Source organism: Sceloporus occidentalis, unplaced genomic scaffold (genome assembly GCF_023333645.1).
Source record: "Sceloporus occidentalis isolate IW3139 unplaced genomic scaffold, rSceOcc1.0.p SCAF_63, whole genome shotgun sequence".
Classification (NCBI taxonomy): Eukaryota; Metazoa; Chordata; class Lepidosauria; order Squamata; family Phrynosomatidae; genus Sceloporus; species Sceloporus occidentalis.
Genome location: NW_028317043.1, coordinates 1,478,784 through 1,550,872, shown reverse-complemented (window position 1 = coordinate 1,550,872; position 72,089 = coordinate 1,478,784). Strand labels below are relative to the sequence as shown.

The window sequence follows — 72,089 nt, the reverse complement described above, 5'->3', positions numbered from 1 at the left end:
AATAACCGACATAATTCCTCTTTCCTTTCAGACTGTTCTAGTTAAATGTTTGTTAGATGTCTGATCTCGGTGTATGCCCTAGCTTGCTCCATGCCTTCAACGGAGGAAACCTTCCCACATACTCATAAAGCCCTCTCACACCCATAAGGCCTTTCATGCCATCGCTTCCCAGTTCTCTGACATAGTGGCGTGTGCATCATCCACACGCTACAGTATCCAGCGGGTCGGATTTGTATTTTTGATGATTTGTTTGTGTTAAGAAAACTGGATATAGTTGGTTTAGCCCAAGAGAAAATGTCTTTAGTCAAACGTTATACCATTTATTGAGCAAAAATAGAAAGAAAATGTTAAGTTATATAAGGTTTCGAGACTTCAGAGGTCTCATCTGAAGAAGAATCCATCTGGAGAAGAGACTTCTGAGGTCCTAAAAGCTTTTTTATTTGCCCAATAAAACGTATCGCCTTTAAATAAAGACCTTTTCTCTTGGGCTTATACAGCTATATCTGTTTTTCTTATTAAGACTTTGGATAGTGAAACTATGACACATAATTTCCAGCGTTATTTAAAGAAGTTACTTAAATAGGATGCATAAATAATGTATTAACTTTCACCGGAGTATTTAATCCTCCACTTCGTCCACTTTTAAAGGTGCCGTTCTACCTACTCACTAAAGGTAGCATAAGAGACATTCCTGATACTTGAACGCTGAACCCTTCCTGTAAAAGCTGTCAAAAAAATTCCTCCATTACAATTTTTGCTGGGTAGACAGAAGTGTCACATGACACAAGGACACGCACCCATTGAAACGGTTTTATTTGCTGAATCTAGCGGAGAGAGCAATTAATATCCTGCCTATGTGGGACAGCAGCTTTAATAAACACATATGTCTGAGTCTAGTTGCTCTTCTGGCTCGAGGATGGACGCTGCCAAAACATTCAGGAAAACAAGCAGAAACCAAAACCGGCACAAAGTCCTCCACTGAGCTCAAAACTCAAAGCTCCACTCAAAACTCAAACAACTCTTATGGCTGATCCTATACTATACTATAAGGAAATCCCGCGGGCCAGTGACAGCTCGGAGGGTTCTCTGCCACGTGCCGGCAATATATATATATATATCAGTAACATTTATTTCTGAGCATCCTCTATAATGCAAACATAAAACATTAATAATAATAATAATAAAACACAAAATAATAAAACACACAGCTATGTGGACTGCATACAGCGGAGGCTAAACTGCGATTTTGGTGCAAAGAGGTAAACCTACTGCCCTGTGTGATATAAAAGCGCTATATAAACCCATAGATAATAATAATGATAAAAGTATTGCAAACACCATAACAACCAGTGCAATATTCCAACGGATTATTTGCTATTTATCACTTTGAGCCAGAATTGCCTTTCCTACATTATTTATAAGTCATCAAAAGTGACTTTATTGCTAGAGGGTCAATATGTCTAAGAGCTTCATACCATATATTATACATAAATATGATCTATAGTAAAAAAAAATATCAGGTTGTTTAATAAATGGTTTCTAATCCAAAAACACAGATACATTTAGTGGACATATATGAGTTGGAGCTTTGATAAACATGGTATTTTTTTCACTAATTTTTGTACCAGGAACCCTCTCATGGGATTTTCACATAACACAACCAGAACTTCCCAGTAACACTTAAAAGCAATAGCAACAATTTCCTTAAAATTTTTGGATTTAGAATGATAGGACGGATCTTGTAAACTTTAATTGCACCCATTTTACCCATCATATAAAAGGGAATGAACGTGTGCATCCCGGGCAGGACATTATATATATAAATATATATATATATATGTGTGTGTATATCTGTGTATATATATATGTGTGTACCGTATGTAGCGTATGTATATATATATGTGTGTACCGTATGTAGCGTATGTATATATATATGTGTGTACCGTATGTATATATATGTGTGTGTACCGTATGTAGCGTATGTATATATATATGTGTGTACCGTATGTAGCGTATGTATGTATATGTGTGTACCGTATGTATATATGTGTGTGTACCGTATGTATGTATATATATAAATGTATGTATATATGGGTTTGTTTTTCATATTTCCAGCTGGAGCTTGGTAATGATCCAAGTGCTTTCTTGCTGGCCGCTCGGCGTTCTGCTCACCGCAGCAGTATAATTATAGGGCGCCAGAAGGTTGAAATAATATTGAGCAATCACAATGCAATCAGATCTTCAAACTGTGTTTCATAAAATGACTTATGCAAATAGCTGGACACTAGGACTTTGTCTTCTTTTATGCAAATACCTATTTTGATCACAGATACACTGCTCAATATTTCTAAATTTCTCACGTCTGTTGTTAAAAATAAGAAGATCATAAAAACAAAGTGAAGAACACAACAGACAGCACACATTTCTGCTTTAGTGTTTTACTCATTCATTTACTTTTTCACAATGCAGCCGTTATACTGTATGGCCATATAATGCGATGGAATCGAAAATATAGGAGTCGCCAAACTTGGGGTACTTTGATGTAGTGACGGGCGAAGCAATATATGGATATACTGCGTGGCGGAATCCGCAATATTCATGCCTTAGATGGGTGTTTTTAGAATGATATTCACTGTGCATGCGCTGAAATATTGCTCTGTTTTGCGATATTTAAAGGGACATTCCAGTGTCACTTAAAAATACATATTAACTACATATTAAGAATGCGTTTACTTAGCTAACTAAATAAGTATATCATGTAACTTCAGGAGAAGCTGCAGTTCTAAAGCTGCAGTGCATCGCCTCCTCTGTGATTCATTCTTGAAAGTCAATGGAAGCACTTTCTGCGCATGCACATCGAGGGTCTCATAAGACCCATCCCGGGGATGCTCATTAAGCCAGCGATGTAGCTGAGTGGTGGTAAGTCTATCACACTTCAAACATTTCAAACAAAGTGACCCCTCAGCTATCACATACATTAATGGGCAATGATTTCCGGAGGCTCTATTTTAAGCAAAATATAAGTAGCAAGGTCTCACATTAACCCCTTAAGGACAATGGGCGGTCCCTAAACCCATTGAAAACAATGCATTTTGAGCCCGTACATGCACGGGCTTTGTCATTAAGGGGTTAAGGAAAAGAAAGGTGCAGCTGCCCGAGACGCCAAGCAGCTCCGGTACGTCAGTGGGCATTCCCGCCAACATCACGGGAAACCCTACCGTTTAAAGGGAAATTGGCCGGGGGTGGGGCGTGTCAGGACCCCCGCTCCCGCGACCCGGAGGATTCAGGTGTTGACCCGGAGAACTCCAGCAGAGTTATTCTTTGTAGCCGTTTGGGCTGCTGGAAGCCTTAGTTAGTCATTTTAGTTAAACTGGAAGAGTGGGGCAGCCTTTGTTGTAAAGGATGCTTTAAGCGTTGGGTTATCCCGTCGGATCAGCTGTCTCATAACACGCATCGGGGATATTGCATGTTCTTCGATGTTCCTGTTAACTTGAGCTTGTTCGTAGCGGCAGCTGCAGCAGAGAGTGGTAAATAAAGAGGACATTGCTAAAGCGTAACAAAGAGCGCAGACATATTAAATGTCACCCACCCTGAAATGAAATCAACTCCAAATACATTTTGTGTCCAACATTTTATTGTTTTCCAAAATTATACAGCATAGTGAAATAAAGGGGGGGGGGCGTACAGGATACAGATCTGGAGAAGCCGAGGGACCCAGGTGGTCTCGGAATAATGCGATGTTGCAAACATTACTTACATGTGTATACAATCTAAGTTTACTAATATAGATTGTAAGCTCTTTTGAGCAGGGCCCTCCATACCCCATGTTGCATCGTGTGGTTACATGATACAAAAGGACAAAAAAATACCCATTAAGAAAAAATAATGAAATAGATTTGATTTTTTTGTAAATACTGTAGTGTTTATACCTGCGTTATTAAATGATTAACATAAATAAACCCATAAATACGGATCTGCCTCTCTAAATACAGGATTATTTTGTACTCATTTTCAAATTTTTGGTCATCTGCACATTATTTTTATTATTGTTTTATTGAATAGACAGCCGTGATATTTTGGGTGATTTTCCCTATTGACTCTTTATGGCAATCCAAATGAAGTCCATTCCTTCATAGACTTGTCCAGCTGGGTGATTAAGACTGAGCCATTTTACTGTCTACCACTAGTAGATCGATCTAAAGTAATAGAGCTAGAAAACAAATGGCTAATATGGAGCTGCCAGAAAACATTATATTCTGCAGAAACTCATCTCATTTATAACTAGCAGCACAGGTGTAATGCAGGTCATTATATTTCACCGCTAAGGGAAAAATACTAAGATATTATAATAAAATAGCAAAGGTCAGATACTACAGTAGTTAAAGTGTGAGTGAATGAAGTGAATGAAGACAGTTGGAAAAGCCAAAAATTTTATTTACTCATGAGTCTGGGGTATATTGAACTTGATAAATGAGATTAGAATAGATTAGGAACATGAATACGTCCAGGACTGTAGTGGGTCGACTACATGTAGTCAAGAAAGTGAAATATAAATGTTGTCATTCCAATGTTCCAATCCCATTGTACAGCGCTACGGAATTTAATAGTGCTATATAAAACAATAAATAATAATAATAATAATAATGTTGGTAAATTAAGGGCATTAAGAGTGATATGCTGGTGGCACATACAGCCTCTCATCCAAGTGCTGACTCCACACATTCAGCTGTTCCAGAGATTCAAAGCATTTGGCATCACATCTGTTGCCTGTAATCCTGTCTGCATGCTGCCGACCTCCGCCATGCAGTGGGTGCAGATCAGATTTGCTCTTTACGTGCCTAGCTTTATGAAGAGAACATTGAAGAGATTCTCATTCATATTTTCATCCTAAACTGGCAAGACAGGTTTCAGTGGCATTAGCATAATCACATTCCTGGCAGTGGCTTGTAGAAAAAACCATACATAAAGGGGAGCGCACAACGTAAAAATCATCATAATAATAATAATATGGGATTCCATTCCACTTTATGGCCATATATCGCCTAGCCCACCACTACGTCAAAGTACCCAAAGTTTGGCGAGTCCTATCTAATTTTTCATGGCTATATTGCTTACCAAGGAGCTGAATTAGTGGGACTGCATTTTAATCTACTGAGACCTTTATTCAATTTAAAGCCTTCTCTGGACACCATTAATGAGGCTCCTGAGTGGCAGGAGGGGCTGCTCAACCCTAAGGTTGGGACAGAACCTGCAAATATGCACAAAAATATACACAAATCTATCTATAAATATTCATATATCAAAGTCCTATGCGAAGACACATTAAAGCGCTTGGGGCAGTTGCTCCAGGTGCCCCTTGGTTAATCCAGTCCTGGTCCTATGCCAACCATCATTTAAAAGGCCGAGCCCTATACTGTCCAATATGGTGTATGGTGGTCCCTTTACTGTACTGTACATACGTATAAAAATACACTATTTACCCAACACAATAAAATCTGTTAAATCAAATATACTCGCAGGATCCTCCACCTTTTTTTTCCCATGAAAATGTTCCATTCCGTGGGCCAGCTGGCGTGCCTTCCAGACCTTGTTGGGTATTGTATATCAGTGGCTTGGTAATTATATGTTGGTAAAGTAATGTCGGAAAGCACTGGTAAGCGATTTAGTGAAGGTTGGGATCTGTAGCTGTTTTCACAATACAATTAAAAGTTATGCTTAAGCAAAATGTACATATTATGTCTTGGAGGCATAGCACAGACAGGGCACATGGCATGCAATCAGCTTCTTTCGTGGCACAACAACGAGGAGTATTGGGGTCACAGACTAGGAACTACAATCTGATCAGACCCTCATCTTCCTAAAATTTTAATAAAGAAACACAGAATTTGCTGGCAGATAGGAGCTGTTCAGCCCATCTATTCTGCTTGATTTTTCTGCTGTAGAAAAAAGAAAGACCCTTTTTAATGTTCCTTCCTTTACGAAGACAGTTAAAATGTTACTCATTGTACTCATACAGTACCTTCCGAGGCCCTTTTATTATTGTTTGTATGGTTTTTCCATAGCTGCGTCCTACAATGCACAGTAACTACTCCAGCTATTTATTGGGTGAACCAAACTTTGAATAATTTATGTCAATTTTCTGCAACCTTAATTAATAATACAATTCCAGGATTCCCTTTTCTTCTGATCCAGAAATAGGTGAACCGTAAAGCTAATGCAGACAACGACTCGAAATCAGACACATCGCCACCGTGTTAATACCCAATTCCCAGAGTCCCAGGATAGGTTTTCTAGTCCCTGGGGGTCCGATCTGAGGGTCACACAACTTCTATAGCAAAATGATAACTTTCATGTTGAAGTTATTGTATTATGTTTAAAAATCCCTGCTTGAATACAGGTCACTTAATAATATATCGTATGTAAGCCATAAAAAATAAGGCTTTCCATGAAGGAGTTTTAGCTTCGCTTGTTTGGGGAATCTCTATAATAAATGTTTTTGGCAGTCGGCTTTAGGTTTGATAGCTTGAAGAACTTCAGTCACCGCACTGAAAAAGTCCCACGTACGTCTGTTTTTTTGACTACTTTTGGTCCCCTGACCCGCAGCCTCATATCAATAATTAAAAGTAAGGGTTTTTACACTCGCACGGTTTTCAGACACCCTCGCGTTGGCGTTATTGCACCAGCACAAGGTATAGAGTCTTCTTCTCCCCTGCATCTGCTGTTGAATCCCACCGGACCTTTCGGTGTTAGAACAGAGATATCCCGGGAAGGGAGTCGCGAAGATATTGCGGCGCTCAGATTTTCTCAGTTTATAAATGTGAACAAATGAATTTAACAGAAGGGGATAGAAGGTCGCCCTGGAGCGAGGTATTCTGTTCAGCTTCAGCGTTGTCTGTTAGCGACGATCAGAGGGAACAGGAGAAGATTACACCCGTCACACGATTCTTGCAGAACCCAAATTACATTTTCGTGGTGTCAAGCGTGCGGACCCCTGAGCATAAAAACCGAAGAGAAAGAACGTTTTCCATTTTGAGCTGAAATAGCAATTTCATAACGTGAAAATTGCTTGAAGACTAACAGTCACCTTTCCAGCCCCAGAGGACCGACTGATGTAATTAAGGAGCGCGAGGCGCGTTTATTAGTAAATATGGTAAAAAGTTAGTGTGGAAATTGACTGCTTTGGAAGGTAGTCAGTGATCAGAACATATTGAGGTCGATTCGCTAAAGGGAGAGCTGTGTTTCGGCTCCTTGACTTCATTACACATTATTAAGGTCCATGCCCAGCGAGCTTCTGCTGCAGGAAGCACTTGGCTGGCCCTGTATAATGTATAGTTAAATCAGTGATTAGTTACAGGGCCAGCTCAGCTCTTCTTGCTGGAGAAACTTCTCGATGTTGGCCGTTACTGATGAGTAGCGATGCAGGGATGATTCCCAACTGCACCCGCTCTTCCCGCAGATTATAAACTCAATTAAAGTCATTTCTGTGAAACAATCAGTAGGAACATTCCGTTGGTTGCTATGGTGATTGCACAAGTTTTGACTTTAGATCAGTCCTGTAGGTCTCCATATTGAAATGTCCCCAAGCAAACACTTCATAATATAACAGATGACCCGTGGCTTTCTATGCATGATGGGATGCAGCAGTACCTGGCTGGCATAATGGGAGTTAAAGGGCATGAAGTCTGATTGTGGTGATGGGAGTTGTGCCCTTACCTCAGCATTATGAGAAGTGCAGCCCGTGGCAGCTGTGAAACACCATCGCTAAACAACGACCTCTTGTCCCAAAACAACAACACATTTCATCATCCCCGCTATTCAGCTTTACAGCATGTAGCTAAATATGACGGCTAAAAATCAAGTCAAACACTTTTTGGGGTAATTTTCATTGTGGAAATATACATTAAAAAGCAGGCTTTATCGGAAAAGACTCATCGTTGGTGTAGTTAAGACGGCTATCATAATATAAAGGTAGAGTCCGTTAGCAGCCTAAGAGCAACGAAACCTCGGCTTATTCCATTCTTGCTAACATAATAGGTACGGGTTACAGAGGAAATAAACCAATATTTTCAAAATCTGCTCCTAGAAATTAAGCCGGTTTTAATAAATATAAAAAAAAATGGCCTAAGTACTAAACAAAAGATCACGTACCTTTTTGTTTCTGTTAGTTCTAATTATTACACGCTACTCGTTATGTCTTGTCCAGAACAGTATGGCAAGAAAGTATTTCAATTGAAATCAATGCATGTGTCTTTTTGGGCCACCTAGAGATCTCGCCCTGGCAGTATCAGCGCATGCGCGTTGCATAGAAGGCCGGGTATACTTACTGGCGCACCAGTGGCAGATCGGGTTCAGCAGCGCGCGCACACGCTGCGAGTGAAACGCACATCCAGCTGGCGGCCGCACTTACATCATTTGCCAGCCGTTGGCCTTAAAGTGCCAGGGACTCTCAGCCATCCCCAGCCAGACCCTGTTGCTGAACAGTTGATGCGATCGGCCGACCACATTTCCTGAACGGCTGGGGGCAGGTAATAAAAATTCTATGCATTTGGTTACAGAGATCCCGTTAAGCAGAAGGTAATCCATCGCATGCATTAAAGCGCACGAGGGCCGAGTGTCCCTTTAAAGGTATTGTGTTGATGGGAAGCTCACCGACCTGCGAGGTCACTTATTATTTGGGAGCCGGGTTAGTTTGCCAGCAATGACATCAGGGTTTAAAACCCACAAGGCCGCGACTCCATTCTCCCGAGGGAAGGGCGTACGCTCGGATTTCCATGAAAGAGGCCTCAGATGCTGCTTAACTAAACACGGGCTGCTGCAGCTCGGGCACGTTCGGGGAAATCAATCATTTATTTTTGCATGCAAGGTGGTGATAAACATTCAGTTGACGCTTAACCCTTTTTTTGTATGAAGGGCCTTTGCAAACAATGGTGATCGGTTCTGCCACGACCAAAACACCTGGAATATCCGCCGCTAAAAGCCTGATGATCGCTGGCGATCTCATTGTATCTTTTGCTCTTGGAGACGAATGTTCAATTGAAATACCTGCAGAAAGTTCAACCACAACTCTCCAGGTTAACTATTTCTTCAAAATAGAAGTAAAACGCTAAAAAACATTGTCTGTTATTTCTCAGCAAGTTATACAAACACAAATCTTCACATAATGGGGAATGAACCCCCTTACAACATTAAAGGGACGCCCCAGCCATGACATATACTTTAATGCATATGATAGAGGAGAGGGACCTTTAAATTTCAGTGACGTCCCCCCTGGAAATGTATGAAGGGATTCCGCAGGATACCTCCATGAGCGTTTACACCCTTCTTCTGTCCCCACCTATTTTCCGTGCTAGAGATGTCTTTGGCTGAACAACATCTCCTTCCACGTGGTATACCCGGGAACTTATTTATTTTTTGAATGAATACATATTAATGTATTTTAACGCTTAAATACTGAGGCTGCCGGATACATTAAGTCGCCCGAAGAAAGTCCCTCTGCACCACACGTTTCTTCTGCCTTTATACTTCTTCTGTATCAAGGATCAACAACATGGATGTGCAGGTGAATCGAGCCTAAAGTTACCCGACCTATCGGGTATTAAACTCTCCTCCGGCTAATGCCTTGTAGCCACAGCGTAATAATAATCCTTCTAATATGTCTAATAATGTGATATTGCCACAGAGGTTATCATAGTCCAGCAAATTCATAATATTATAATGTTATAATGTATCCGTGACAAACGAAGCTGGCCTCCGGCAGCAGATCTCTACATACCGAGGAACATCTATGATCCTCAACTAACAAAGAGTTCAACAGCAGCTTGAGATGTGATATTTCCCACCCCAGACACGGCGAACATGCTCTTTCACATACAGTATTTGTGCTCAGGCAACGATATCCTTATACTTTGTAATAAAGAAATACCATAGGACATCAAGACCAAATAAATGCATTTGTATAAAATGTAATTATTTTAACACATAAGCCTTAAAACCAGTGAATATACCCAAATCACATCATACAGGGATGTGATACAGTATATAGTTACCTGACCAGCGTGCGTCTTTCAAATGGTTTGCTTTTTATAAAACACAAACCGCTACATAACGATGGCGCTCGCCAGAATCCCCCCCATTCCCTTTACTGTAACACAAGATTCCAATAAAGCTCTAATATCTACAAATATAAGAGACTTGTGACAAGCGAAAGGGCCCGTAGTTATAAAGGGTAATTCTGGGGCAAAGTTTGCAACGTGGGGCAATCACCATAGGAACTAATAGACAAAGCCAGATTAAATAGTCACCGAGCCCCAGACCACATAGCAAATGACACTCCCCATGCTTGCAATATTCACTATACAGGGGGTCCAAAGACCATGTCAGGCCCACTACACACCTGTGTGCTGCTCGCTCCTTGCATCGGTTACACAACATGTTACAATGACAGACTTATCATAATTTGGAGACCTGGTGGATGATGGGGGGGGGGTTAACGCGCTCTACACACAAGAGACAAGTTATGAAACAAATTTATTACACGAAAACAATCGCCCCCACTGAGAACATTTTGTTTTTTGTGTCCCGCACCGATATCACCTGGAATAGAAAGAATTGTAGAGATTTCCAAAGCAATAAAAATGTCTTTTTAACGCGTTGTCTTTTTAAATGAATTGCTTTTTGAGCTATGTGAAGGAAGATGCCAAGACCCTGAAAGTTTCTTAAACATGATAGTGGGGTGTATATCGCCACCAATTACAACAACCCCACCATCTGCATGATGGAATATTTACATTTTCCAACCCAGTCCCTCTACAGATAATTATTTCCAGGAAAACCCATTGCTGAGCTGAATGCTATTTCTGATGCAGCATCTATGCTTTTAAGAACAAAAACAAAGGGGGGGGGAGCATGTTGGAGTCCATTGTCATGTAGGCACAGGAAGTGTATGTACGAATGCTTCCTGTTTTAGGTAGAAGCAGACAGGGGAGGAGTTAAACGAGACAGAAGTCTCATTTTCTAACACCAATAACTTATGAATGCCTCCACCGATTTGCTTGCAGTAAAGTGCATTGTAGTCCATGCAAAATAGGTTCAAATTTGCATTTAACATGAAAACAGAGACAACTATATCTATTATGCAGAACCAACTCAGCGCCTCTTGCAGGAGAAGCTCAATAGAGCGGGGCCTTAACAATGCAGGGAAGCTGACATTTTCGACTCTCCGGCAAACTCCCAGTTTAGTGAATAGACCACAGATAGTTTTGATTTGTAAACCTGACCGGTACGCACTGCTGTGAATGCTAACATCAGGTACAATCACCAACAGTGAAATTAAGCTTATCCATAAGCCCAGACTTTTTTGTTTAAATCAGGTCTCCTGCATGAAATTCCCACACACATGCCCTTAAAAGAGTCATGTCAGTACACATTACATGTCTTTATTTTTTTTAATTCGACAAGCAGCAATATCATGATTGCCCTTTTTTTGTACATTTTAAAGTAGATACAGTTATTAGGTTATCTGTAATATTACAATATTTAGTTCTTACTTTAGGTCCTTTAAGATACATAAAAAAAAAACACATCAACTGCAAACGTGATGAGGGAAAGGGGAGGGGGGGAGCGAAAATGTTACCCAACCAAAAATTTGCACATTCCAGAAATACTTCACTCTTCCTTTTTAGTAGAATTGTAAGAAACGTCAGAATGGCATGGGCCTGAAATATTTATAGGCATTTTCACTGACGTTCATGACGTGGCACTGGTGATGTTGTAAACAGCAGAACAACAACAGCTGCTAGGTGAGTGAATATGGAGGCGAACGCCTGCGGCTCCTGGCGGTAACGCACCCAACTGTCACGGTGGCGACTTCCTCTTCTCCGCGCCGATGTGTAGCATCATGCTACATAACTGTATTCATCTGCAGAGGCTTGGCTTCTCTCAATGTACTGTTTGTCTATAAGGACTTCGATGCACTTCTTAATCATGCTGATACTGGGGTTAAATCTGGCTCTGGACTGGCTAATGACCTACAAGGGGGGACAAAAAAGGTATCATTGTAATTAAGTTGTATACAGCAAGCTATGAAGCGAATTCAAAGTCTACGGAACCCAAGCTGGCATCCAAGACCTCTCGCTATTCGACGTCAAATGCAATTGAAGCTGCCTCAAGCAAATTAACCCTACGATTCTGTTGTGGCAAGATTCCCGGTGTTTCATCATCAAGGCCCCAATGGAATGAGCGAGAACTTCTATCTACAGTTTAGTAACTAGAGAAATTGTAGCGTGCTCAATTTATGATTTAGAAATACTTATATTTTGAATCTGAATCCACATGAGTAAATAACTCTTATGGAAGAATTACAATGGGCTGCAAGGCTTGTGCTGTGGTCATACCTGTCCATTCAGGTGTACGCCATGCAATGAATGAAATATTAGAAGGAGCTCTTCTACACGGTTGTCCAGAACATAATCTACCGGCGTATTTACAATGACCAGACACACAGTAGGAAAGACAGACACTATTTATCACAACGCCACCTGGTTCTATTGTATTTAGATCAAATTTCAGTGGTTTCAATTAATCACACACATGCAATAGAACTGCAGTTTCATGGTTGGTGGTACAGAACTCACGTAATTAGCCTTCAGTGCAATGAAGCATGCTACTAGAACTAAAGGGAACAAGAAAACCTCTCGTTTACTTTTACAAAAACTACAGCCATCATAAAGCTGTAGAGGACGAGTGGCCCAGAGTAAGGCCGGCAGAGCTGTATCACATTACAAGATTACAGCCGGCCAAAAGCAAACCATACGTGGGATGAGACCTGGTCAGAATCAAACACATGGAGCAACAGAGGAAGGAAGGCCCTGATCTACTAAATCTTTCAACCAGCTCGTGGCTGATAGTAGCCTCTCTTTTAGCATCTGCACCGTGGGTTAAATACATTGCTCACCTGCTGTAAAAAAAAAAAAAAAAAAATTACACACAACCTTAGTAGCAGAAAATACTGTAATTTGCTTATTTTTTGCTGCCCTTTTGTATATTTGTCTTTACAGACTCAATAAAAAAGTCACATTGACTTGTTGAGAAAAGAACTTGGCCCTAGGGTCACTAGCATGACTCCCCTGTCATTGGCCTCCCCTATCATGATTACTGACCCATTGTTTGCTTTGGTTAATGGTTGCCAGTTTTACAAAGTATCACAAGAGCCACAGAAAGCTTTCCAGGCAATATAACTGATTTACACGGATCATCTGTATTTAACTCGGCCATTACACGCTGACCACGTCTCCAAACCAATAATCCGTCTGTCGGCTCAAAGCAGGAGCAGGGAGAGGGCCACCCGCCTGTTACAAGCCAAGGATTTGTCACCTCGTTTAGCACCAATTACAGTGAAACTAGACTCCCTTTTGTGTTACATTAATTGTAGTTCCTGGGCTTGTAGAATTATTCAGAATATACTGTGTGCAGCTCGAGGTTTCGTATAGAGGCAAGAGGGTTATATACATATATATATATATAAATAAAAAATGTATATGTATAATGTTATATATTTTAAAACTTTAATCTTTATAGTAAAGAATCCCACATGTCGAATTACCTAGCTGCGATATATAAAGCAGACATGGCCAAGTAGCTTAGGTGTACTTTGAGGAAACATTACAAATAGGAAGATCAATGAACTAATTTACTGTAACCGTGGTATGACTGACAGTCTGGTGGATGTGAAAGAACATCCATCTAGAGATGAAAACACCCCGTCAGCGAAGGAGCTCAGCAGAGAAAAACTATTTATCCCGGTTTCTTGGTACGGAGCATGTCGGGTTCCGGTCCAGACTAATGGAGCCGCTAGTTGAAGATGGTGAGTCTCAATAAATGAAGACCTTTTGGAGGTCACTGAGACAAAGAACAGCCACAGCAAAAAGAAAACACGCTTTATTAGCCACAATGTAAGCGAGGAAGCTGCTCTTGGTTTAACTTATATTATAAATGCTTGATTTTCTGTTAGAGTATGGGGGGGGGGGGGCATGGATAAAGTGGCTGCTTGAAAACATAATACGACAAACAGCTCTTCCCTGGAACCCCCAACGGCCGACTGCTGGCTGATCCTGGTACAGAAGCCCTTAATGAGACGCCTGTTCTAATTAACGGGAAGCTAATGTTTAGACCACTGCTGAAAGATACAGTACATGCTTTCTTCATGTACCATGTGTATGTATATGTACTATGTATATGTATGTACTATGTGTATGTATTAGAGGCTTGGCTGCTGCTGGGGCTCTTAGATTTTGGCCACCAACTGCTCTTTTCATTGTAAAACATACACATTTAAAGTATTTAAGTGAAGTCATGACACTCTCTCTCCTCTTCCTCCTCCTCCCTAACCATGGCTGTCTGAGCAGTCAACAGCCAGTATAGGGGAAAATACTTAATGGGGAGGAATAATCATGCAGAGACAGTACCACTGTGAGATTTCAGTTAATCCCTAGTAATCCTTTAAAAGTTACCATACCTTAAATTCGAGAAAAAGTAATAGAATGTATTGATCAAACCTATACCAGCCATTCACCCATCTGCTGTAGTTGAACTAAGCAGAAGAAAGTCGCCAGCATTATCCCTTAACAAACAGTGAATATGTCTTCCTTGCTCAATCGCCATGAAGTCCCTTACCTCCTGTATCAGGGCGTTATGTCGCAATACTTTGCGGGCTTTCATGATGCGCACGATTGCAGCTTGTAGGTACATTTTGCGGTCTTCATCTACAGCACTCCTGGTCTGTTCCACCTCCTACAGAATAGAAAGCACACGTCATATACTTCAAAGGGCCGTATGGCAGAGACCCGGAAGCACATACCCCCACGGTTTGGGAAACTACTGAACGCGAGGCTTCCGAAACCCATAATAAACTCTGCAGAAACCGAACTAATGACCCAAAACGCAAATCCCCTGACCTGTGAAAGGTGGACACCAGTCATCTCCCAGCAATTATTTCATTGGCTTTTTATCTAAACTGAGAAACCCAATATTTGTTACTCATGTTTATGACGGAGCATATTGGTAGTTTTGGTGGATACAGCCAGCTCCTGTATGGCTAGAGACTGGGTTCTGCAGCGAAGACCAAGCGGAAGTCAACATGGAAGGGCAAGTAAACCGGCTTTTATCTTTAAACATTTAGAGAAACATTCTAAAAACATTATTTAATATATAACTAATAGCTCGCTTAACTGCTTTCTTAACAGAAAAATAAATAGCGCTCCAAAATCACCTATAAAACTTTCGAAACCCTTTATATTTTTTCAATACAAAGGATACGCAGTTACCTACCAGGGAGAAACGTCTATCTGCTCTCCAATGCATAGATTCGCCGGCACATGTGGGTTGTGAACCCTTGATGAGATGAAAAAAAATTGAAATGAACTCTGACCCAGAAACTAACCAAACCTGGCAAGTTAGGTCATGCCCGGAGCCGACTCAATACACCAATATCTATTACCCGCTGGGTGATGCCACCCGACGCAGAAATTGGCAGTAAACGCACACGCTAACTAGTTTATCTAGTCTCTTCCATTCCTTACAATCGTTACGGCTTCTAAATGCTCCGGAAACGTGGCCACATTGTTAAGGGAAACCTACAGGTGTATCAAGAGAAAGTTCTGCTCTCTCAAAGTTATTCAAGGAGCCTTTTATTGGTACCAAAAGAAAAAGGGGTTCTTCACACAGAACTGTTCAGAACTCGTCTCGGAGATGGTTTACAGAATAAGGATGGCAAAAACCTATAGCCCGTGATACGTGTTCACCTTCCAGTACCCGTCATGGTCTTTTAACATGCAAAAGGGCTGTTAGCAAACAGCTTGGCCGTGTTAATTGGTACAAACGCTCGTCCAAGCAGTTATCTCGCATTCGTCTTCTAAGGGCTTTCAGTCGGATGAAACGGTGTTAGCGTCTGCCAAACATGTGATGGCATCTCTTTAATCCAAACACTGAATCACAAGCTCCTTTGGAAGAGGTTCCTTGTGGTAATTAAAGCCGGAGGGCACTAGCCGCACTTCGTTACAGCGCTGGCCGCTGGGCAGTGACTGAGCCGGCCTGAAATGATCCGATTGCCAGGGGTCATGGGTCAGAGACTTCAAAGAGTTCATTTGTTCTGCACCTCGAACACAATAACACCCATGTGTGCACTGGCCCGCTTTTGGAGAGGAGAAAGACATTATGCCTTTACTTTTATTGCCCAGAAGTCGTGTCTAACTCGGCACGTTGTCCTGAAGAGCTTGCGCTTTTGGTTGTTAACGTCTGTTAGTTATGCTAGATAAGCAGTTTTATTAAGCTTTATATCAGTCGAGCTCAAAACGTGCTGCATCCCGCATCGTCTTTAATAAGACAAAGGCTGAAGCTGTACACCATGGCCAGGCAAGCAAGAGACTCCAACAACCCTCAGCCGTCGTGCCATGGCTACTCACTGGCGCTCGGCACAGTAGATAATATAATAATGCACGCCGCAGTAAACATCTTGGATTGTTTGCGCATGCACCCGCTAACGGCTTTCTTTAACCCCCAGCGTCAAATGACAATTTAATCCAAACAGTGAAGAAGAAAAAAAAGTTTAGAAATCAATGGCGTTAAAAGTGAAAAATGAGTTCCACTAAAAAGTCATATTCTTACCTGTCAGAGTGACAAATGTCTAGCATTTAGTAAATATTTACGGTTATATGGGAAATGAACGTGTTCTTAATAAATAACCATGATTTTCCGCGATGGAAACACACCCAAAAGAACACAGATATCCGGATGGTTCCAAGCTGTGAGGGCTTAATCCTGTTTTTGCAGTAGTTGTGATGTTGTTTTAAATCAGCTGTTAATCAGTTAAATCACTTAACAGACCCGCTTTACACGCATCTCCAAACCATAAGACTTTATAGATCTCTGGATAGAGTTCATGGGATAAGAACGATCAGGAAAGACTAAGATCTCAATACGTAAAGCTGAGGGAAGCGAATGGACAGGGGGGGTGTAATGGAAATAATAAAGTATGTAAAGGGATTTAAACCACGGGAGGGAAGTACGGTATATGTCAAAGCAGGAGAAATGCGACGACTAGAGGGCATCGTCTATTACTAGATACTAGCATCATAGATGTGGTGTAAGAAAGCTGAACTTCCATGGAAGGGTGGTAAATAAGCGGCCTCCAAGCAGATATGGCAGAGGTTAATATAGTAAGGGGTTGCCAACATAACATGGGATAGGCATAAAGCTATCCTGAATATTAGACACGATCACAGACCAATTAGTAAGGTCTTTACTGTTGGAAAAACAAGCAAACTAGATTGTTCTTCCCAGCAGTAAAATCGTGTTTCTAAATATCTTATAAAGCGTTGAGGATACTTCATTTACTGAACTTTTGGGCTTAACAGAGACAGAGATATATTCTATATATATGTATTTCCATAGGAGAAATGAGAGCAGCATCTACATACCGATTTCCACATCATAAAGATTAATAGAACATTTAAACAATGTGACAATAGGGCTTTGTAGTAGATTACAAGACACACAATGTATATGTAAACCTATGGAAAGTCCCTGCTGTATACATTATGTCATGACAGATTCATCTTACAGGGCACCTTGACCATTTTTAGTATACCTAAATCCATTCGCCTAACTACCCATAATTTAGATTTTGTTTATTCACTTAATTTATTCCAATCCAAATGAACGACAATATGAATAATCATGCAGGTCCGGGGAAAGGATTGGGTTCTAAACTATAAACATATACTGGCATATCGTCTGCCATTAAACGACGAGCCTAAAATTCCCGTTGGCATCATACCCACAGCGTTTTACTCCTCCATGCAAGCGCCAAACCCCCTATCACCTTCGCTATAAGCTCTGTCCAGAATGACTGTCAACTCCCGCTGCGACATGCCTTTTATATGTAGATACTACCTTTCATCCGTAAAAAAAATCCATGAGATTGTAATATGTGTCTTATTCAAGATGAACCCTTACCTGCGGCGTCTCCTTCTGCATAGGTGTAGTGATCTTAAATTTCGTTCTTTTACTGCTGAAAGTCATATTTAACGAAAAGGTGGATTCTCCGTCTACATCTTCCTGCGTTGAAAATAAAAGATTTAATCATTAAATGAATGCTGGAAATAAATGTCATTTTATGTAAAATGAAAAAGTTGCATTTAAAAAAAAATAACAGTAGTTCTCTGACAGCACCTCATAAGAGCTCCACATCTGCCTCCCTCTCCCTCGCAAAACACTGGACTGCGCAACAATTATGTTCTAGAAATCATTTAAGTTGGCCATCCCATCTAAGACATAACGATGACATTCTCATTGGATCAGATCTTTAAAAAGCGACTGGAGAGACTTTGAACCCTGAAGCTCACGAGACTATGTGATGGACACATTAAATGGGGAAAGACAAAGGGGGTATAAGAGACAGGAGACCTAAGAAAAGATAAATTAATGTTTTCCAAGAGATGTCTGCATTGTTAGGCGCGATACAGAACTAAAATGGCAAGTAGCCAACAGAAACGAAAAATTAGACATCCTCACTAGTCAACCAATGGCTCCAAGAACACTATAAAGCTACCATACAAGCGTATTTCACATCAATGGCTACACGACAATCAAGAATACGTCAGAATGTCAAAGCGTTTAAATGGATTAAAATGCGGGTTTGTTTTTACAAGAACTATAGTCAATCATGTTGCTGCTACACGGGCCAGTAAAGGTAGGAACGGGTGCAGAAGAAATCAACGCAATTGATCAAAAAGAGGTTCTTAAGCCACCTCAACGATGCAATCAATGCCGCTTTGATGTAGTGACGCTGCGGCCCCCTTTGCTTTGGAGATGCTGAGGGCCGCAGGTGTCATATACCCCCCACCCCGCACCTTGTCGGAATCGTGGTTGATCATCTTGACGTCGAGTAGAGACTTGATGGTTTTGGTGAGCTCTTTCTCGTTCATTTGCGTGCTGTCTTGAAGCTCTCTGTAGGTGACGCTCTCGCTGTTATTGAAGGCAAGCAGGACAGCCATTTGATACGTGGTGACCATGGCTACATACGGTTTGCAAAGGTAGTTCATTTTCACCTCACCTGTTTGCCGGAGAAAAGTATATATTTTTTATGATAACAAACAGTGTGAAACCGCACAAAAAAAAAACAAAAAAAACCACCACATCAAGCCATTAAAATTTAAAAATGCTTTTCTAAAAGGAGCAACGCAGAAAGTTTAAGGGGAATTTAAAGTTTCTATGGCTACAACCGAGTGCCTATTTTAGAATCACAGCCATAAGAGGCTGCCAGCAAATGTCTGAATGAAGCAAAATTTTACTTGATTAAATATTTAAATATTTTTTTTCTTCAAAATTCAGCAGAGTAGATGGAATAAAACCTTTAACTATCAACCATGCGTTCAGAGTTCACTTGACACAAAGGTTGTAGCAGCAACGAGTAGAACAAACGCTTGCGGCCTATAATGAAGTCAACGACCGATGCTGCTCTGTATTCACTAATATTTAAAAAATATTTTTACATTGAGTCCTTTCATTACCTGTACAAAGATAGTGCAGCCACGTCAGCTTTCTGCCACTGAAATGCTGGTTGTAAAATAATTCAAACTGAAAAACAAAAAAAAAAAAATAGAAAAATTCAACACAAACATAAAACAGAAAAAAGTCAGATGACAGCCCAAAAAACAAAAAGCGAAATTATTCACTGATAAAGCCACAGTCCCCAGAAACTCAACGCACCCCGGCCAGTGCTTTTACATTAAACATGGCTGGCCACAAGGAAGAGCATCGAACGGAGTCACACAAACTCCTATTGAACACCCTGTCAACCTTCACCCGGCAAAAATAATTCTTTCCTGGGAATCCCTCGTCCACACCCCGGTGGCACAGCGGCAGCAAGAAAAGTCCCATTACATGACCCTCACGAAGTATTTGTTTATACAAATGTTCTACGTGCAAACCAAAGCGCGGACTTGCGGGTAAATAAAGAGCGCAGGGTTTGGTTCTCCGTCATGGAAACAGGATACGTAGCAATGTCACAAAAACTTATGTCAAGGAAGAGTCCATGGCTTTACACTTTTAAGTTGAATGTATATACATATACAGAAACATTATATATATATAATATATATATATATATAATATATATATAATATAATATATATATATATATATATATATATATATATATATATATATATATGAGAACGGTCATACAGGCTTAACCCTGCTATCACCAGTTTAGCGGTGACTGCATCCCAGCTCCCATAGGCAGCTTCAGGGACAAAGCCTTAAGTTTCTTCTGTCCCCACACAAGTAGCAGCACTGACCTGGATGACCATTGCACTGACCAAACACACACACAAATTCTGAGTAAAAAAACAAACATTTTTTACTAGAAAAATTAATTAATAACTGATCGGTGACACTTTAGTTATCCTTATCAGATGACTTGTAAGTGACAGTTTTCTTTTGATTATTTTATAATTATTTTTTAACAATGTATTAACCTAATAAATTGCCATGTTATCACTCCTCAATTACATGACCTTTACTGATCATTCACGAGTCTCAACTGATGTACAGCCAGTGACCTAATATGATCATCATCCCTATCGCTAACACTATAGCTACCTGTAACCTAACCATAACCTCTAACTGTACCTAACGCTTCCACCGTCCAGTAACAGGACACTGACACTACCCTCTAAAATAACCAATAAATAAATAATGTTGCTAAGTAGAAATCATAAGTCGTTTATATACTTGAATGTACCCTGGGAAAGAAAACCTCTGAAATACTGTAATGTGTTAAAAATGGGGGGAAAAAAGCCTTAAATGTTACTGCAATCATTGCCACGGATTAGCATTAGAATTGTAATTAGAATAAAAAAAAGTGTTAAATTGCCCCTAGTAAAATGCTTTGGGGTGCCAACTTTAAAAACATATTTACTTAAGTTCAGTTTTGATTTTTCGGTTCACATTAGGGCACTCTCAAGGCATATGACTTCTTTTTTTAAAGAAAAAATGAGTTGGCCCTTAAGGGGTTAAAAGACATGCTGAGAGATATTTCTACTGGAGATATTTTTTATTTATGCATCAAAATTAAGTTGCTAATGGATGTTCTTGGGTGTTTCTAGAATGCATCGTCCCGTGGCACAGAGTATCGTACAGACATGTTATGAAGTGCTCGCGATGCCACTAACCATTTGTACGCTCTTTTCCAGTTCCTGGGGGATTGCAAACGTAGAGGACGGTGCTTGAGTTAGGGGCCACGCACCCGCCTGAAAGGCAAACAAAACAATTGCTGTGAAAATAAAGCATCGGTTTCTTTTATACTCCAGCTGTGCTTGAGAGCCGCGTCGAAACAAGAACGGACTTTTTCCGGGATGCGTGTGTAAAGTGGATCGCAGCATGGACGACATGCAATCAGTGCTCCCATGCGGTTTACTACCCATAATCCCTGGCAACCTTCTGGACCAGGGCATTGAATTTACAACACTCTTCTTTTCCTTAATCCCCATTACCAATCTACTAGTATTCTGCAATGGAGCTGGAATGGGCCAACACATTGCATGTGATAGAGATGCCGCAAAGTGCCAGAGTAATGTCACTTTTGGGACTGCAGAAGAGTTACCCTCTCTGTTCCAGAGCCCCAAAAGTGATACATATCAAACAAATACAACACATAAAAACACACAATATAAATTGCCTCCAATGAGGATAAAGTGTTGTCTTTTTTAAAAAATATATTTTATTGTTATGGTTTTTAATCACAACCTAGCTCAATGGGTGCCAGAAGAGTAAGCACAAAGCATGTTTTTTTTTTTTGCGTCTCTGTTATGCTACATGTTAAACTACCATGTTTAAGGGTAAACAATGAACAGATCATAAACCACTTGTGCTCATTCTGTGCCGGAGCCAACAATATATCTCATTGGGCAAATTTAATGCAATCCACAAACATTTCTCGCACTGTTATTTCGCTGTTATATGTGTTATTTCACTCTTTAATGTGTTATATCACTGTTATATCAGCCATGCTGCATCACATACACCGCAGGAAACAGTATATACAACAAGGGCCTGTATGTGTCTGAAGGCTGCATTTACTGAAGCCAAGGAGCTGAATCCCACCTGTAATACATATATCTGAAAGCTGATACCCAAGTCGATCACCGTGTCCTGGTTTTTTATGAAGTTGTTGAACTTGTTGTTGAGATCTGCGCTGACGCTCATGTCGGTATACATTCGATGCAGCTTGCTGGTGAACTCGTACCCGCACGCTTGCTGTGAAGAGCGGAAAATCACAGTGTTTTAAAATGCACACCGAAAATAAATTGAACTCAAATCATTTCCCAAGGACGGAGGGGCAACTATTATATGGCATGGCAGGCAAGGGACAAACTCTACCAACTACCCCAATATGCATGTCAAGTGTGCTAAATAAATCTTTACATGTCCAATCATTTAACCTGTTACATTGGCAAAAAAGAAATAACACATTATTAAAGTTTTATAACTGATGGAAGAGTCTCAATACTGGGTAATCAACCAATGAACTATTTAATTAGGTGAACAAGGTAAGAAAAATCATCTAAAATGTTTTTTTTCCCCCATAAAATACGTATCTGGGATAAATAGATGTGTATAATAATCATTTAAAAAGTAAAAGGCTTGGTAATTATCATTTAGTTACTCACACACTGCATAGAGGATATTCCAGGCAGTGCTCTATGAACTAGGAATAACCAGGTTGAGGATAATTTTATGGTAAATCAAGCTTGACAATAGTATGGCTAAGAGGTCGTCATGCATTAACAGCATAATATAATGTGTCGGCCATTCATGACGCAGCACTACGCTATGAAACTGGAGGATTTTACAAAAGGAAAAGAAAAAACATACTTTATCTGAAGTATTCTATCACATACCTTTAGTTTGTTGATCATGGTTTCCTCAGAGTCCATAGACATGGATAAACCATGAATTAATCGTTTTGCCAGCATTCTAGCGTAGAACTGCATACACAAAGAAAAAAAGGTTAGTCCGGACAAGTAAACAAGTAGGCATAAGATCAACGACAGCTTCTTGCTGAACGCTAAACATTATTTTGGGATAGAATGAAACCCAGACAGTGCGGAGTCCGTGAGGCGGCACTGAACTTTTTTCTTGACCCATAAAGTGATTAAGCAAACCTCACTTAAAGTAAAAGTAAGCTTTGTAGAATAAAAGCTCCTGTGGCTTACCCGCAAATGCTCACCACCACCTTCCACATTATCAGTTCCTCACTGCTAAGTGAGGATCTGACCGGCTTCTGAAGGGTTAACCAGGGATAAGGCGGCAGATGGATGTGAGAAGCAGCAGGTAAAGTTTCTTTCTACCAAACCCTTAAAAGACTGACTCTGCAAACGTTCGCTAAATAATTTTCTTAAGCCGCAAAAAACAACGTTTAGCGACAAATTAAGATAAAAGCTCTGCTGTTACGGTAAAAAACAGCTCTCTGTCTATTAAAGAGTGTAGAAATAGATATCACGGAGAAATGAAGATGGGGCAGAACTTAATAGGGAAAGAATGATGCTAATAATAGCGACCATAGCAGTGACTTAGGGAGTCATAACACACCTTTACGATGGCTCTATGATAATTACCGCTTACAACCTGCACTAGACATAACATGGGCATGGTTGCCAACTTCCAGAAAAAAAAAAGTATATGGATAATACTAGGGCTGAAACAACGAATCGATAAAATCGATAATAATCGATAACGGAAATCGTTGTCGACGATTTCCGTTATCGATTAATCGAGTGATCGATTCGTTGTTGGCTCCTTTTACTTACCTCCGCGAGCGTTCCCTGCTTCCGCTACACGCTCTGCACTGCGTGACGGATGTGACGCGTTCCGGAGGTAAGTATTCTTCATGTCTGTGCGAATCGCTCTGTGCGAGTGGCTCCGTTCGCACAGAGCGATTCGCGGGGGTGGGGGGGCAGGCCAGGGTAGGAGACTGAGTGCAGGGCAGAGTGGGGGTGGGGGTGCAGGGCAGGGTGGGTGCAGGGCAGAGTGGGGGTGTGGATGCAGGGCAGAGTGGGTGCAGGGTGTGAGTGTGGGTGCAGGGTGTGAGTGTGGGGGCAGGGTGTGAGTGTGGGGGCAGGGTGTGAGTGTGGGTGCAGGGCAGAGTGGGTGCAGGGTGTGAGTGTGGGGGCAGGGTGTGAGTGTGGGGGCAGGGCAGAGTTGGAGACTGGGTGCAGGGGCACAGTGCAAAGTGCTGGGTGCAAAGTGCCAGGGCTGGGTGCAAAGTGCCAGGGCTGGGTGCAAAGTTCTGGGTGCAAAGTGCCAGGGCTGGGTGCAAAGTGCTGGGTGCAAAGTGCTGGGTGCAAAGTGCTGGGTGCAAAGTGCCAGGGCTGGGGCAAAGTGCTGAGTGCTGGGTGCAAAGTGCCAGGGCTGGGTGCAAAGTGCCGGGTGCAAAGTGCTGGGTGCAAAGTGCCAGGGGTGGGGCAAAGTGCTGAGTGCTGGGTGCAAAGTGCCAGGGCTGGGTGCAAAGTGCCGGGTGCAAAGTGCCAGGGGTGGGGCAAAGTGCTGGGTGCAAAGTGCCAGGGCTGGGTGCAAAGTGCTGGGTGCAAAGTGCTGGGTGCAAAGTGCCAGGGCTGGGGCAAAGTGCTGAGTGCTGGGTGCAAAGTGCCAGGGCTGGGTGCAAAGTGCCGGGTGCAAAGTGCTGGGTGCAAAGTGCCAGGGGTGGGGCAAAGTGCTGAGTGCTGGGTGCCAAGTGCCAGGGCTGGGTGCAAAGTGCCGGGTGCAAAGTGCCAGGGGTGGGGCAAAGTGCTGGGTGCAAAGTGCCAGGGCTGGGTGCAAAGTGCTGGGTGCAAAGTGCAAAGTGCTGGGTGCAAAGTACCAGGGCTGGGGCAAAGTTTCTTGAACAGTAATAGTCCACCTCTTTTCAGAATGTTTGGGGTTATTTTGTTTCATAAATATTGTGTTTGGGTTTTTGTACTTTGAAAATATTGTTTTTTTATTACATCATAACAAAATAAGAATGTTAATGTAAATTTTAAGTTGTTTTTTAACATCCAGTTCATTAAATTATTTTAAATAAACAAAAAATTTGCATATTGTTTTTTTTATCCGATTAATCGATTAATCGAAAAAATAATCGGCCAACTAATCGATTATTAAAATAATCGTTAGTTGCAGCCCTAGATAATACACAGAAAGAAATAACATCGTCCCTTCGTGAACTACAAATTCTAATGACTAACCATTTCTACTTCCTCTATAAATCCATACCTTGTCGGCAGCTTTGTCACAGTGTAGCCGATGAAATAATACACTATTACTCAATCCCATAGTAAGCTGGGACCATGCATCCCTCCAAGGTGTTAAACTCAGAATCACATGCAGTGAAGTAATTAAACATGGATTACGGATTGTGTTTATTTGGCAAAACCGGAGTATTAAACAAGATGAAGTTTATACTCGTAATTTAAAACATACCTTCTGGAAAACATCTTTGTCATCTATGTACTTGAAAACAGTGATAAAACTCGTAAGCTTGTCTTCCACTTCACTCTCAGTCATTCCCTTGGCTGATTTTTTCAGCATGTTGTCACAGTATTTGGCCAGCTGCAAGGAATATTAAAAGTACATATGAATTATTTTATATATATATTATATATATATATATATTATATATATTATATATATATATATATATATAAAAACAAGCCATGTCTCTGCTTTATGTAAGTTTAAACATGTTCTTGGGGAAGACAGCATAGTAACATTATATCTGTGAAATGTAGAGGTTTAGCGCAAGAAGACAAAAACTGAATACTTTACCCCGGAAAAGGTTTAACTCTTAAGTTAAAATGGTAATTTTCATATGTTCACACTTAAATACTGCAACTCATTAACCTAATACATGCATGTTTTTTTTTTAATCAAGACTTTCTCATATATATAATGGAAAATGGAATTCAATGAGATTAGTGCTATAGATGGGCGACCTTGATGTCCAATTACAACTTTTTACTTCTACCGTATAAGAAAACTAGAGGTGATATTAACCAGTTAAGTCATAATTTATTATAAAACCATAGGGACACTTCTACTAGATCCTGTAAAATCCATGGGGATGAGAATGCAGGTGTTAAATGAAAAGTTCTGATTCTGACCGTTGTGTAATGCTCTCACCACTAAAACCAAAGCAGGGAGCGCAGCCAGGAATTCTCGGTAATGAATTAATAAGAGCAGACAAACGACCAGAAGTAAGACAGTAACAGCTGTTGGAATACAGACTACTCACCAGTTCTGGTGCTTTGCAGACAGATTTCGGCTCTCTGTAATTGACGACACACGTAAGGGCCTGTAAACGCAAACCAAGAGGCAAAGCATTCGTTTATGGACTCCTGGCAATGTCACGTAGCGATTTACTGATCAGTAATATGAACAGTCAAAGTGAGAATTATATTTAATCTTAGAGATGGAATGCTTAGGCTGTTAACATAGAACGGCTGTTAATTTACTGCACAATTTATAATAAAAAAATAAAAAGCAGTGGTTTAGTAGATGAGCAAACTAGTAATCCCTTGTCAAAACCAAAGGGAGGCTTTTTTTTTTTTTTTATAAGAAGGAATACATTGCTGTTTAAATGTTCCCTCTTAGGAACTGTGTTTCTCTACACATCAACTTATAGATTCTAAAACATCCTAATTTGCTTTGTGATAAAGGTGAATTGCTGATTCTTCTGTTTTTTCTACACAAATAGTTTGTTATCTGGTATAACAATGAACATGTTCTGATACTAGAGCGCCACCTCGTGGTGAATCCCTGCCACTGCACCATAACGATGGAAAAAAAGTTAAAAATATTCAGGGTTATAGAAATATGTTTTTTCAACAAATGTTGTTAATTCTATTTTGTACATAACATTTTATATACCTAATGTAATGTTTTTAGGCAGCAGCATATTGGTCTAATGAATTAATAATGTATATATCAGCCTCCATGTCTACAGACAAAGGAAGGTTATTGGAGCAAATTGTCAATCCCGACCTACATTCCTGTACTAAATGCCCCATAGGACTTCTTGTCTAATCGGAGGTTCTATTCATCTCATTTTTCATTGCGTTGCCAATGTGATTGAAGCTTCCTATTCATTTGCAAATAAGCTAAGCCAGCCTGGAATGCGAGTTTCGGTGTCATTTGTAAGATTCACTTTCTATACCTTGTCTAGCGCACTCATAAAATGTTGATCTCCGTTCAAAACGGTATTGACGAGCTGAACAAATTTACTATGAACTTCCAAGACAGACTCCACAAACTGAGTTGGCATCTGAAATGAGAAAGGCAAGTTAGAAAATGGAATAATAAAATTTATCGCTATCCAATTTACCGAGTGCAGTAGATATATGAAACAGCCTCCTATCAGAGGTGGTAGAGGCTAATACCGTGAGGGGATTTAGACATGCATGGGATCAGCATATAGCCTCCAAGTCTAAAACAAGAGCAAGTACTGATTAAGATCAAGTTTTATGTTTGCATTTAATCAAGCTCAAAAATTACTTTTTTCATTTAAATAAAAAAAAAAAAAAAGTTTAAAAAAAGCTTGGAAAGTTGAGCTCTTTGAGATTAAAGGTCTCATTTTTCCTGTTTAGGAACACCTGGCAGAAAGGTAATATGTTAAAGCAAAATGGGGGTACTTACATTTTCCTGAGAAAGATTACTAATAGCTCTAAGACCTTCGTCGTTGATGTGATTTTGGAGTTCCTGAATCATGTGAGGTAATCCGTTGGATACGGCACGAAGAAGGGTGTACATATTGGCCATATCTGAAATCACAAGACACGCTGTACCGCTGTCTACATCACACAAGACAATTTCTCAGTTGCATGGCCCGGCAGCTATGGCGGGGGTTTGGTCGACGCATTTTGCTTACCGTTTCTCCTTTCTTGCCGGATGATATTGTGACATTCTGCGTGAAGAAACTGCAAGTGGTCGGCCACCATACGCTGTTGGCATTCGTGAATCACTTTACTATACGAGCTGGGGTGCAAATACTTCCGACATCGAATCTCTTCGTCTTTTAATCTACCTAAAATCTACGCAAATATTTCAAAGGCATTAGCTTGGCAGGTAACTTATTCGCATAGTTTTTGGGTGCATTACAGCCGAGAAAAAACGGTGGAAAAATCTTAGATAAAAATAAACGGTAACTGTTAACGAGTCCTGAAATTAATTGCAATGTGTGCTTATCCACAAACTGGAACGTCTGGAAAGAAGCCCCAAAACTGCCCCCCCCCCCAATGATGACCTTGTAGATGATCACACTGTGCAATCAGGACATTATCAGATCAAGATAATAATTAACAAAAATAAATAAATTTTTAAAGCAGTTTTCGGAATCATTCACCAATCATTGCTACCATTACTTATATGTAGATTTGCAAACCCCTTGAAAAATGTGAATTTACTTAGAATGTCTGGGCCACTTTATCAAAGCCATGATACTTCAATCTAGATTTAGCAGCTAGAAGTAAACTTGCAAGATATTACAAAAGCTGAATCAGCAATAGATAAAGTAAAACCCCAGAGCTCTTCGCCTACCTTTTCCATGTACTGCGAGCAGTTTGACTCTTGTAATAAATTTGAAGCTTCTTGCTTGTAATACTCCCCCGTTTCAGCCAGAAAAGGCCATTCAAAAATGTCTTGATAAAACTGAATTATAAGAAACATTGAATTAAAAATACGCAGACAGTGTGCGTTACGAAGAGAGAAGCCACGACCTGCGTGCCTGCACAAGCGTACACAGAATAAAAAGCCAGCAATCGCATACCTTTAAGGGAAATTTTTTCTTATACTGTTCAACATGAACAAAGGAGTTAATAACCCCGTGGATTACTTTTTGATTTGGGTCTTCCCCACAGCGATCACTGAAAGACAAAGCGATCGGGGAGAAAGCGTTAAGGTCATATATATATATATATATCATCGGCCTAAACCATGAGGTAGATAAGAGGAGAGTATGAATTCCACCCAAGTATTCATTTTAGATTAATCTCTCAAAGCAGAGAGCCTAAATTAAAACCTCAGACTATTGCTGAACTACAACTCCCACCATCCTCAACCAGCGTTAGACTGAGCAGAGAAGGGCTGACAATAATGGCAGTTAATAGTTCAATGACAGATCCCTCTTAGCCAGCGCTGACCATTCTAAAATGAAATTTGGTTCCAGAATAGCAGAGAGAGAATTTAGAATCCTGGAGTAGGGTGTTCAAGGAACAAGGTCTATGGCATTGGATGTTTTATACTGTAAATTGGGACATGTACTGAGAAAACCCATAAGAAAAGGAATAATAAAAGATATGTTTAAAAGTCCTTACTATAGGAGGCTATTTTACTTATTTACCACACTCTTATTAACATTAAACTTCTTTACATTACATCTAATAACCATACCAAAGATCTGACAAATATTATGTACATATAGTACCACCCAGCATAAACACACACATACACACATTATATATATATATATATATATATATATATATATATATATATATATATATATATATAAAAAAAACTCACCTTTTAATTTCTCTGAGAAGCATTCTAAGGAGGGTCTCTTGAAGAGGTTCAATCATTAATTTCCTCCACATATCTAGTGCTAACTGCAATGAAGAAACGACAGTACATCCAGTATAAGGCCGACGCTCTTAATATAATCAAGTATTAATATTACCAAACCTCGGTACTCTTACTCAACGACCCCAGCCGTAACAATAAGCCAAATTACATTAGATATTGTTAGTATGTTACATTGAGGTTCAAAATCATTTATTAATACTATCTTAGGACCAGGTAAGTAATGATTTTGGCATTGAGTATTCTGACCCAATTGCAAAATAACAGAAGAAAATGTACCAGCCAATCAATAAAAAGGAGTCAGGTAAATTCTGGATACACCTTAAAAGCTGCAGAACTATTAAAACCAATTTAATATTATATGCTGGGCTACGTTAGCCCTCCTTGCATGTGGAGCAGGATGGGGCTGTCCACTGAACAACAACAACAATATATATAATAACCATTATCTGGAACACAAGAAAACATCAAGAACATTTAATGGCGGACTGGGACGGAGTTACTCACTTCTCCTATCTCCATAAGGGGTTCGTTCATATCCACTCCGCCGTAGCCATACTGCAGGTCAGCCTCGGTCAGCTTGTTCTTTTTAATAAACTGTGTGTTCAGATACCTGATAAGAGCAATAAGAAGTAGAGGTCTCATTAATCCACAGACACCACGTTCTAATCCAGGGCCTTCTACCAAACCACCTTTCACTGGATTTTTTTAAGCAGAAACAGACCTATGATGCTCATTTTTAAATGGTGTGTTTGGGCTCAGTGCTCAATAAAAGAGACAGTTCAGGGTCCCTGACACCCCTACTACAGAATGACACATATCAATATACTCTGATTAACCATGACCCTTTGTGAATGATTTAATACGCAGAAAGAAAAAAAAAAACACTTCCCGGACACAGAAGTTATTTATATCCATGCTGCAAAATCTTGATTGTTTCTCCATGACCTGCAATTTCTTGCCACTTATTGGCTGCTTAAGCTGTCAATCAGTGGCAGGAAAGTACTTCCCATGCGATCAATGGGAGTATGTACTGTCACTGATTGACAACTTAAGTATTTCTCATTGAAATCAATGGGAAATGAGCACAGGGGTCTGAACAAACCTCTCCATGGAGTGTTCAGCAGAACCAGTACTGCGTATGACTGGGGGTAAGTATACGGAGATGTATTCAGCCAAACGCACTTCCGGCAGGGCATTTAGCTGGGGAAGCTGGTGAAAGGGGCAAATACATTTGGGGGGGGATTCTGCACTCCCCCATGCATTTGCAAAATGGACCAGACAAAAGTTAAGTGACCACGCAGCCATTATATCCATTAAAGTGCATGTAATGGCTGGAGTGTCCCTTTAAACATTGTTGGCTTTGTATAGAACGTTACACCATAGGGACACCCTATTGATCAAATTCATTTCCGAAACAGCGTTTTGCAGCAAAATACACAGCGCACTAAAATAAACCATTACGGAACAGATTAAACATTTAAAATGTCTTTTCACACAAAATGAGATTTAGCGTGGAGGACGTTGCCAATACCTGTATAAGCAGTCCATATAATCGGCTCCTCTGCTGTACTCCTCCCAGTATCTGTGGTACATGACCAAAACCTGCTCTGCCGACTCAAAGACTTTCTAAGGAAGAACAAAAAACAACATAGCATACATCACATACATATACCCCGATAACTTTACACCACGGTTACAAATTCCAGTCTCAAACGCTACTGATCTACTAGAAAGGTGCTCTGCAAAAAAAAAGAGAACTCCCAACAAACGGTGATATATTATTACAGTAAATATTATCAGATTAAAAACAATTAAAAAAATAAATAAATTAATGTTTTCTAGATTTTGCAAAATATCAAGTTTTCAGGCAACTCCATGGCAGCCATGTGTATGTGTTCTATCTGTTTTCTTGAGCACGAATGTCATCCAAAATAGCACATGACTGACAATGACATCCTCCAGGTCTGCAGATAAAGGGAGTTTATTTAAGCAAAATGAGATAAAACTAGGATTTCGGCAATGCTGCCCTATATAACTGTATACAGAGCTGGGGGTTACATTACTGTATACAGAGCTGTGGGTTATGTACAAAGAGGAAAATATCCAACTTAAACAATGAAAGTGTTTGGAAAATGTCCCACCGCGGCCCTGGCCCATCAGGAACTCTTTTGCTGGTTTCTCCATATAACGGCCGATGCAGCACTTAGAGGACATGGGCTCTTACCTTGTGTAATTGTTGCACATGGTTTTCTAGGAAGATTTTTGTCTCTGTGTAGAGTCTTTCTCCAAGAGGCTCTGGATAGGCAACACAAAGCGCGTAAATATCTCTGAGCAGCTATTAAGGATTTTACGATGAAGCATATTTGTGTGCTACTCTGGTATATTCTGGGCTAGATCTGCGGGTCTGAGGGAGGGGGCAGAAGCCACAAAAACCGCCCCAATCGGTGTCTGACATTACTTAAAGGGACGATTTTCCAACTGCCCCAGTCATACACATGCGGTAATCAGCCCACCCATACCCCTGCTCTCACCAGTAATGATGGTGGGTCAAGACAAGAACAGGGCCCAAGGTAAATACAAGAGTGAACATATAGATGCGTAGATTGAAATATATGAATATTACCTCTGAATAGAGGTAAAAGGAAACCCCTCTAACACCCATAAACAGCAATCCAGACACTCCACGATATCCAGATCTTAATATCCTAAATGTCATAGGATATTAACGGATGATGACATGTGGGTAGATGTGATGTTTGCTACGTTGTTCTCCCAGAAACATTTACATCTCCATCACTCTTATATTACAGGTAATTACACCAACATTTCCACTGTCTCATCATATTTCTTCATTATCTTGAACAACGAGGCTTTTCTCTCCTTGCAGCTTCGCGTTTACACGAATGATAAAGCTCTATTTCCATTCAAAGTACGGGAATAAGGAGGTTTTCTTCGCTGTAGCTGCCGCTGAAATCATTATCCCTAAATGATGCAGTTAAAGCAGTTTGCGGCACCGATACACAGAGGGGAAAATCATCAATGTCCGTAAAATACGCAATCACATAAAATCTAGATTAAATTAATATTCTAGTAAAATATATTATGTGTCGCATAAAACGTCTAAATTCATTGACTTTTAAAATCAAGATTAAAGGGACGGCTGTGCCGGCTGCACAGACTGCCAAATCCAGCTGCAAGGGGGAAGCACAAGGTGAGCGCACAGATAATCAGGACGCAGGCACCAGGCGGGTAACCGAGCTGCATGTCTGCTTCAAAATAGGAAAAGTAAGGGGCTACAGCTGCCCCTTTAAATCTACGAAATATTGAATATTACGCATTCTCTGTAGATCACCAATGCCTTGGAAAGGATACGAGAATCGGTCATTCCAGGTCGCTCTTTCAACGTAATCCAACATGACAACAGCTCTGATTGTCGTTAAAAGTTTGTTCCATGTTTCATCAAAATCCACTACTCGTGGCTTCAATGACATGGTGGGGGTTCAATATTAAAACCTGCAAAAAAGTGAATATATTAACGATCACAAAACAACATCTGGTGTATCCCAGAAGCGTTATCAGACAAAACGTAATCTGAACCCTTTAAAAGTCTGTATATTATATCGTTTTACACTCAGTCATCTTGACAGCGTCTCAACCGTTTTGTGTATTGAATTCCCTCTAGCCGTCTATGGACTACAATCCCCAACTCCTATAATGCTCAGCCAACCACTTAGCTGTGAGGGTTTTAACGTACTCACAGTCAAACTGCATTTTGTGGCCACTGTCTAACAGATCTTCCGGTGCTAATTAATGACCTTTTGTGGAATATGCTAAAAAAACTTTACTTTTGTGGATCTGAGATTGGGACCTTTGATGCAGGAAACATCTCTGATGACAAGTTCAGAGGTGTTCACTAAACCACAGGATTCTGGCTCATATCCGGACTATGTTGAGCTGCAAACAAAGAGTTTGTCTTCTTGGAGAAATGCTTTTGGTATATATATATATATATATATACATACACACACACATACATACATACACACATATAACTTCATCTTTCACTACATCTCTAAATCACCAAGCTGCAGCTTCGGCTCCCTGGCATCACTCTGCATTACGAAGGGAGGCCCCCCGATAAGTTTAGACTTCAAGAAGAGTCTTGTTGACCTGGCGCAACGTATAGTTCAATCCATCTTTTTTCTTGATTTTTGCCTCGATTACCGAGTAATATATAATATAGGAGAAGGTCACAGGGATGACGACGTTCCTTCCTATCATTATACAGATGTTGGCTAATATGCCAACTCTCTTGTAAGCTTAGGTCTTAGCGAGGAATCTCAGTCAAATTCTAAGTATCTCTAGGTTGGCTCGCTACATTTTCTTTGCATCCAAGTACAAAATGTGATACGATGGCCACTTTGAATCATCCCCGTACACCAACGAGACAACTCCTTCAGCTGCTTAACAATGTAACATCTATGGTGCACAGAAACCCAACTAATTTCACGTTTGTTCCTAGAACCCAAATATCGGGGAAGAAAAATACCACTTGTTTGCTGCCGTCGACGTGCCAAGCCAATACTAGACGGCTCGTTTACTAGATCATTACCTATACGCAGTATTTTATAGCAATATAAAGAAAGGTTTAGAACTCCCAGAACTTCATTGAAAATTGTGAGTGGCAGAGGGGTTCATGCGTGGAAACGCTTACATCCACACATCTCTATTCTATATCTTAACACATATATATATATATATATATATATGTATATAGATAATATAGAGTCACGGTGTTGTGACAACACGTCAGTATTTACCACGGTAACATCAACATGCTATTCCGGTAAATGAATACGTCTGAAGTGTGTAATATTAAAACACAATATGTCTACAATCTGCTTTGCTTAATTATACTCATCAGTACTACGAGTCACGCTTACCCACGCGTGCCTTCTATAGAGGAGGTGAAACTCCCTTAAAAATACTCCTCTCTCTGGCCGTTACGTAGGTTATTTTGGGACTATATCGGCACAAACTGGTCAAAAACACAGACTAATGTGTTAGACGAGATAACAGGTTCATATGCCTTAAAACAGCCCGCGTAGAATGATATTTGGACTTTCCTGGAAGGTTCTGCAAAAACCGATCTGCTGTTAAACTTACTATAAGCGACCAATCAAGGAGAGGAGGGCAGGTGCATGCTGGGAAAATTGCCATCCAGAACGAATCCAATCTTTTGAAGAGTACAGCAGAGACCTCGCACTGCTCGGCATCGTCCGACACGCGTCAGCAGGTGCGGAGAGGGTAAATATAGGATATTTGGGGAGTAGTATTAGTCACGCGCAGACGGCACGATGTTACTTTAACAATAACAATGCAATAGTACTAGCCTAGTTATTTGTAAGCTAGCCCTAGTATGCCATGCAGTATATTTGGCACCCTGGTAAATAAAAGGTTAATATTTGGAATAGAATGAGATACTGACAGTCCCTACTAGTTTTCAGCTGACCCCAGGTGACCCGTGTATTCTATACCTTATAGTTTCTGGACTCCTACATGCTAGTCTGGACTGTGTTTGTTGTAGTAACACCGGGGAAAAATATTGTGATTAAAAAATGAACCTTGTATCTGGCAGCTGTTTGCCAAACGGGCTCAGACATAAAAACACAGAATAAAGCGGCAAACCGGTTTATCCAACGCTGGGTTCTCAGCTCAAACCGCCATGAAGAACATTTACTTACATTTTTTTTATTTTTTTTTTACATATTTAACCAATGTGTTCCCTTTAAAATAAAGTGGCAAAGGTCAAACAATAAAAAAACAGGCCCTCCTTACCGTTGTTTCTGTAAGTCAAATTGTTATGTTTCATATTACTTGTCATGTCCTGTTTACACATTGTACAGCGCTACAGACTATGATGGCGCTATATAAAACCCATATACAATGATAATAATGTTCCCCAAACTGTGGCTTAATGTTAGGATGGAACGCCGGTGGGTCTCCCCCTCCTTAACAATACACAACAGTGAACATGTACAAAGTATAATCTGATTATGTAGCTGTGTTTCTACAATAAAATGCCCCTCGATGTAAAGTTCAATGATCATTTAGTTTTGCTTTTTCTCAAAGTCACAACAGGGGTTATACAAAATTGTTTTGTTATCACATACTTAAGACAGGTTCTGCTATATGGTCTGTGTTACTCATAGCAGTCCCTTCTTTCGACATTATAGAGCCTAAAGACATCCCCAATCTATTCACTAAAGCTTTATTAATACTTGATTAAGAGAATTAATAGGCTCTCTTATGCACATCAGTTTCATTGTTTACTTGGAAGTTTATTCACTAAACAGCGAGTTGCGGCTGGGCAGAGATGGATCATCTCGCTTTGTTAATTATGCATCACTAAGGGCCAACCCCAGAAGCTGTACATAAACCATTATGAGGGGGCAATCTATCTCAACGAGCGCTCCTTCATTAGCCACTGTAGTTTAAAAGCTTGCCATTGCCGCTTTCTTCTCAGTGGATATATGGTATTCTTTCCTTCATTGTCCGTGCCGCCCCGCTTTCCAAACAGCTGTCTTTTGGCAGCTTTAGTCACCTGTTCACCCCTCTCCCCCAATCAATCAGATTGAGCCTGAATTGTAAGCTCTTTTACACAGCAATACCATTTGTTTCTGCGAGTCACTAATTGTTGTGTCCTGTTTACCCGTTGTACAGCTCTGTGGAATATGATAGCGCTATATAAATCAATACACTTAGGTGCGCTATTGTATGAAACAAGCTGGGCTGCCAGCCACAGGATAAGCACTTAGAACCCAAGCATATCACTTCTCATGCCATAACAATGCTTTTGGCTTTAATCTAGTGACCCCGCCACATATTTTATGCAGATTCTCCCATTCCTACAATTCTGGGTAACGCAATCCCTTAGTGAATATGCATAGCGCCATGTTTATTCCACACCGGTCAATGAATACACAGACAGCTAATGCGCCCCTCTAATAGTTTCTTCTCGAGGGTCAAGAGGTCATAAAATGAATGTCACCAGCTTACGCATAAATGCCCCGAATGGCTAATTCAGAAGAGGACATCAACATTTAAGTGGGCAGATTTTATGGCGATCATATAATGACAAACGCTGACTGCATCCAGCTGCAGGAATGCGATAGGATTTCCTTATATAACGCTCCACGGTATATGGAGGGATTATTACTCCATGCATTCGGATGGAGTCAGACACACAATGGATCAATACTACGGGCCAAGCACATATTCAGCCCATGCGTGACCATGAGGGTCCCTGTTTTTTGCCGTCCAGCTGAGTGTGTGGCTGAAAACCTCTTTAACTGATCATTTACTTGTAAAGCACCAGCAGATCACTCAGCTTCTGTCTGAACGAAGCTAACGCCATGACAGTACTATGTGGAAGACGTCCTTCGCTGTCCAGTGGCAGCTTTCTGGGGTTCAGGACGACGAGGTTGATTCTGGCAGGAGATTTATGGTTTCCACTCTTTGAATACACCGTGCATTATAAAGCACTAGCTATCTCCCTGCAAGAAGGGCTATGCAGGCCCCGCATAATGTATAATTCAATGATGTGACTTTGAAGAACTCGCTGATTGAAATATGCTTTATTACAAGGCCATCCAAGTTATCCTTGGAGCAGAATCTCACTTGGGTTGCTCATCCGTAAGTGAAGTCAGTGAGATGGACACGCAGACTACAACTCCCATTCAGCCGCCACAGCAAGTTATCTATTAGATGAATCCAAAATAATTACGGTGATTGGAAAACAAACCGCACAATCAATAGGAGGTCTTAATCAATTTAGATTTGTTTTAACCAAACTCTACCCGCATGGTACCAAATAATTACTCTGCATAGTCAAGCGTCAGTTACCTATAGAACTGTGCCCAAAAGTCCCATTCCAACAAACATCTCATCAGCTTAGTCTATAGAGTCTATAGGTCCTACAATAATCATTTACCTCTATGTAAAAAAGGAGAATTTAACAAACACGGTACGGGCAGCACATATTCAAATGAATGAAACGAGAATAAAAAAAAAAAAAAAAAGTGATATTTTTCCAAAACGGCGTTACTTTTTTTGCCCACAGATGTGGGATGCACAAATAACACTTATTTCTCCCAAGACGAGCTCTATCTACGAAGTGGGACAGTCGGGAGAAGATTCACAGAAAAACGAAAGTAAAACGGATTTCTTTTACCTGGTAACAAAAAAAAAAAGTAACTATTCAATGACTAATTAAAAGGTTTTATCGGCTACAAAGAAAAAGCATTGAGGCCATTTTAGGGCAATATTTCAAGAGTTTTATCCACATATCGTTTTACAGTTTTTTACATTGTGAATACATATACACCACGCATGGCCTGCAGACTCCTCTATAGTTACTGGTAATATATATACTTATTTTGACAGAAATAACGTTACGGCAGATGGCAGTACCCCAATTCCTCCCACTGAGCTTACTGGTCACACTGGTCCTGAGGCACTGAAATGCTGCGAATGAATTAGCTAGCAGGTAAGCAAATCAGGACTGGCTTCCTGGATACCTGAATGAGCAACCTTGCGGTCCTCAACTCCGTGACACTCACGTCTACTACAAATCAATGCAAATAAACACAGGTGACATGTTTTGTTATCGGGTTATACCTCCCAGGATGATGCCCATTCTGTGTGTTTAACATGCATTACAGAGCGGCGGAACGCGTTGTGCAATACATCGGGGAACGCTGCGTACAAACGATTGCCGTTCGAGGGGCTTGTTCTTTAAGTCAGCTCCTGCTTTTTGGGGGAGGGTGGTGAGGCTAATTGTTATTGGCACATTATAAGCTTGTGAGCAAGGCCCCCGCCTGATGTGTTGTTTTTTCAGGGGTTATTCATTAAATATGGGATAGGCAATAGAGCGGCAGCATATTCATTAAGGTGTGGTTTTAACCCTCTCGCTTCAATACTGCCAAAACTAGAAGAAGCCGGCTGGGGGGGTCAGCCCTTCATAACGTTTAGTGAAGTGAAGGAGCTGAACACTCCCTTTAGTGAATAAACCCCACTAAGTTTACATTATGAAAGGCTTGCTCCAGCATGCTTCTGTACTAAGAAGCGATTGGATTGCCCTGTTTAAAGAATATTTGAAGGGACACTACAGCCACCTTTACATATGATAATTTGTTATGGTGTTGGTTTTGCAAAGGAACGGGGAGGATTCTGCAGAGTCCTTCCATATACATTTGGAGATGCGTTTGGCTAAACGCATGTCCCTGTACACAATATACGGCAAACGCTGCGGCCAGGGGTCTTTTCAGACCCCAGTGTGCACGTGTGGCAAGCACCCCCAATGATTTCAATCAGATCGCTGAGGAAGAGGGCAGCTGTAGAAACAGGGTTGCAAGTTCTAGGAATATTTTGAAGACTGTATATTAAAGACTACTTTAAAATGTATTCTTCTTTAATTGTGTCAGTGGCATAAAAATGTCCTTTTAACTCAACACCATTTTTTTTTATTTTTTTTTTTTAAACAGTCACCTTGCACTTTTAACTATGCATGACACAGGGCCAGTCTCAGGCAGAGATATTTGTTAGAGTAGCAAAGGATATTCCAAATAAGGGGGGGCATTCGGACAGACGCCTACGAAATACAAAAGAAGCTACACCGCCTTACACACCTAAAAACTTAAGTTTAGCCCTAGTTTCTATGGCAACAAGGGAATAGTGTCTGCTTCCATGACAAATGATAGTTATGCATATAGTTAGGTGTTAAATTCAGCAGAGTAGGTGGAACAGCACCTTAAAGGCATCGAATAATTACAATTTGAAGCTCAAGTGCTACAATATAACATTTATTCACTTGAAAAAAATTGAAAACCATGGATGTGATCTCTGGATGAACTGTGAAAGGGTTTGATCCATTACAGCATCGTTACAAACTACTTACTGGCAAACTAAGAAACACAAATGGCAGAAGAAAGAAACAACACTTTAAATCTGGATTCCAAATAATGAAATATTCCTAGACAGAAGGGAGCCCAGCAATCTCCATGAAATTCTATATATATATTTATACTTCAATGCATACGAAATCTGAGTGGTAGCGTTATACCGTTTACTGTCCCTGGCAGTCCCACTAAAGAAAAATGCATATTAAAAGTACTAGACTACTTTAATATGAATTCTTCCAAACAAGAAAAAAAAAAAAAAACTTTCCTGAGGTAGAAGCTGCAGCTCTGCAGATAGCCTCCTCCTCGGAGGTCTGACAATTCATGGCACTGATTTGCCTGCTTGAAGCATTCTAATTTCTGCACATGCCCATGGGGGTCCGAATAGTCAGAGGTCCTGCGTCTAGCAAGTGGTTCCACTGCTCTCTTGTACCCAGAACCCTGTGGGCCCCTGTATAGGTTAAACCCCTATTAGTCTGAGCCGTAGCACGTCCAGGGATTCAGTGACAGGTCTATATGGGAAGCCCAGACTCGCTAGTATGAAACTGCTGTGATGTTTCAACGGTCAACTCTCCTGGTGCCCTTATCAGTCCGTAATATCAAGACATACCAATTCTAAAATAATAATAAAATTTAATTAAACAGGGGAAAAAAAACTCAAATTCCACATTTCCGTATATGTTTGCTCAGTGTAATAGATTACGTTATCCAAAGAAAATAATCAGCACGTCCCCACTGGTGCTTCACGACAGCCAGACATCTAATCAGGGTCACCAACCAGAAATAGAACAGCTCAGAAAAAAATAGCATATCTGCATCTGCTAGGAAATGGCCCAATAAAGCTAAATACACGCAAGCCACGTACCACGGGGATACTTAATATTCCGCAACACGGAACATATAACATCTCCTAAAAACAAAGAATTATCGTATTCACAAATACAGAGCAAAATTTCTATTCATCACTCGTTCGGGTAAAGATTCATTTATTTAACCCATTTTAACTTTCTTTTAACCCCTTAAAAACTGCGGCCATCATATTACGTCCCTGAGATATTATTATAATGACTTTTAGAACAAACCTCGAGTTCTTTACCGTAACCCCCGTCCGTATGTGTTTATGATGCACCTATCACGTAAGGGGATGTATGATAAGCGCATTCTGATACGCCGGGGGGGGGGGGGGGGACAATAGGTACAAATACACTCGGGAAGGAGGATCCTGCCCTGCAGAGCTTACAGTCTAAGTTGTAGTAGGGAGCGGGCGGAAATAGGGATATAATCGGAGGAGGAGGTAAGTCCAGCACATTGATTGGCAGACAGCTGAAGAAAGTTCACTTGGGGTTAAACCGCTACACGTTTAAATATCCTACTCCATGTGAACATTATAAGAAATGTGTGTAAACATATCTAACGTATACACACACACACACACCAAGGGCATAATGCTGGCTGTTCGCTTGCCATAATATTTATACATATAATTGTGACATTTGGCTCTTATCCTGCCCTCCATGTGATCCTGAGTCAGATCCTCACTTTATAAACAGGCAAAGGCCCAAACTGTCACTCCACTCTTCGTTGTACACCCCCATGTGCCCCCCCGGGACCTACCCCACAGCGGGGCAAGTGAGTGAGACGCGCCCAGGCTGGGGTGTCACTAGGTGGGTATTTGCCGGGCCCTCGCAGAGGCCTGCACGTGTGAGCATGGCCCAGAGAGCAAGGCTATGTCTGGGGCGGCTCAGAGTAGCCGGGTTCCTCCGGGGGTACAGGAAAGGTTGGAGGGGAGTTATGAGGGGAGCTTCCCAATACCCCACCCGCCCCACAAAGGACCCATGAAGCCCCAGGAGGGGTGGGAACGGGAAAAGTCCCAGTCCGTACCTGTCACACGAGTTACTAAGTAGCCCACGGGGAGAAACCATCAGCTGTCACCACCGCCACTCACTCAGCTGCCATTACCTGGGACGCCTTGATTCCGCATCCGAAACCGCCCGCGGAGGGGAGTCCCGGGAATACACGGGGTAAAGGCCCTCAGCAACCAGGCTCGGTCTACGACTAACGGACCATCCGCACCTACGTCACCGAGTCTGGCACCCAGAGCAGAGCCTGCTAGTTCGGCAGCCGGAAAAACGAGACCCAGTTGACCGAGTTGTAACAATATTCCCCTATCCGGCTGGTAGATGGAACGTTCCAGTGTACGGAAGCCGTCGAGTCCAGACTTTTAAAAATTTCAACTCCATTTCAGGGAGAAGCTTTAGAACATGTTTCTTGTAATAGAATATATTGGCATCTCTGCTCTGTCTCTCTACGGGTACACTGGTATTGGAAATGGTGGCTGAAATATAAAATATTTCTATTGTGAAATATATTTATTTTAATTTAGACCCACCCAAAACAAAGTTTGCGAGAGATTAGAGCATATTGCCCTAAATTACTAAATTTAAGGTTCAGAAATACCAAAGTAATTGTATAACGTTATCTGTATGAAAGCAAATCAACATTTAATGTCTCATTTACTTTGAACAGCGGCTTTCAGTGCTCTTTGTTTCTTTCTTCAAACTCCTTGAATCAAAGGCTATTCTCCCTGATTTTCTTGATGTGAAGATTTAAAGCTTAATTAGTCCTCGGCCTTGTCTTAGACTCAGCATAGCCTTATGTCTACACCATGCACTAAAATTCCATTACTGTGTTATCCTGTACCACGTCTCCTGGGAGGCTGTTCTACTTATCTACCACTTTCTTAGTAAAGTTAAAGTACATCTAAGCCTCTGACGCTCTAGTTTTAGGTCATGGCCTCTTGTTCCAACATTTCTCCTCCTTTGAAATAAACTTTTCTCCTGTTGTTTTTATCCCTTGCTGAAGGATCATGTGGTTGCGTATCGAACACAGCTTCTAGGGATTCTTGGTCCTCTTTACATATAAATGTATTAATATCACTCCTGCCCCACACCTTTAATATATGCCCCTAACTGTGCCGTGGTATCGCTCGCTCTTCTACCCCAGGTGCATTCAGGTTGCTGCCACTCCCAACACCACCTCCCTCTCCCTACACCGAGCTTCCCAGCACCAGGCTCAGGGATCACTCCCTTCTCGCAATCCATGCGATGGGACATCAGGGTGATCACGTCGGCCGTGTTTTCCTGCACGCGTATTGTTTTCACATATTTCTGGCCAGTAGTGTAAAGTGCTGCCCTGCAATATGTAGGACTGACTCCCTTTCATTACCTTATACATCACACATACTGCAGGGCAGCAATATACATATATATAGCATATACATCCTGAAATATATAACCAACATGGTTATCCTAGCAGGACACAGACTTGCTCCTAAGGGTCTTCAAACTATTTAAACTCAAGGTGGGGTCAACATTGCGCAGTGAGGATTAGCGTGCCCCCCCAGTGAAAATGGCCAAAGACAAAGCTGGGGGCAGGGGTCTGTCCGCACCCCAGTGAGCATGTGTGGAAAGTGCTGCCACTTATCTCAATGAGAGCACTTTCCTGCCACCGATTGCAGACTTAAAGCAATAGTCACACCAAGTACTTTCTTATACGTTATTCTATAGTGGGGGTGTCATGACATTACACTGTCCCTTTAAGATACTGCCACAGCTCGCTACTCCTCCGGGGACTGATTCCCCTATATTTTATATAAATATCTTGACTGTTCAACTTTTAATGGGTAGTAATGAACCTGTATTCGTTTTTTTATTATACATACAGTTTCGGTGCATGCAGAATGAAATGGTGTTGGAGACATAGGTGCTCGCGTGTGGGCATTACTGGGAGATTTTGGTCAACGAGGGTGATGAAGACCCGGCCAGATGGAGATTGTCGGCTTGACGGCGGCATCTGCTGCTGCAGGTCTCCTTTAACCCCTTAATGACAAAGCCTGTACATGTACAGGCTCAAAATGCATTGTTTTCAATGGGTTTAGGGACCGCCCATTGTCCTTAAGGGGTTAAAATTCCACCGCAGTTCTGTCACATGTAGAAGTTTGGAACGGCTTTATGGTTCAAAGTACAAAACACAGAATATTACAGAAAAACTAAGGAGAGATAAATGTCTTTTCAAAATATTACAGTTATGATGTTTTTGACAAAAATGTGTTTTAACAAAGTACATTTTTCCTGTTGTTGAACCCAAGGGTAAGAATTTAGGAAATCCTCGCGCTGAATTCTTACATGTTTTAGTTATTTATAATGTATGAGATTTATAATAAAATCTGGCAGCAAAATATTCTCAATGGAGGCAAAGCAAAAGAGCACTGTCAACAAATGTGGAGAAACCTAATACAATCAAACACGGGTGTCGTGAAAAATACTTACATTTAAAGGGTTAACAAGGCATCTTGCCATAACTGTTACCTGGAATCCTGGACAGACCCTCCATGAAGCGGGAGTTGGTTCCATGGTTGGGCATCTTCAGAGGAGGCCAGATGTCCTGTCCCGGGTGCCTTAAAATCCTGCTGGGGACCAGGCACCAGGGTCACACGGGGGGGCGCAGCACCGAGCATCTTCACAGTTACGATTTGAGAAATATGTTAGTTTCCATAGTAGAATCATAACATGAAGACGTTCTGTGTGCCGACGGCGTGACCTCCAGGACAATAGGAAACATGGCAGGCAATAGCAATGGGCGACTAGCTGACAGGTGGGGGGTGTTTGGGACCTGTATGTAATAATATGGGGAATGTGATCACCCCAGAGTTATTAACGTACTCGGTACCATAACAATGAAATATGATGTATTAAAATATCTGTCAGGATATTTAGCTGTCGGGTTTACTACCAGCTCATTAGGAGCGACGTAAAAAGTGCCCGTCTACAGTTCTGTCTTTGTGCTTTAATTCTAAACTCAGAGCTTTCGGGGAGAGACGGAATTATCACGTCACCGTTTTTATCATTTCTTTTTATAGTTTGAGCCGTTCAGGGGGTTGCCGAAGCCTCCTTAGGTATTTTTAAGTCCTTAAATAGAACTTGGTGGTGGTGGCAGCAAATTATTGGGGTCATGGGGTGAACAGGTTTGGGGTTAAGGTGTAGTTGCTCTGGGCTCTGTGGAGAGAGCAGTAGGCTGCAGGCTTGTTTTTACCATTAACCCCTTCACGCCCACGCACCCCTTAACGACATGGTGAGAGCTGGCAGGCAGGTGGTGGATCCTCCTGTATTTGGGGCATCCATGACTGTGGGTTTCACACAATTTAGGGCGTGGACACGTCAGGTGAATAATGTATGGTACAAATATATAAAGAGCCTTCGAGTAACCTATGCTGCTGGGGAATTGTTAGAAATCTCCTGTCGTTAGATTTGTCACTGTTGGCAGATGGAAACCTCCTTAACCCCTTAAGGACCAGGCTGTTTTTTTACTTTTTTGTACCCTTTGGGACCGAGGCTGTTTTAACACTTTTGCGGTGCTCGTGTTTAGCTGTAATTTTCTCCTCTCCCATTTAATGTACCCACACAAGATATATATATTGGTTTTGTTTTTTCAGGACAAGAAGGGCTTTTTTCAGATTTGGAAAAAAAACACTTTTTCTCACTTTTATTTGAAAAATCTTTTACTCGTCCAAAAAAAGCTAATGAAAAAAACTGCTAAATAGATTCTACTATTTGTCCTGAGTTTAGAAATACCCCAAGTTTTTATGGGTTTTTTTGCAAGTTATTGGGCAATAAGTACAAGTAGCGTTTTGCTATTTCAAACTAATTTTTTTTCCAAATCTGGTCAACCTCGTTTGATTACATTACTACCAACCATGCATGGGTTTGTCTGGTGTTTTGGGGCAAAAAGGCCACATTTGGGAAATGTCGCTTTTTTCCATTGTGGTCAGTCTGTGTCTATGCCCTATCTTTGAACATGACCACTACAATTTACCCCATCAAACCAGTTCTCTTGGGTATTTGGAATGCTTTTATTTTAACTCTTTCCATGTCAAGATTTTTGGGAAGATACAGCGCAAATTTTAGCACTTGCTTATAATAAACTTCTCCGGAGCGGTCACAGCGTGTACTGGGGCAGATGCTTGGTGTTGCTGAATGCCTCGCTATCGACACCATTGAAGTTTAGGAGGCCTCCTAAATTCTTTTAAAACGGGATGCCGATCTCTGTGTTGCTGAATGCCTTGACATCGAGGCATTACAGAAACACAGTTTTAGCAAATAAAATGATCATAGATCACTTTCTAAGCTTGTTTAATGAAATGATGCGCCAGGCACGTCATTGGTCATTACCTGACCGTTTTTGTGTGATTGTCATGCCAGGCCCCCCATTGGACGTTAAGGGGTTAATAAATGAGCGAAACAAACACCTCTGACAGCTGTACGCATCTATGTGTAACTTTTGCATAGCTTCTAAATGTCTGTATCAGGTGATGCGCACAGAACTAACACGTTTTCAGTGTTATTAATGGATTTTTACAGCGCCATCATATTCCGCAGAGTTGAAAAAACACTCCATGCTAATGTCACCCATCAGTTATACTACAAGATTGCAATCGCACCAATTTACTAATTCACTGCGGAGAGCTAATTGAATCGCAAATTGGAGCAAAACGTTGTCAGAGGTGATCCACAGCGAGACTGAGTGTAGTTAGTTCTCTTAAAACTTGCAAGTCAGAGAATGAACACACAGGGGCCCGGTTCCCAAAGAAAGACAGGAGTGTCATCTTCCATTAATAGGTACGTTTCGTATGTTTATTGAACGCGCACAACAGACGTAAAAGCTGCTGATAAGCCAACATCTTACAGCCGCAATGAGAAATAAAGAAAAGTGGTTTTCCAGAAAAAGGTGCAATCAACAATTTCCAGTGCGTTTCTCGCTGAACGCGGTTTAAGCGATGCTAGCACCGTATCCATGCTGATGTATGTGTACCACACTGGCCATTTCGGCAGGATATACATGTTCATTCATATGTACAAAGCCCACGGACAGGCCAGCTTCACAACATCTGCTGGATGTGCAGGTCCAGACCAGGGGACGCTAGGCAGCCCTGGGACTATAAGACTAGCGGATGATGCACATTACGTCTTTATACCTGAGAAGTATCTTGGTTGGGACTGCACACTGTTGGCTACAAGCTGCTGCTGGGGCTCCGGTGCCAGTAATCACGAAGCCCAGATGGTCACCCTGCCGGACGCCTAGCCTGGTTCTGCCTATTTGTGTGCTACACCTTTTACGCATTACCTGTGTTACATGAACTGTATGAGGTTAATACACCCCACACCCTGCAGGGGGCAGCATTTCACATGGCCTGCTTATGGGAATTACACTGCGTCCAGGAATAAAAATGGCGTATGTGGCAACCATAGCCCCACCCCTTGACGACTCTCAGCATCCGCTAAGTATGCAATACGATAGAGCGGGTCCTTGCGAATAGTCTTCTGCATCCTCTCTTAGTATCCGGTAGCACTTGGTTTGTTATATTCTGTGGCTCCGTACACCGCCGCCGCCCTAGCGTTACATTGCCATCAATTCCCTCCATAGCTGCTTCTGCGCTAGTTCCCTTGTAACACGTGACGTCCCTTTTGGCCTACCCAGGCTACCGTTCGGCCACTAACCAGGCAGTTAACGCACTATTGGCGCCAATATTCAAACCGTGCACACGCACAGGACGTTGCCAGCAGTGGGAGCGCGCACTCCTCTCCCGGCAGCTGAGCCAGTAAGGGGAGTACTAACAACATTCTCACAAACCCATCCGTCTACCCCATCACACTATAACAGTTCCAACAGCACGGGGAATAGTCAGCGAACTCCACCCCAAAGGGGCGTTTCACTTGGCAATCCCCGCCCCTCGCCCGCTCCCTTCAGCCTTCTTTCCCGTTCGCCTCGTGAGGTTCATTCGGCGGCTGCCGTCGTGCTGAGGAAGTTGTGACACACCCAGGTTATTAGCAGCGTCGCTGTCCGTCCCTCCCTTCGGGTGACGTACCCGGTTACGTTTCCTTCGTCACTCTCCCCTTCCCCCGTGTTCTCCACCCGCTGCCTGTGACGAGGCCGGCTACGTGTGATGCTTCAAAGCACGGTTCCTCCTGGCAGGGTGAGTCCGTCACTAAAACGCATTGGGGGGGCGGGGTGTACACAGTGACTGCGTCATCACTTCAGCTCAGCACCGCCAGGGGGAGCCACATTTCCGGCCTGCACAGGAATCGCACCCGCTGCAGGCCTGCAAATGGAGTGTCATTAAATTATTATTATTATTACTCGCAACATTATCTCTTACTTAATAAAGAGAATCCTCTCCCTGCTGTGTGGGGGCAGTAAATGTGTATGTTATTCATATATAAATATATGTGGAATATGATCCACAAATTCCGTGCTTTGGCCGCACTTTGATATAATTGCGCTAAACTTCAGAAACGGTAAAAACTGTTACAAACGGTAATAATGATAACAAGCCAGAGAATAATGGTGCGTTAGAGCATATCTACATACCGTCATTATTCACACGAGAAGAAAGCCTCATGTGATTCAAAACTACTAGATCAAGATCATGAATCAAATGGGTTTATTCACTAAATGTATTCACTAATGTGTGAGTTTTAACTCTCGCTTCACTATGCTTTACGCAGGGCCGTCGCCTGCAAGTTTTTCAGGTGTAAAGGACTAGCCTTGTATAATTCAATGTGTAAAGTGATGGATTATATAGGGCCAACAAAGCACTGGTTGTGGCAAAAGATCACTGACAAGGCCAGATTAAAGCACTTGGTGCCCAGGAGCAGTTAGACAAAAAGAGCCCATCTTGCTCCAAATCCCAAGAGGTACTCGCTCGATCTGCTGCTTGGCTCCCGGCATCCCTCGTAGGCCGAAGCGCCTTCTATTTGCTGTGTGCACGGAAGTGACATCACTTCGAAGTGCGCGGTGTCGGTGAGGGAGCGCGAAGGACGCCACGCGGGATGTAACAAGGCTGGCGCTTAATGGCATGCAATTGCTCAATGTGCTCCGCTGTTAATCTGGTCCTGCTCATCTTTATCATGAGTAATGAAGTCAGAGAGCTGAAAACACTACGGTCCTGCCAACTCTTCTACGAACTCTCCCTTTAGTGAATAAACCCCAATGGAGTTTCGTGACTAAAAGGAGAATTGGAAGGAGAGTTTGTGGCTTTAACTCTCGCTTTACTATTCATTATGAAGGACCAACATTGGCAAGTTTCTGCGGCAATAAGGGCTGAGCTGGCTGTGTATAATGTATAATTCAGTGGGTAAGAAGACTGAAGAACTCTTGCTGATTTAGCTATACATTATACAGGGTTGGCCAAGTTCTTCCTGCAGCAGAAGCTTTACTGGGTTTGGCCCTTCATAAAGTGTACTGAGGTGAGAGGGTTCCAACAAGAGCTCCCCAATTAGGTATTGCTTCTTTATTATTATTATTTAGGCTATAAGAAAGCATGTCTTTAGTGTTCTTGTGAGGTTACAGAGACGCTTTTTGGCGTTGGGGCCGACAGGACAGCACACATACATTCCTCCGGTTTATGGGCCCGACATGCATATAAACAAGGCCCCTGACTGGCCAGGTTCATTCCCTGATTGAGTCACAGTAAAGAGGCAACTGCCATGTAAGTAAATATGTAATAAACCATCCCTTTAGGATCAATATATAAAGAAGTTATTAAACTCGTATGTGACGTATGAATCAATAGATGATTCACTGATCGCTTGTACTGGATCCAAGTTTCCTCCTGCAATAGGAGTGATAACATCCACGATACCCAGAGAACGTAATACTCCATGTTTTCTATGGACACTAATAACGCAGCAGCAATGAAAATATGCTTCAGATATTTGTGTGTGTATATATATATAATACACACACACACTACCTAAAATGTACAGCTTCACAGTCCTTTTCCCCATACAGCACAGTAAGATTACAATATAACTGTCAGATCAATGGGTGTATTTCCAGTTCTCATTTATTATTAACCTAACTGCCGCACTAGTTAAATATTATATGATATGCCATTTAGTAACACCTATTTGCCTCACCTAAATGCTGCATTATCACATCTAGAAACTCTCAAGGTTTTTGCCCCATTCTCAAGGTGAAGGGGCAGATTCTCAGGGTCAAGCCATCTGGAGCTGACTCCTTCCTATCCCACACTGCCCTGATCTTGTATAATACTCCCAACCAGTGCTTTTGCTCACAGTATGTTGTGAGTGATAACCCTGCCTGAATACAGGTGACTCAATTACGTGTATCTTTAAATAAGCACAAGTCAAGGTTTCCATGACGACTGGTATTAAAGCCATTTGGGTGGGAACCACATTTGGCGAGTCGATACATAAAATCTTTACAATGACGTTATACTTACTCTGAAGGGTCAAGTGGTCTATCATTTAAAAAGGACCCTCGCGGTTTTTTTTTTTTTAGGAAACATACATTAATTTAAACTACTTGTTTATTGTGTCTGTGAATCAGTAGAGTAACGGGAGGTATTGTATGTTTAGTTTAAAAGGTCAGCTTGTAGAAGTGAAGGTGTTTGTGTGTGTGTGACAGAATCAGTATTATCTAATCAGTTTATAGCCCTGACATCACTCTTTGATCTCTCTACCAGGTTGTGGACCATGGAAGCTGTTGAATCCCAACACAATGGGGGCGAAGGTGATGCGGGGTACTTTTTTAAGGAGCCAGAGCAGGCAGAAATTTCGGGCGATGATCAGGTAATCGGTTATTGAGGTCACAGTTTGTGCTCTTGTTGAAATAGATGATGGTTCTTACATGCCGCTATTTTTGGTAAAACAAAAACACTGTCAATTTGTCATGTTTTGGTGCAAAAAGTCTAAAATAATGCTGGTAATGCATACAGTGCCAAACACCGCTAGATAATGGGTGGTATTTCACCCATACATTTCACTAGCAAAACTAAAAGTCTCCAGCCTCCAGCATATTGAAAATCTCAGCTATGGGTGTATTACAAGCATGTTCGAGGATTAGGAGCGCTCACGTACACGGCCCGTTGCCACGCTGGGTCTAATAGCTAAAGGGAGAGTTGACAGGAGAGCTTGCGGGTGAGTTGTGGTTTCAGGTCCTTGACTTCGCTATATGTTCTGTAAGGCCAACTCCTGTGAGCTTCTGCTGTAGGAAGAGCTTGGCTGACCCTGTATAATGCATAGCCAATTCAGCTAGATCTCTCCAGTCTCCTTACCCTTTGCGTTATCCATTATGCAAGGTCAGCTCAGTCCTTCTTGTTGGATTAGTTTGCTAGGCATGGCCTGTCCTAATGAATAGTGAATTGAGTGAGTTGAAACAGCAGTGCACATGGAACCTCTACCTTTAGTGAATAGGCCACGCAATGTATACATGAGTTTGTATACAACATTCTGATGATGCATTAGTCCGGAGAGTAGCGTGATGTAGTCCACTGGGCCGATCTCTCTGTTTCCTCTAGCTAGCCCATAATGAAATGGAGAACTGTATTTGTATATCTGCCTCGGCCTGGCAGTTGTGGTCCCATTCAGTTCACCAACATCTGCACACATTTAATTATGCCACAAATTTTCCCAACAAATTGCAGGTTCAGTAGCATGTATCTCATAATTGGTCTCTTGTTGTTGTAGGGAACAATAGTGGATGTGGATGACTCTTTGGGATCACCAGGCGGGGTTGATCCTCAAACACACACTGAGGTTATCACGCAGTCATCATACGAGTAAGTAATGAAGAGAATTCATACATAGTGGTCTCTACGTGGGCTTAAACTGACCTCAAGCCCAGAGCCTTGCTCGGCCTAGCTTGGCTCTTCAGGGAGGGGCGGAGCTGAGCTGGCTATAAATGTTCCTTACCTTTCTGTCTTTATGGACCTCCAAAAGGATATGTGCGATAAAAGATAAACACAGGCTTCGCACTCCGGTGGGTAAGGTAAAGGTGCTTTAATGTAAAACAAAGTGCAATTCCAAATGCTTTATAGATGGGGCTTAACGTGTTTCACTGCTTGGATGGTGCTTACTCATATGAGCACACAAGCTGGACCAGGACCTGGCTCTCCTCTAGCTTGGCTACTTTCCCATCATAGCATTCTTGCTTACATTTTGTTGATGTAGTCAGAAGCTATGGAGTGTATTCAGTATTCACTAAAGCATGAGTTCATGTGAGAATTTACAGGTGACTTGCAGTTTTAAGTTATCAATATCACTGTGGCCAACCCAGACAAGCCCCCTGCCGATAAGATAGAAATATCATGTGATTTTATTCTGCTAAAACAACAAAACAACATAAAAGCAACACTCAAATGATAGTTTGCATGGACTTTCTTTGTAATGCAGCCCTTTGAGTGAAGACCACCAGGTTTCAGACATATGGGTCCAACTTACATATAACTTAACTATATTTACTTTTTGAAATATACAGAGCAGATGTAGTCATTGGGAGCTTTACAACTCTATTTTAGAATTACTACTCTTGATGCTTTTCCATTAATCTTAAAGTATGGCAAGGCTTTGTAGGAGTCACGGGTCAGTAAAAGCTGCAGTCCTCAATCCAATGTGACTAATTGGTTCGGAAATTAAGTTGTGATCGCTACCTGAATAACATGTCAGTAGAGCATCTGTCCTGACCCTGGTTTTCTCCCTTTTTATCCCTAAGAACATCTTTTAATGATCCATCTCCTAATGGAACCCTGACCCCAACGACCGGAGATGATACATTTGAAGAAGAAGGAACAGAGTCTCCACTTTCCACAACAGGAGGATCTGCCACTATTTCCTCCCTTTACCATACAAACACAGGCCAATACAGTAAGTATGCCTTATGTCTTGTTTACTTGTATACCCATCACCATGTTGGTCATAATGGGTATATTTCCAGAGCCAAGGTCAGAAAGTGGCATTTGTGTGGGCATGAGCCAAGTACAGGTAGGGTGGCTACGTGGTCCCCCATACTCTTGGAGCTGCACCCTTTCCAAAGTTTGTTAAAGGAGCAACGGGTGCTGGCTTGAAGAACCATAGTTTCATGTCCCTTCAATGCAATTAGTACCATGTTTTGGTAACATACAGGTCATAATTACAGGAACTGTTTTCTTGAATGCAGGTGCAGTATTGTCTCCCTAGAAGAACATTGTCTATCAAATTGACTGAGCTGTCTATCTGGAGCTGAGCTCAGTGTTATTGGCCTAATTAGATTGATGTTTTGCTCTATTTTGTGGGTGTGGAGTCGTGTTGTTGGTTTTGCAATGGCTGTGCTAAGATGTAACGTTTTAATGAGCTGTTAGTTGTGCATGTTCTAATTTGCGCTAATTACGCACACACAGTGGCCCATTTTTTTATGTATTTACCCTGCAATATCTTGGATTTGCCACAGACTAAGCCGTGATAGATGTCTGTATCAGAAGACCTTTGGATCTATCAATTAACCTATATATTAAGCATAGGCACCTTGTAAAATCAATTGCTTATTAATTCAACTCACTGTGCTACCAAAGATGGTCAAAGTAGCCAGGGTCATGGAAACATTGAATTTGTTGACTGATAAGAGCCATTTTGCCACCTGGTGCAAACCCTGAAACCTTATTTTGCCCTTGGCTTTGTCATATGTTTAGGATAGCCTTATGATTATTCCATGCCCTCATCTTATGAACCTCCCGCACTTGGAAGGCATTTCAAGTTACCCACCAACCTTTCGGCATCTTACATCCAATGTAAGGCTTTGGCCCTCCTAGAACCAGAGAGTTAAATGCCTTTATGTGTTCAGTCTCTGTTTTCTGGACTTCTTAGATGCAGTTACACTATATGCCTTTTTTTGCATCTTGGACAGTAAAATATTTATTTTCGTTAAAGTTGCTATATCCCAAGGAGGAAGAATTCATATTTCCGGTCCAGGATCAGAAGGATTGCAAACCCTAATAATGGGACATTCAGGAGCTTCACAGCCAGGAACTGCCATAATGCAGTACACTGCGCAGTCACCCGACAGCCAGCGGCAGTTCTACGTACCCGGCACCCAGATTGTTCTACAAGGTAAGGCGATGAGAACCACCATCTTAATACATATGACAGCTGTGTGGCCCTGTTTCATTTTTTTCTGCTAGAATTCCCCCATGTGCATTTGCTCCGTCACCCGAACCCTGCTTTTTGCAATGCAGGGGATGTGTTCAGCAGATACATAGAAACACCACTAAAGACAGAGGCCATAGGTAAAATCCTGGGTAAAGCCCATGTTTAGTATGCTTTTTTTTTTTATATGTATTGGTTTTGTTTTGTTTTATGCAGTATTTACAATTAGGCTATATTTATTATGCATTTTTATTTGCTACAATATCTACCTTTTTCCATTATGCTTAAATATTGTGTTCCAGTGGACTGTACCATCTGAATGCTCACAATCTAAAAGTTAAATCCGTGGATCATTAAGAGTCTAAGTTTTAAAAGCTGTTGGGGGGGGTCAACGGATCTTTAAAGTATAACATTTCTATAATTGTGTTATAAAGAGAGGCTGGCTGTATGAAGAAAAAAATATTAGTGATATTGCAGAAGGTCCTGGTGCTAAGTTATGTCTTTTTGCTGATGACACAAAGATTTGCAACGTGGTCAGAGCCAGCGTGTCTCTTGAATCCACCGAAGGGAAGCAGGAACCCAGCTGCGTCACATGACTCTGCTCCGTTTCTGCTTCCCCTGTGCGGTACAAGAGAAGTGCTCACACAGAGTGCGAGCAATGCAGTGGACCCTGTGGAAGTCTGTGAGTGGCACCAAGATCTGCAGTGCAGGTAAGGCGGTGGGGGAGGGTGTATGAATGCGTATGCGTTATTGAGGGAATGAATATGTATATGATAGCATATAACTTTTACATATTGCTGACAATCCCAGATAAAATGCTGCCCTGCAGCGTGGGGGATGTTTAGACCCATGGAAGGGAACCAACTAGTCTGGGCTGGCAGCATCATTACACAAGGGGGGCAGCTGGGGCCATTACATAAATCAACACAAAAGGGGCAGTTAACGACAAAGCAGTGTGGAAAATTATTTTTTTTAGCTTAGACCGTCTAGATGTGAGTGTCGGTGTGGCAGAACCTGTCCCAGTGTGTGTGTGTGTCTGGGTGTCGGTGTGGCAGAGCCTGTCCTGGTGTGTGTGTGTGTGTGTGTCTGGGTGTCGGTGTGGCAGAGCCTGCCCTGGTATGAGAAATAACATATATATCATATACCAAAATAAATACTGCATATATAGTTCGAATTTTAAAAAAAAATGTCCTGGATTTCATTTTAAAAATCTGCTCACCTTAATTTAGGAGTAATTATTTCAGATGATTTAAAGGTAGGCAAACCGTGCAATAGAGCAGCAGACTAGATGGACTGAATGGTTCTTATCTGCCAACACATTCTATGTAATTTATTGTCAATGAATAAAGCTGGAAAGCAAGAACTGTGAACTATGAATGAAGGGCTAATCTGGTCCAAAGTAGTAAAACAAATGTAGTGTTCCTGTTGATGGTTCCTTCTTTGCCACTTTGTATCGGAATAGCTCATCATACATAATTCCCAGTATGTTTGTAGAGCTGGATGTGAGTGAGGGGTTTGACGCGAGCGCTGCAATGGGCTGGCTTCTTATTTAAAGAAAATAAATGTGAATTACCGTACATTTCTCATTAACACCTGCAGGTAGTAGGCTAGTTGAGCATGATGAGAGTAGTAATCATCAGATGTTACAATGACAGGGATTTTCATTCCTCATTAAAATTGTGTGTGTCATGCCTCTAAACTTCATGATGATCTCATCAACGATGTCATCTATTATGTCATGTGACCAGCAGTGTTATTGCTGAATGCTGATGTAATGATCTGTGTCGGGGGGTGGCTTGGCAGTATCTGCACGTCCCACTTCCTTGATTTGCTTGTCCATTTGTGTAGTTTGTATGATGTAATGCGTGATCAAAGTGATGAGTGTCTGTAGTGAGACTGGACTCAGTATTAGAACACAGCGAGCCATGTATTAGGGCTCCCACTTACTGTGTGTAATGTCATAGGGGATCAGTGAAGGGCACAGTAGCGTTTCTTACTGTGTATTAGGGGACTTCTGCCTCCGGACGTAACCGTGTAACGGGAGCCCATCACGGTAGGTACGAGTCATTACCCCGGGCTGTTAAACTTTAAGTAACCCGTTCCTGCGGTCACTGCCTCTATTCTGCTGCTTCCCTGTACACAGCGCGGTTTGGCCTACTAGTTTAAATGCTTAGCCTGTTTTGCTGGGTATTGTTTCCATGGTTACAGGGCTTTTACATGCCACTTATGTTGCTCCTGCACTTGTTTGAAGAAACATTTTGTCGGATCGGCCCCTTTAAGCACGTGTCTGCCGTGTCTGTAGTGAATGCCAGCCCTGGGAGTGTCCTGGGGGCCGGTGACGCAGCCATCGTTTGCTGTTTTGTTTTTTTTTGCCTGAAAACAGCTTATTCTTTAGATAATTGAGTTGAAAAGACTGACGTCATGCTGCTTCCTGGAATCGTGTTACAGCTGGGGAAATGGAAAGGCTCCACTCTAAACAAGCTGCACATTGACGTCAGCAGAGCCTCACACTGTCATTTAGTCAGCTCCTTTCTGATTCATCATGCCACTGGCGATCGCACGGGGTAACGCAGCCGCCCCGTGTGCCCGCTCCCCGCGACACTCCGTCCATTCATTCCGCCCCGTGGAACTTTCCGTGCGGATGCTGCTCTGCTAGCGGCGGTAACTCACAGGGAGAATGTGGGGTGAGTGCGAACGGCTACCTCGGATTATAACGGGGGCTGCGTCCAGGGTCCTCTTCAGGGCCGATCCGGGATTTTTACTTTTTAGTTATATTTGTGTTATAGAGCATATGTTCAATATAAATATTATGTATAATTTTATAACGTTTGTATGTATATACGTATATTTACACTCATACTCGGTAGCTATAGACTGTATGTACGGTGGGAAACGGCAGCCTATGTATGTATTATAACCTATGTCAAGAGATCAGGTGGATTCGGCTGCGATTAATACACAAAAACTTTTTTTTTTTTAAGTTTTCGGTATATTTTGCACCATGCTTTTATGGTCTGTGTGCTATACAATTGTCAAGCAGGGTATGCCTGAAACATCTCAACTGTTCTGAAGTAAAGAATACGTGATCATGGATGGGGTTTTACTTTGTATTTCTTTTTTAAAAAAAATATATTTTGAGCACCAGGACAGAGTCATACTAGTGACGTTAAACCGTTGAGAGTGTATTCCGCGTGGCATGATGCCCAAACTGTTGTTTTTGTTTCGTTATTTTGTTCTGATGCCTGGTTATAGGCATTTATTAAAAATACCGGCATTCTGCTGCCCCCTACCGAAAGCTCATGGTGTTGCTGTAATGATTTACAGCTTGTTGCAAGTTACATAATTAAAGAGACAACATTTTTGTTTCATCATCGGTTCCTTCCTTGTTTCATAAGGTATCTTTTTGTTTTTTCTTTTAAATTTAGCATGCGTTACAGGACAGAATTTGTCCCCCGGGAGAGGCTGATCTCTCCTTAGTACTTGGATATCAGTGTTTTTCCCAGTGGGACTTTCTTTAGGGATTCGATTACTGAAGACTCCTAAGCTTGCGGCTCCCTGTCTTGTTACCCTAGACGTACTATCTCACCGCAGGACTGTAGACAAGCCGAATCTCATATCATTTACATGTCTTTTTAAACTCCACATACTGGTTTCTTAAAACGTTGCATGGTATGCAGACTCCTATAATAGTATCACATTATACTCGCACATTCTATACCTGTAACAAGTACTTAGTGTATTAATGTTGATTCTAATCTTTTATAGCTGCCGGTGGAGACATTCCAGCATATGAGATCCGGACCCCATCTTCTGCGTTGTCCCAAGGAGTTCTAGTGGCATCGTCACCGTCCAACATGCATAACCCTGAAGACCTGGCTGAAGAAGCCACACGCAAGAGGGAAATGCGACTGATGAAAAATCGGTAAGAATAAAACAAAGGTATAGAAGGCTGAAGGGACAGTATAGAATCTCACATTTGTCCATGTTTTCTTTGTGGCTCTTTATTTTAAAGTGAATCATCTGTCCAAGTCCTATAATGATGGAATTAGCAGCAATGGTGTAAAGGGGCCAAATGTTCCTTATAAACTTGTATCAGCCGCATGTTGGTTATAGTGATATCACAGGATATGTTGCCCCTGATGCTTAAAGTAACAGAAGGGAGAGAGTTCCGAACAAGGGAAGTAATTAGTAGACTTGCCTCTGAACTCCCAAGTAAGATAGCTGCAGTCATTTAACGAAATATCTTTAACTGTCACACACACATAAAAAAAAAAAATGCAGTCATCTGATTTCCTGTAAAGATATTAAAAGCCGTCAGTCTCTGGCCCATTCAGTTACCTCCTTTATTCGGTCCTCCAGTTCTGTTGTCACTCTTCGTTCTGCAGTTTCCTTCAGCTCCTTCTACCTTTTGGCTACCCATACCCTCTAGAATCAAATTCCTGACCTACGGAGCCCTTAACAACTCTGCACCCCTATAGCACTACTCTCACATCCACTCCTAACCGCCCTTTTTGTTCCTCTAATGACCTGCGTCTCTCTTCTACCATCGTTGCCTTTCCCCACTCCCGTATTCAGGATTTCACATGTGCTGCTCCCCTTCTCTGGGATTGCATACCCCATTCATCAGACTTTCTCTTTCGTACTTCAATTTCAAACGCTTGCTACAAACACATATTTTCCAAGAGGCATACAACCTTTCTTCCTAACCATCTGAATAGAAACCTAAATAAATCACTTGCAAGATCAAAAGACCTCTCCACATCATCCTCACTCAAGTGAACTTGTGCAAGCAGTCTTCTCCTACTTGCCCACTTCCCATTTGCCACCAGATAGATCATAAGCTTGCAAGGGCTGGGCCCTTTTCTATTTTTGTACCAAAATGTGTTATTTTAAATGTTCATTTTTTTCCCTACTCCCTATTATGGAATCTGTTGGTGGTATATAAATGTGAAGTACCCTTCTGTCTTGTCTCTCACTTAGAGCCCATATGCATTTGGCTGCTGTTCTGCCCCCTTTCATGATTCCCTATTAGGTAGCATATACAACCAAACTATTATATTTTGTTAAATTGTTGGCTGGGAGCTTCCGCTGTGGCTTGGTCAGATAATGTCTTCTGTTACAAGTAAGAGGAGGTGCTCTGGCTGTTCGGTTTTACCCCATAATGCCTCAAATCTCTATGCCCTTCATATAGCATGAACCCCCGATAGAGGGAAATACAAATGTCAACGATCAATAAAAATAAGCATGTAGTTACTTGTTCATCAGAAGTGATCAGAAGAAGGTCACGAACCTGATGGTAACAAGAGATCTCGTAATCGGAAACATTCTAACGTTTTCCCCAAGTGCTGTGTGAACAAGGAATATAAACAATGGCTGATCTAGACTTGAGAAACTAAACCTATAGTACTGGCACTGAGATTCTTTAATGAAAAGCATATGAAAGGGCCAACAAATCAAACACAGCCAAGAGTTAACAATCTACTTATCTTGCAAATTAAAAAACAAACAATTAGTATATTCTTTTGTAAATGCACTTAAGTCAATGGGATCGCGGTGGAGAAAGAATCTCTGGGTTCTGGTGTACGGTAGGTCCGGGTTGTCTTGTGAAGCTTTCAGTGTCTGTTCATATTCGTTGCTTGACCTCTCTGCTGTCGCTCTACCTTTTCTGGCAGTCACGGTGCTTTACCTGTACAGATCCGCTTCTGTTCATTTCACACTTTCCTTTATACAACTTGCTTCATACACTGTTGATTTTTGTTGTTTTTCATTGTAATGGTGCAGATGTATTCAGGTTTTATTCGCCGCAAATGAGGTTTTTATTCCACTAGGCAACCATCATTAGGAACAAAAAGCTTTTCGGTTTCACGTGTCCAATGCTTGTCTTTGCTGCGTGTCTGCATCTGTGTTACAGAACATTATCATGAGCCTAAAGTGTCCTTTTAAAGCACGGTATTTAGCCCTTTTCTAGTCAAACAGCGCTGTTTCTTTTCTATGTTTGGAAGCCATCCCAGCCCAAGGACTCATCACGTTGTTTCTCTGCTAAAATGTCTTCTTCCTCTAGATTACGGCTCATGGTTTTACAGACAGTGGGGCGATCCGTTTTCCAGCAGCCTACTGAAGTGGTGGTCCTCATGTTGTGTCTCTGGTCATTGTATTTTGCGGTGAACGTGCACCTTGTTTTGAGGCTGTTTTCTTCTGATCTCTGTGGTTGCCTCTGTAGTCACTTGCTTTGTGTTGGTTCCAGGGAGGCTGCTCGGGAATGCCGTAAAAAGAAGAAGGAATATGTGAAATGTCTTGAAAATCGTGTGGCGGTTCTTGAAAACCAAAACAAGACTCTAATTGAGGAATTGAAAGCCCTCAAAGATCTCTATTGTCATAAAACGGAGTAATTGAGTAACTTTTATCTATGGAGTCTGTTTTGAGGCACAATAAGCCATGGCCACGAGGAACCTTTTGGACAATGACCCCTGGAAAATCGTAACTGGTCTTGGGAGTGTTTCTTTGGTGGATCACTGAAAATCGTCATTATCTGATTTCTCTGTAAGATGTCTTTAGTTTTGTAAGTTGTCTGCATGCACTGCATTGCCATTTGGCTTCTAATTCCTGCAGGGAAGCCGCCAAAGAGTGTCGACGCCGAAAAAATGAGTATGTGAGATGCCTGGAGAGACGCGTGGCCATGCTGGAAATGGAGAACAAGAAGCTGATGGCGGAGCTAGAGAAATGCAAAAAGGCATAACCTTCAGTAGTTTAGTCTGATGACGGCCAGCACTCGCACCATCCAGCCTTCAAGCTGTCAGTCTCACATTCCTGTACACGCCAAACACACCACACACACACACCACAATACACTATGTATTTGCACTTGTCTAGCTGAAATAAATCCTATTATAGCTGAGAAAAGCGTAAGATGTAAGAATAGAATGAGTTGATATATTGTGTTGTTTAACTGGGATCTTTGCAGCTTTTTCCATAGTATTTCCTACATCCTATAAAATGGACTGCCATGTCCAGTGAATATTTTTTTAAGGTATTTAAATTGGATTTAATAAAACTACCAGAAAAGAAACGAATCTTGTAATAAAACCATTGTGCGCCCGACCATAACTCAGGAATTGATGTAAAATGTTACGCATCATAAGACCAATGCCGCTTCTTTATGTATGATGTCACTCAACGGCTGTAAGGATGTACAACTCCGCAAGATTTATAAGATATTTTTGAATCTGGCCATGTATTTCTTGTCATTAAGCGCAGCGAATTAACATAATTTTTAATAGAACCATGTTCGCAAAGTAGCGTTTGGCTCCTTTTTATACATTATTTCTTTTTTTATTTAATGTTGTATTAAAAATCTATGTGTTGCAACTGGGCAACTTCTCATGTACGCCTTTCCTGTGGATTCATGGGACAGAATGGAAAATTTGCATGAAATATCCTGGCTCTGCTTTTACAGACAGATGTAATATCAGAGCTGGGCATATGAATAACAGAAAAGGGAAGTGACGGGACCCTCCAGCAGCTCAGTGCTTCCCCACCAGCTCCTTGGCTTGCAGGAGATGTTCTCAGCCGAACACATTACCTGGTGTTACTGCTGCCCATGTGCGGTTTACTCACCGCCTGCCAGCTGCAGAGCTGCTCTGTGCAGTAACTTAAAAGGGTCTTACTAAAACTGATGTGCTCAGGCGCAGAAATCACTTCCATTGGAATGGAAGCACTTTCTGACTTCAAGCAGCCAAAAGTGGTGCAGAAATTAGACTGTGGAGAGGGAATGCTCTGCAGCTTTTAAGCTGCACCTTCCCCCTAAAGGCAAGTGCTTTAAATATTTATAGTAAATAATGCATAGTAACCCCATTGTTACTTAGGGTGTTTAGTGGCCAAACGACTTTTTCAAAATTTTTATGCTTCACTGTGCTGTCACACTGTGTACAGCTGCACAGTGTGTTAACAACCTGTGTCTGGAAAGTTTAATCATCTAAAACGAGAACTGTGAAAGACTAACAAAACACTGAGATCTGATGAGAGTGTTATATAAAGTCAGCCTGTTAGGGAACAGACTTGATACTTATAGGATATTTGACTTATACACCTGGAAACTCTCCTGGTGAACAGTGGCGACTCTAGAAACAATATATAGGGGGGGCACACAAGATACCACAGTCAAACTGGGGGGGGCATTAATAATTTCCACCATTAAATCATACCACTGAAAAAACACACACACACACACACACACACACACACATACATTATATATATATATATATATATATATAGCCAAAAGTAATGTGCTATGGAATGATTCTTTTGTTATTGGACAATACAATACTTGATCATTCAACATGGGAAGCCTGAAGCCACAATTTAGTACGACTAATCCTTGTAAACCACACAATACCTTAGCTTTTCCACTAAATGATTTCAGGGCCTAATATTAGTCCCTGCTGCCGATAGCAGGTATAGATCAACACATTAACACACAAACCCAGCTTTGCATGTATAGATCAATTGAAATTCACTTGTGATCTCAGCACTGAAGGTATATATCAAATAAACAGAATCAGACATACAAATCCTGTATTTGCAGGTATACAATAATAATATATGAAATGTAGCATTGCAGGTATAGATCAAATCAATACATGGAAACAGCATTGCAGGTATTAATCAACTGAACAAGACATACAAACCCTGTATTTGCAGGTATACATAAATAATGTATGGAAACATAGCATAGCAGATATGGATCTACAGAATAACACGAAAACCCAGCTTTGCAGGTACAGATCAATTGGAATTCACATAAAAACACGGCATTAAAGGTATATTTAAAACCCCCTAAATTACAGGCATAGATCACGGGTTGCACACCCCAACCACGCTGCCCACATAGAACCTGGCCAGCACCCAGATAACACACATAAGATTTGCCATCTTTGTCCCATATACACCCTGCCTGTGCCATCCTGTTCCCCAAGGCTCAAACATCCTGCTAGTGCCATCTTTGCCCTTCCACATTTATACATCTATGATACACACAAACACATTAACTCATGCTCTCCCTCATTCAGACAGTTCATCCACATATTAACTCATGCTCTCCCTCATTCAGACAACTCATCCACATATTAACTCATGCTCTCCCTCATTCAGACAACTCATCCACATATTAACTCATGCTCTCCCTCATTCAGACAGTTCATCCACATATTAACTCATGCTCTCCCTCATTCAGACAACTCATCCACATATTAACTCATGCTCTCCCTCATTCAGACAGTTCATCCCCATATTAACTCATGCTCTCCCTCATTCAGACAAATCATCCACATATTAACTCATGCTCTCCCTCATTCAGACAATTCATCCATTTTAAGAAACTACACCCCTTAGAGCTTCAAATGAAGGGCTACATGTATTTCTAGGACAAAAGTTGAGTGCACAAATAATGATGGAATATGTCGCTTTGGCTTGAAAATATGTTTTTTCTATCCATAGCGACATGTTCATTTGTGTCTTGCGCACTCCAGGTTTGTACTAGAAATACATGCAGCCCCTCATTTGATGTGCCAAGGGATGTCGTTTTTGCAAATGTGTACTTTTTGTGCCATAATTTAACTTCCTACGTGAGCAGTAATGCCACGTCAAGGCTTCAACCCTAATTACACACACCATTCTTTCCCCTTACAGTCCCAAAGAAATGATGGTAAAGGGAGAAAAAAAATCACTTTTACAGCAACAATAAGTTTTGCAGTAAAAATGCAAGGCGCTCCAGGGATGAGATGGTTACTCACGTACCGCACAGGCTAAATGGCTGATTTTAATAATATTTGCAGTTCATCAGGATTTCAAAAATTGCCACCCTCTACCGTTGGCCAAATTTAACCCCATGATCAAAGGGATCATAGGATTAAAAATTAGTATCGGCCATTTTTAAAAAGGGAATGTGACTTTTTATAGCTATATGATCGCTGTGGTAACATTGGCTACCACAGTGATCATTTAGCTAGAATACTTAACCTTTTTTTTTAAAGTTAAACTACTTTATGTTAAAATAATTTAATTTGGGGGTCTCTAGGCAATTTTGATATTTTTTTATCTGCCCCCAAGAGACCCCCAAATCATTTTTTTTACATTTTTATTTTTTTTAACTTAATATTTTTTATTCTTTTTTTACAATCTATATACCGTTGGAAAGGTGAGGCGATTACCTTTCCAATGGTATATGTTGGGGGTATGTAGCTGCATCTAAGCAGCATGCCCCCACACCTCTTTAACTGACAATTGTCAGTTGTTAATAAAGTTGCGCGGTGACGTCATCGCGTCATTGCGCGAGACGTCACCGGGCAGATCGGGTGGCCCCGGTGATGCCCTTCAGTGTGAGGGGCAGATCGCCGGGGTAGGTGGTGATGGAGGTCCACAGACCTCCATCAAGGTAAGATAGTGTTACTGACGGCATGGTGCCGTCGTTAGCACCTGACTGGGACTGCTAGCGACGGCACCATGCTTTGGTTTCAAATTCGGCGGGGGGGCAACAGGGGGGGCAAGCAATTGCCCCCCCTTGCCCCCCTGTAGCGACGCCACTGCTGGTGAAGCACTGCTTACCTGGGTCACTCCTATTGTTTCCCTTGTTACACCCACTCCACGCCCAATTTTCCACCCACTCCCAACCCATTAACGCTATCTGCGGCTAGGCCCACCCTTGCCCATCAGCTAGTCGTACTCCTCCTTTGGCAAGGTGTACGCTCATATGTGGCCCCAAACGAAGGAGAGCTCTGCAGGTAAGCTAGTTTATTTATGACTCTGAATAGGCTGAAGGCACTTACAATGGAAACATCATAGTGTGTGTGTGTGCGCGCGCATGTATGTATGTATGTATGTATAGAAAACTCGAGATTTATATGATTTGTATACAATAAAATAATTACAAGACCAAAAAAAGTTGTTAACAAAGAAAAACAGTACATTAACAGCAATTTCACAACCAGGCTGAAGGGCCTTATATATGAGCTGGACCCTGAAAAACCTGCTTAATTTGGTATAAGTATCTCTGTATACCCCCCACTGAGTTCATCGTTCATTCATGTAACATACATTTCAGTGCACTGCTGGGATCATGACTGATTACATCAGATGGCACGAATAGAACAGTTTCTCGGGAACATTTTTCCAACTATTTTGGGATGCTGCAGTCATCACTGCAGAGGTGGCAAGGTTTTTGTCACCATTTAATTCTTAATGACTATGGCAGTGAGACTGCTAAACACTACGCATTGTAAAATAGATTGTGCTTTTTGTTAAATATGTATTGGTTGGTATGGTTATAAAACATTTAATCAGCAACATAAGCCTAGGGTTACAGGTACAGGGGGCTGCGTTATATTATTTATGTATCCATCTAACCACATAGGGCGTAACTAGAAACCCTCAACTTCACCAACTAATGTGTGCCACACTTGCCAGGGGTAAATTGGAGTGGCCAGATTCAAAGATGTCCAAAATAGAGCATAAGCATAGACTGACCCAAAATGAAAGAAAAGCACACTTCCCAAATATGGACTTTTAGCCCCCAAACAACCAGACAAAGTCATGCATGGATAATACCACTGTACTAGGGAGATGTTGCGAAACATATATTGGGGTGTTTGGCAGTTATATATACCAAGGGCTGTAAATACGTACCTAAAGTACGCTGTGTGTGTTAAAAAAGAACACACAAACAGACTGGTGGTAGAATGAGTGCATGTAAAGAGTTAAAATGCCACTATTTTAAATACCATGAAGGTGTCTAGTTTTCAAAATATATGGTGTGATGCGGTCAATTGTTTTGGTTGGCTTCAAAGACGTCGCAAATAGCCCATGGAGGCAGAATGACTAGATTTGGAAAAAAAGCCCTTCTTATCCTGAAAAAACAATATATAACTTGTGTGGGTACACTAAATGGAAGAGGAGAAAACAGCCTTGGCCACGAAGGGTACAAAAAAATAAAAAAAAAACAGCCTGGTCCTTAAGGGGTTACAAACATACAGCACCAGTTTGTGCTCCATAGCATAAATGGGCTAGTTGAGGAGATCAGAGCTGGCCAGAATGTTCCATTTTCTACTATGTTTTACAGTACAGAAACATGTCCATATAAGTGGTAAGCTATACAACATATACTGTCTTTCACAAAACACTCCGCATGGCTACTGTACATGTTTAACCCCTTGGCTGCTAAGCCATTTCCCACCCTGGTGCTAAGTTGGTTTTCTGCATTTTGGTGCATCTCACGTTTAAATGCGTTTAGAAGTAAATTTCTTGGGATTAAACTATACAAACCATATATTGTTTTTTTCAGCACACCCAGCAGATTCCAAATATACCATTTTTATATGTGTATGTCTCATTAGGTTTGCAAAATAAAGCCAAAAATGGGAACAAAGTATAATTTTTCACTTCCGTCTCAATAAAAACTAGTTTGTAATGTTATTTTTCTAAACTCTAATATCAAAAGCTGTGTTGATAAATATTTGTAGTAGGTAGCCAGTCTAAAATAAACAGAAATTGAGAACAGTAGACTGTGGTTTTTCTAATATTTTAAAGCTAAAAGTTAAATTTATTAGACTATCACAAAAGACATCTTTAAATTTACTGCATGGCTGCCGTCAATTAAACAACTCTAGCTGCCTGGGATGTTAAAATATGCCAACAAAACTATATATTTTTAGAAACTACACCCCCAGCTTCAGCAAATGAGGTCTTAGTTGTATTTGTATCACAAATCTGACGTGCACAACAAATAAGTGAATATCACACTTCTAAAAAAAAATAAAAAATCTTGGGCACTCCAGTCTTGTGCTACGAATACATGCAGCCCCTCATTTGATGCTAGTTTCTGAAAATATATACTTTATGTACCATAATTTAACTTTCCAGCTGTCTAGAGCTGTCTAAATGCAGGCATCACCCCTAAATGTTTTAAGACAATTTTTTAACAAGATTCTCCAATCTGCCATATCTGAAGTTAAAGTGGTCTAGACATCTGGGAAGTTAAATTAGGGTACATAAAGTACACATTTCAAGAAACTAAATTAAATTAATTAAATTAACCCTCACCATTAAATTAACCCTTAACACCCCATCAACCATGACTGCCCCTAAAATTAACCCTTAACACCCCATCAACCATGACTGCCCCTAAAATTAACCCTTAACACCCCATTAAGTATAACTGCCCCTAAAATTAATCCTAAACACCCAATCAACCATAACTGCCCCTAAATTAACACTAAAGACCCCATCAACCATACCAATTTATTAGGTAATTTATCTGGAGTACATGCAATTAATTTAGGGGCAGTTATGGTTAATGGAGTATTTAGGGTTCATTTCAGGGGCCGTTATGGTTGATGGGGTCTTTACGGTTAATTTCAGGGGCAGTTATGGTTGATGTGGTGTTTAGGGTTAATTTAGGGACAGTTATGGTTGATGGGGGCTTTAGGGTTAATTTAGGGTCAGTTATGGTTGATAGGGTATAAGGGTTAATTTTATGCTGATGACTGAGGGTTAATTTAATTAATTTAATAAAGTTAACTGAAGGTGCAGTTATAGGTAAAGGGAGGAAAACTCAGGGGAATCTAAATCCTGGGGGCAGTAAACATTATTAATGTATTTATTTATAAAAGTATGGTATCAGTAATATTCTCTGAATGATTCGAATCTCTGTAAGATCCGGATCCCTGTAAGATTCTAATCATTTGAATCATTCGAATCTTCGGATCATTCGAATCTTTGAACGACTCTCTGACTCTATGAGTCATCGTTCCTCTGTGAATTAATGAGCTGCAACCTGACCCCAGAGTCTGTGTCTGAGTGCTCTGCAGATGACTCACAGCTCTAGGATTAGGTTACAGCTGCATGATTCACAGACTGAACTGGCACCGCTACAAATGAATCGTTCAGTCTACTGAACCGATTCATCTGGATCACTAAAAAGAATCGGATCAAATGAACGATTCATTCATGATCTGGACATCACTACAATATGAGGGGCAGATCGCCGGGGTAGGTGGTGATGGGGGTCCACAGACCTCCATCAAGGTAGGGTAGTGCTAGCGATGGCATGGTGCCGTCGTTAGCACCTGACTGGGACTGCTAGCGACGGCACCATGCCGTCGTTAGCAGTCAAGGTGTTAAGGAGAATGTACACAAATTAGGAAATGCAGTTCAACCAGTAAGAAGAATGCGGTTATTCAGAGATAGTCACTGTGACGGAAGCCTCCATCACTGGGGCCACTGGAGAAGCCTGACTGCCAGCCTCCTCCCTATTGACTATGGGCCCTGGGTTTGTAGAAACTTCTGTGGCTACCCCCAGCAGTATTATCTCATCACTGGCTGAGGGGATTATCTCCAGCAGACAGCCAGGATCTGCCACCAGGCAGTGACCACCATTCTTTGATGTTTAATGTTGTATAAATCAGTCTCCCCCCACCTATCGTATTGTTAATCCCATTACTGCCCCTGTTGTCTCTGAGAGGGAGATTAAGGGGGCGGTTTGTGTCCCAATATCTTGTTTTATGTTAATGTGTGTTTTGCTGGATATATCCAGCTCTGTGTGTCTAAAATAAATCAGTCTTCGTTTGGTTTTACCCTACACTGAGTCTCGGCTAGTGACTGGGGAACCGGGGAAAGTGTGGTGTCCCAGGCTAAGGGAGCACAAGACAGCGGAGGTAGTCGGTCGGACTAGCCAGCTCCGTGACAGTCACGTCAGAGCAAACCCCCAGTGCCATTAATGGTCTGGAAAATATGTTTTTTTTTTTAAAATAACACAATTATGCAAACACAGAAATATCGGACGGGATCCCTTACTAAAAAATACTGTATATATATATATATATATATATATATATATATATATATGTGTGTGTGTATTATCTTACTAACTGCACAAGAATAGCTTTTAATAAGTATAACCCTTAGGTTTAGAGGGGGACATATATAAATAACATAATAACATGCAATGTGTAGGCAAATGCATGGGTCTTCCGTGCATATGGCTAACAGGGGAGGGCACACACACTCACCCCGTAAAAGGCGGCACACCAAGGGAGCCCTACCTTCCGGCTCACCAGAGAAACCGATATGACCGAACGAGACGGCCGACCGAAAGACATTAACAGTCCGGTACGATTTGTCCGCTGAGAATAATTCGTCCAGAAAATTTAGAACACAGTCAAGAGAGGCCGAATGGGGATCCACACGCTGTCCCAGGCACCAAGAAGCCCAACCTCGCCAAGCCGACCCGTAAGACTTTCGGGTACCTGGAGCCCAAGATTCGCGGAGCAGGGATTGAGCTGTCTCCGATAGACCCGAGCCTGCGCAGGGTCCACTGAGATCGTCCAAGCTACGAGAAACATGCGACCCTCTAGGACAAGGGGGTGAAGCTGACCCTCCGGGCCGACGAGAAGAGATGGAAGGGACGGGAGAGCCAGGGGGTCGTGGGTTGACATCTCCAGCAGGGCAGGGAACCAGGGCTGCGAGTGACAAAGGGGGGTCAATAGAACTAGAGAGCCCCCGGTTCGACGTAGATGGTGAACGACTCGCGGGATGAGGGCGAACGGCGGAAAGGCGTAGGCGCCGGAGCGCGGCCAAGGTTGCGTAAAAGCGTCTGTCGCCTGGGCCTCCGGGTCCGGGAGCCAGCTGAAGAAGGCCGCCGTCTGGCGGTTCGTTCGGGACGCAAAAAGATCCAGATGAAGAGGACCTCTCACCAGCTGGAGCTCCTGAAAGACCTGCCGGTGAAGCCGCCAATCGCTCGCGTCCCTCCAGTGTCTGGAGAACCAGTCTGCCAGAAGATTATCCGGACCCGGAAGGTACTCCGCCTGCAAGGAGATATTGCGAGCCAGACAGAAGTCGAAAATCTCCTTCGTCACCTCGGTAAGGCGCTTGGAGTGTGCACCCCCCAACCGTTTGATGTACCGGACCGCCGAGACATTGTCCATACGGAGAAGGAGGCAACAGTTCGAACGATTCTTGGCCAAGCTTTTGATCGCGAATGAGCCCGTGATCAGCTCCAAACAATTGATGTGGAGAGATGGCTCCTCTCGGGACCAGAGGCCACCGGTCGCTTCCAGGTCTGAAGCCGCACCCCAGCCAAGCAGGCTGGCATCGGACTCGAGAACGAAATCCGTCTGGGAGCCGAAAATCGCCCGATCGTTCCATGCTTCCATGTGGCGAAGCCACCACTGAAGTTCTTGGCGAACTTCAAGGGTCAACTGAACTGACTGATCATAAGACGGGAACATACGAAGGTGACGATCTTTTAGGCGTTGCATGGCACGATAGTGTAAGCGAGCCGGGAAAATCGCCTGGATAGACGCCGATAGGAGACCCACCACCCGGGTGAGAAGCCAAAGGGAACAGGAGTCTCTGCGGAGGAGAGAGCGGATCTCTTTCCGAATGGCCACGATCTTGGGTTTGGGGAGTCGAAGAATGGTCTCCCTGGAATCCCCAAGAAAAGAATGCGTTGGGAGGGGGACAGCTCGGACTTGAGCGTGTTGACGATAAACCCTAGCTGGTGCAGGGTATGGACTGTGAAGTCCGTTTGAGAAAGAAGGGTCTCCCTGCAATTGGAGAAGAGGAGAATGTCGTCTAGATAGACGATACACCTGATGCCCCTGGAGTGGAAAAGTGCCATCACCGGTTTGAGTAACTTGGTAAAGCACCAAGGGGCTGAACTGAGGCCGAAAGGAAGAGCCTTGAACTGCCAGACACTTCTGCCCCAGCGAAATCGAAGGAAACGTCTGTGATCTGGGAGAATGGGAACAGACAAGTAAGCGTCCGTGAAGTCTAGCCTGGTGAACCAGTCGCCCTCTGCCATGAGATCCCGCAGGAGATGGATGCCCTCCATCTTGAAATGACGGTAAACTACGAAAGCATTGAGGGCCCGAAGATTGATTACCGGGCGAAACTCCCCGGATCGCTTGCGAACCAGGAAGATCGAGCTGAGGAAACCGATGGGTCCCCGAGCCCGTTGGATAGCCCCCTTGTTGCGCAGGGCGCGAAGCTCCTTTTCCACCAGGGCTTGATCGGCCGTGGACCTGCGACACAGAGGCGGTCTGCGGGACTGCAGGGGGGGACAAACAAAATCGATCTGAAAGCCCTGGACTGTTTGGAGGATCCACGGGTCTGAGGAAATCCACACCCAATTGTGGAAAAAAAGGGATATCCTGCCCTCAACCCGAGGAGGGGAAGAAAGGTAAGAGGAAATTTGACTTACCGATCCCGGAGCGTCCTCTGGAGTAGCCAGAAGCGCCTCTGCCTCTAGGACGACCGCGTTGGACGAAGGACCTCTGTTGGAATGGGTTCCTGTAGGACGATTGGGTCTGGAAAGCCTTGGAACGGCTGGCGACCCGGCCCCGCAGTCGTCCAGCCCTGCCGGAAAAACGAGGTCCGGCCTGAAAAACCTTACACATGGATAACTTGGCTTTGTTCCAGGAAGTCAAGAGGGATACATGCGGGTTCAACTCCTTCACAAAGGCCTCCCGGAAGAGCAAGCCGTTAGCGCCCGCACCTAGATCTTTGGTGCCAAACTCTGCTAGGCGGGGGTCCATACGCAGCAGCGCTGCTTTGCGCCTTTCCGTCGTGATGGCGACATTGGCATTGCCTAAAAGACACACCACACAAAGTGCCCAGTCTCTAATGATCTTAGGATCCAGGGGTGTAGCCTGTAGAGTAGCCTTGTCCGCCAGAGACAGGATCTGTGTAACTGGGCCTACCAGATCCAGGAGTTTGTCTTGGGCTGATTTTAAGTCCTGTTCTAGACCCTTCCTAGGGTCTTTCTTATTAGCGGCCAATAGGGTGACCACATTGGGGTCAAATTCGGGGGTGACCGCAACCTTGTCCGGAATACAAGGTCGGGGGCATTCAGCCCTCAGCTTGGCGCGAACCTCCTTGGGAAGGGGCTTACGCAACCATTTAAGGATATAAAGAGTGATATGCTCTGGAGGCGCCCATTCGGTGGCCATGGGATGGCGCATAGAGGTGGGGTCGAAAAGGGAGGATCCGGTAGGATCTAGAACCAGCGGGTCTGTAGACGCCATGTGTTTTGCGAGATGGATGCGCCTGAGTTATGCTGGAGGTCGGACAGGTGGGGCTCATCCACCAGGTACTCATGGATGAAACGTGAGTCTACATCTCTGGACAAGGCCAGATTCAATGAGGCCTCAGATTCATTGGAAGAATCAGCCCGCCACTCATCTACAATCGATAATGGCTCCTGCAGCGTACTATCCTCACCAGCCAGCCGGCGGCCAGAGGTATGGGGAGCCTCAGACAATTTTGGGCGTTTGGCGGGGGCCTTGCCTTTACCAGCAGACGCACTGCTGCCCTTCCACGGGCATTTAACATTGGCATTCTCCTCGTCTGATTTATCAGAGTCAGATTCTGAGGGAACAGTAACAGGCTTAGGGGGCGCGGGTGTAGGCCCTTGAGTAAAGTCGGCTGCCATTTT

At 42.1% G+C, this 72,089-nt stretch overlaps 2 protein-coding genes across 6 annotated transcripts; one reads left to right on the top strand and one right to left on the bottom strand.

Moving 5' to 3' along the window:
• Window positions 1-11,894: 11,894 nt before the first annotated feature.
• Window positions 11,895-33,161, bottom strand: LOC149287176 (cullin-2-like). 4 transcript variants are annotated; one of them, XM_089493151.1, is made up of 20 exons: window positions 33,043-33,161; window positions 31,895-31,997; window positions 31,202-31,296; window positions 30,175-30,280; window positions 29,611-29,693; window positions 28,856-29,015; window positions 28,627-28,737; window positions 27,959-28,121; window positions 27,727-27,851; window positions 27,248-27,355; window positions 26,327-26,386; window positions 25,516-25,644; window positions 22,959-23,045; window positions 22,162-22,314; window positions 21,231-21,308; window positions 19,566-19,632; window positions 18,906-19,108; window positions 18,010-18,111; window positions 14,671-14,787; window positions 11,895-12,026 (listed from the first exon to the last, which is right to left on the bottom strand). In XM_089493151.1, exons 1-20 carry the CDS (start codon window positions 33,159-33,161, stop codon window positions 11,895-11,897), a joined length of 2,301 nt encoding a protein of 766 aa, XP_089349277.1. The 4 variants fall into 4 exon arrangements, with proteins under 4 accessions (XP_089349277.1, XP_089349279.1, XP_089349280.1 ...); XM_089493153.1 differs by having other exon boundaries at window positions 27,727-27,869; window positions 28,856-28,952; XM_089493154.1 differs by having other exon boundaries at window positions 28,856-28,952.
• A 19,156-nt stretch (window positions 33,162-52,317) lies between these two features.
• On the top strand, window positions 52,318-59,994 carry LOC149287175 (cAMP-responsive element modulator-like). Of its 2 annotated transcripts, XM_089493143.1 has the most exons (4): window positions 52,318-52,351; window positions 53,390-53,569; window positions 57,371-57,527; window positions 59,850-59,994. In XM_089493143.1, exons 2-4 carry the CDS (start codon window positions 53,458-53,460, stop codon window positions 59,992-59,994), a joined length of 414 nt encoding a protein of 137 aa, XP_089349269.1. In that variant the 5' UTR covers window positions 52,318-52,351; window positions 53,390-53,457. The 2 variants fall into 2 exon arrangements, with proteins under 2 accessions (XP_089349269.1, XP_089349268.1); XM_089493142.1 differs by lacking the exon at window positions 52,318-52,351 and having other exon boundaries at window positions 53,458-53,569.
• Window positions 59,995-72,089: the final 12,095 nt, after the last annotated feature.

Excerpts from the sequence above, each read along its gene's own strand:
- LOC149287176 (XM_089493151.1), bottom strand. The coding sequence starts at position 33,161 with ATGTCATTGAAGCCACGAGTAGTGGATTTTGATGAAACATGGAACAAA. Across the intron at positions 29,016-29,610 it reads CTTCTCAGAGAAATTAAAAG|GCCGATGATATATATATATA; the intron begins GTGAGTTTTTTT and ends CTCATGGTTTAG. Across the intron at positions 28,738-28,855 it reads AGAAAAAATTTCCCTTAAAG|TTTTATCAAGACATTTTTGA; the intron begins GTATGCGATTGC and ends CTTATAATTCAG.
- LOC149287175 (XM_089493143.1), top strand. The coding sequence starts at position 53,458 with ATGGGACATTCAGGAGCTTCACAGCCAGGAACTGCCATAATGCAGTAC. Across the intron at positions 53,570-57,370 it reads CACCCAGATTGTTCTACAAG|CTGCCGGTGGAGACATTCCA; the intron begins GTAAGGCGATGA and ends AATCTTTTATAG. Across the intron at positions 57,528-59,849 it reads ATGCGACTGATGAAAAATCG|GGAGGCTGCTCGGGAATGCC; the intron begins GTAAGAATAAAA and ends TGTTGGTTCCAG.